Source organism: Symsagittifera roscoffensis, chromosome 7 (genome assembly GCF_963678635.1).
Source record: "Symsagittifera roscoffensis chromosome 7, txSymRosc1.1, whole genome shotgun sequence".
Lineage (NCBI taxonomy): Eukaryota > Metazoa > Xenacoelomorpha > Acoela > Convolutidae > Symsagittifera > Symsagittifera roscoffensis.
In genome coordinates this window covers 53795565-53867653 of record NC_087068.1, presented here as the reverse complement: position 1 = coordinate 53867653, position 72089 = coordinate 53795565, and the positions used below count along the sequence as shown (strand labels likewise).

Genomic DNA, 72089 nt, shown 5'->3' with positions numbered 1-72089 from the left:
TTGTTGTTCAGAGTAACTTCAGGGGGCCTTGAAATTTTTTAAATTTTGTTTTTATAAAACACTATTTTTTCGGTTGTACTGGCGAGATAGTTAACATATCACGGAGTTAACATATCACGGCGCAACTGGTGTCTGCTCAAAGACTGTCGGCTTTGTTTCCGCTTCGTTACTTTTCTTCCTTTGCTCATTTAATCTTAAACTACTTGGCATGGTTAACTAGAATGGACTTTTATCGAGACATACGAAATTTAAGTTTTGGTAGACCTAGTTTTTCCGACATTCCATTTCGACTTATGTTAGTATTGTATCGCAAGTGATGCGAAACTCCGCTTCGCCTCTGTATTTAACATTCAGTTGTTTTACTTCTCGGCATGTTATTTATGTTTTTTTCCGTTAAGCTCAAGTATAGTTAAATTTATCAAAACAGTGATTGTGTCAAAAATTGAAGGTGTTTTACGTTGATACAGTGTACGTTATTCAATAATAATACCGGAATTAACACTCAAAACCGAACTGGGTGTTAATTTTTGCAAATGCGTCCGAATAGAACTGCGCTTCTAGTCGATTTGAAAGCAAAATTTTTTAAAATTTTGAAGCATAAAAAAATTATTTTTTCCTATAAGTGGGATTGGTTTCAGATTTTCAAATGAATTCCCTTGAAAAAGTGAATATATATTCTATGCCGCCTCATTTAGTACAGCAAGTATGTCAGCTGCTTATGGACAAACGATTTCGTTACTCTTGGATAACAACGGGCTTCGAAGATGTAATGAATTTGAGAGCAACATGTCGACATATAAATAACGTAGTGAAGGAATCAAGGTTAAAGTTTCGCATTCGCGTGATTCTGCATCTGCAACGGGCACGATATAATCTAGAAGAAGTAGACAAATTACTAAAATTGTTGGATAAAGAGTTTAACTGGAGTTGCACTTCTTTAACGTTGGATTACGACAATCGGAGGTTGGAGGATATAATGGGGGCTATTCTCATGGTCGAAGGACCGATTGGGCGAAAAAAATCATGGGTAAGGACCGACAACAAATACCGTCGAAAGTCAATTATTATTAAAATGAATAAATTGCCGTTAAATTATAATGAATTAAGTGAAGCAACATTTTGCTTCTTTTATAACGAAACCCTTGAAATATAAAAATTGTTCCAACCCGGGATGACCAAAAATACTAGTCATACAATTTCCATATATGGAAAAATGCTAGTCATACACTTTCCATGCAATTCCATACGTACAGAAAATTGCATGAAAGGTCTATGATTAGTATTTTTTTCATATATGGAAATTGCATGACTAGCATTTTTTCATATATGGAAATTGTATGATTAGCATTTTTTCATATGATTTTTTTTCGATACCAAAACAACTATAAAATTACTTTGAAATTCGATTAAACTCATTTTGCAAAAATGTATGAAATTTGTATGACTAGCATTTTTCCATAGACTAAGTGTATGAAATTGTATGATTAGCATTTTCGGTCTATGGAGGTCAACCCGGGAATTCGCCGGCGGTCAGTGACAATTTGAAAACTTTGCATACTTCTGCCGTTTTTATATTCGGCAATCATTATATTAAATTCCTGGAAATATTTACTTTTTTTTGAGATTTTCCCTCTTTCCAAATTTTGGAATGCTGAAATCTTATTGGCTGATTTTTATTTTCGCACATTCGGTCCTTCGCCTAGGAGCGATTTCATCGATCAATTGTGTTCGAAGTTCATAAGTGACATAGTTCTTCGTTACGATAGACTATTTGGTAATTATTTGCGCGCTTTGTCTATTAACGCCAACAGCGAGGACTCCGGAACTCGTGATAATACTTGGGACTACATGCATCGTCTAAGCGCCTTATTTTGTCAAGATACAAAAATTAATCTTTCGGTTACGCCTTTCAAATTTTCTCCACCCCCAACAATACAACCAGCTATCGCAAACCTTGTGAACCGTATGACTTTAATTGTTAGAGATGAATCTTTGGAACCAGAAAAATCGAAGGAAACCTTTGAACTGTTTCCAAAATTGAGTGAAATTGTCATATCAAATTCACAGCAGTATTCAGCTGCTGACGTTTTCCCGGTGAAAAATCTGAAAAAGCTCACAGTTGACGAAATTCAACCAAGCGATTTTGATATCTATAAGGGGAGAAAAGCGCCCTATTTTCCGTTTGTGGAAGCACTGAATTTACTTAATCAAGAAGTGGAAGAAATTCATGAAATTCGAACGCTTTCAGCTTTTATTTGTACCCATTATACAAATCTTTCAAGATTCTCCATCTTCATGAGATATATTTCAGGCTTTCAGATTGACGCGACTGATCTGAATTTTGATCTTCCAGCTTCCTGTAAAACAGTGAACATAGACTTTGAAATGCTCAAATGCTTCTTGAAACTTGAGCATTTGAAACATCTTCAAATTGTGAGTTCGCGGGACGATGACAATGACACCCTTGCATATTATGTTTTGACCGAAGCCGATTTAGCCAAATTAGCCGATTCACTTTGTCAATCTCAGTTCCGCTTGGATACGTTTGTATTACTTTGTAATATGAGACTGAAACTGACTGCATTTTTGGACGTTGCAGTCTTGAAGGTGTTGCAGTTTCAACCAGAATTGAAGTTTCTGAGTCTCGTGTTTACATTTCCGAGATTCGGCGTTGACTGGCCAGTTGTTGCAGATTGGGTGGAAAAGAACAAGAATGCTCTATGCAGTCACCCGAATATAAAGTTTGTGAGGCTTTGTGGAAAATATTTAGTTTTGAAGGATTCAATTACCAGCGAGGAGGTGAAATGGATGGATGAGTTAGATGATGACCCAGACGCAGGATGGGATTTAGTTTATGACCCACACGAACACTGGAACATACGCTCCAGTTTGCCTTTAGAACCTTCAGCCTTTACTTTGCCTTTAGAGCCTTGCATGAATAGAAGAAAGATTCTTACGAAAACCGGTTTGCATATTTGCAGAGCTATTTTTTTTTCTTTTCCATAATTTTAAAAAGTTTTCATTCTATAGTATTTTAACAAAAAACAACAGTGGTATTACACCAACATCCTAATTAACACCTTGTTCTTTTTTGCTCTCGGAGACGTCTGAAAACAGGCAGAATTTTTCTAATGACAATCTCCCAGACTGGGTTCTTTGGAGAGGTCATTTATATAATTTATTTTGATCAATGTGAACCTATACTGAAAACAATATATTTTAATATCTTATAGGAGAGAGATAGTTCCGACACCGGTTTCAGCTATTTGCAGGTTGGCCTACTAACCATATGTTTGTTTGAGAGGTTTCTCTGAATTTTCTGACATTTTTATATTATCTCTCAAAAGTATCCGAATTGTCAATTAGGAAGTTTAATTTGATATAATTAGTTTTGTAACTTTGGAAACTGAATGATTCATTGCCGTATATAACTTAAAAAGAGTTTGAATCAGTTGTTTTTTTCCGACTTTCGAAAAGTTAAGGAACATGGGTCTAGAGCAAGCATCTGATTTGTCAGACATCCGAATCTAAATACATACGTTAAAAATAACAGAAATTCAAAAACAAGATATAGTTCATTTCGCGGTTTCCAATAGCCGATTCTTGGTATAGAGTTGCCGGTGAGTGTGAGTAGTATGGTATCGTGTCTCGGATCCTAAGGGGGGCTTCCTAAGGGGCGGTCCTCACGTAAAGCAAAATCATCGGAAAGGGGCCCTAACTTTTTGAAGGTTCCCTCCCTATCCTAGGATTTTGAAAAGAAAAACGTTCCTCCCAAATAGCAAAAGACCTCCTACAAAAAATCTTGCTGAGATTAGCTGAACAACAAGGGACAAGATACATAATTCCTTCCAATAACCTTTAAAGCGGTCCTTTTTCCCGAGAAAAAAAAACAGTTAATTGTCCTAATTTCGTCCTAGTTTAATGTGGATATCATTTACTCGCTTTCTTCCTTCCTTTGGTTCGAACTTTTGTCATGCTATTTAAAGGTTGTTAATAAAACTGAACCAAAAGATTTCACAAAATGGTTTTAACTAATACTTGGTTTGTGCTAACTAGTTTATTTGCCCGAAGCTATTTATGTTAAAACATTAACTGAGCCCAAAACGAAAACTTTATAACTGATAAACTGGTAAAAACGAACACAAGTTGAAGCCGAAGTAAGAAAAAAGAGCCGGAAAAATCATATCAAAAAACTTTTTTCAAGATTTAGTGTAGGTTGTTTTGGTTCTTTTTGGCGCTGTTTTATAGATGGTCTTCCTTCCGAAGCTTCTGATAAAAAATAGGTTATTTATAGAGGAAAATTCACGGATTCGGCTACTAAACGCTTCTTTCTCGCAACTCTGTTTCTGAATAAGGCCGCTGTAAAAAACCCCAATCTGGAAGTTGAAACTCGGGCAAACTGTTATCAGCTTTATTGTTTGAGTAGGCCCACTGTGTGTCCATGTAAATGTCTTCTTCTTCTAGAAATGCATTTTCCTCGGCGGCCTTATGGACAAAGAGAACTGTCGAAGTCCCGTCGAAAATGAGAAAACGTTGAAAATTGAAAGTTGATATTGCAAGTTTGCTATGTTTCACTGCCATGTTAGTGCCACCTTTCGAAGCTACATTTTAATTGTACACACTCATTGATTTCTCAGTAAAATTTTTGTCCCTGGAGGTTTGGTGCACCAATTTTTACTGCGCAGTCCATTTTATCCTTTTCGCACTCAATTTTTGAGTGCCTTCTGAGCTGAAGCAAAACTTTTGTTCTTTTCTACAAGGCAGGGGAGATTTTCTTTAATTATAGCAATTCAAACTTTTTCGAACAAAATTTTATTTATTTTACCACAAAGCAGAAGACTCTAAGGTATGATTTGAGAGAAAAAAGAAGAAATATGTTCTCAGATAATTCAGCGTTTAGGAAACATATTATAATATTGCATAAGTCAGCTAATTGTCCGTAGTTTGTTGCAACAAATTAAGGGGGAGGGAAAGAGGTTGGTAGTGGTAGTGGTGATAAATTTGTTCTACAAAAATTGGAATGTGAGTGGAAGAGTGGTTTTAGTTGGAATTATTACTCACCGTCAAGAACGACCAAAACCAGTTTCCGCTTTAGAGCTAATCAGCTTCCCACTAGTCTCGTCTTTAAACTTAAACAGAACTTTCGTGTTTGTATCGTCGATGAGGAAATGGTCCTCAACATAATTTGAGAATTCAAAGTCAGCTTTTACTTTCTCTAAGGCTCGATAAACCTTGTCAGTTTTATGGTATAAAAACAATCAGTGTCGAAGTACAGTAGTTGCAAAATTAGACTCGGCTTCAATTTTTAATAATGAAAATGAAAGATGAAACGCTTGGCGAGTTCTAATATTGTGAAAGCAACTATTATAGGTTTGTCCAAAGCATTTTTGTAACTGAAAAACTGATTGTGGCTAAATGATCTACAGTGATCTAAAAACTTCTCATCGTGCCCATCGCAGATTTTTGAAGAAGCTCTCTCTCATTCCTTCCAATTTCCATCTTCTTTCTTTCTACACGAGACTCCATTGTCTCACCGAATGCTGAATTATCAATCAGCTTGTAAAAAATCTCTAGGAATTTTTGCTACTGATTCTTCGTACGCGGGTGTAGAGATCGACAAATGATGCCATCCAATGCCTTTGTCAGAGCTGAAGAAGTTTTCCGAGGTAGGTTATTTTCATTCCCAGCTCGTGGTATAAATTAAGGGTAAGGTATTGCAAAACCTAACTTTTTTCTAGGATGCAAGGTCTGCAGAAGCTTTGGCATCTTTGTCAGTGTGGTTTTTCACAATTTTTCCAACATGTCGTTTTGCTCGCTGCTCATTGCACCGATGCCCAACAATTCACTACAGGACAAGAAGGTAAACAGCGAAGAAGTCATGAAGCTCATTGGGTATAGTGAAATTGACTTCAACTATATAACTTTACTCGGAGGTTTTGCTGGTGAGCAGTATGTCTTCCACTCTTTTTTCAACTATTGAAAAATTGCTTATTGACAGGGCAGTATTTCATTACTCTCTCGTAAAAAATTTTGCGTCCTAATTGAGGATGTAGCTGGATGTTCTGATGGCAAAAAATTGTCGTGGTAGTTATTGTTTGCTTTGTCAAATCTGGACGCGTAAAACGACGACATGCCTCCTCGTGTCATTCGCTGCACAAGGTACACAAATTCACAATCCCTTATGACTTGTAGGTCGGGCAAACAAACATTTGAAAAAGCGGCCCCGGAAAGGTTATTTGCGCCGTGAAGTAACAGGCGCAATCCAACATGCAAGTTAGAAAGCAAACTTTAAAAAACTTTTTGAAAACGGAAGCAGTACTAATAGAACTACCGTGGTCAGGAACATATCGTGGTAATCATGAAGTCAACCAGACTTCAGTTTGGTAAAACGTTTTAGGACATGATTGTAATCGCTACTTGTAACACTCACATCTCCGCCAGTTTGACTATTTTTGCACATTGTTTGCGGGGAAGTCGATTTCATTGGTTTTTTTGAAGGAGTTAATATATGACAAGGGAAAATAGCCTTTCTGTTCCAGCGTTCTGACTTTTTCGGTGGAGTAGCTGAAATTTTCCACAATTGTTCTCCAGCAGAAAAATTTTTCATGGGCATATTATTGACAGGTATTGCCAGCGGCGCTAGCATGAATCTATACGAATCGTTGAAACTCAGATTTTTTTTGAGTTTTTGATTTTTCCGCTTTTATCCGTGTACTTTGTTTATCTATACTGAGATTGTCATGGTTTTCTTCAGATGCGGGTATCAGAGAAAAAGTTTTTTCCGAATTGCATTTTGCCGGCGTTTTGATTATATAGTGTAAGTAAGAAGTTGCAAAATTATAAGATACTTTAGGAATTTTCTTCGTTGTTTTTCTTTTAAAGTTAATCTCAATAGAAGCCCAACCCAAGAAAATTGTAGGTGTAATGGTAATGATCAAGTACCACTTGTTCATTATCAGAAAAATTGTTCTCGCTAATCCAAAAAACCATCACATCTTCCCGTTCCTTGCCTGTTATATCGGTGAAAGTATAATACTCAACGTATCGCTAACATTTCAATGAAGCTAATTAGTTCTTCGATCATATTCGCTCCTGATTCAAGATAAAAAAATAAGCAAGTATTTTTTCCCAAATTCAACTACCGCTAAAGGATTTCAATTGTTTGCGTGCTAAATTTTCGCAGATCAGGTTGCGGCCCGTATTGTGTCAAGAGCAGTGACTGCAAATCGAAATAGATTTTTCCGGTTACGTACCAACGGCTGTTAAGTTTTTGAACTTGTGGTCTTATTTTCCCGGCTTGGGACTTGTCAGCTTTGTCTAGGTCAGTTCTTGATGCTTTCTTGGAGTTTCGAAGGAAGCGCGTGTGTGGAAAGATTTGCAGCAAATCTCAGATTGGAAAAGTTGCGTTTTAGGACGCGCATAATCCACCAGCTTCTAGAAATCACTTATCAATACATAGTGAAAATTTGACAGTTCTGTCAGCAGCAACAATTCCACAATCAAATTAGTAGTGAATCTATCCGAACTTCTTAAGCGCAATAATTTTCCATCTTTGAACCTGGACAGAAAGTTATGTTTTATATCTATAATTGATGTGAAACATAAATGGGTTTGAATAGTTGAAGGATAGTATTGAGGAGGTTTTAAGATTTTTAAAAGTCACGCAGAATTTGTATACCAAAAGATGTTGAATTTACACTTATTCAGCCTTTCAAATCTGTCCACATCTATCAGACCTATTGGTATTTCGTATTACTGATTGAATTTCACAGCTCCTTTTTGGTCAAGATCGTAGGTTGACACTTTGTTTTTCTCCAGCCACCGTCTAGATAATGGGTAGAATGCCGGCTCATACACGTGATATGCTGCAATAAAGCAATGGTCATCATCTTTAGTGTGGATAATCGTGAGCAGAGTAGAAGCAGCACTAAGTGCATCAAGTAGCTTGAGGTAGATTCCTGCTCTTAATGGCGAGATGACCGCGAAACTGATTCGCAGTTTTTCAATTTGATCTGTAATCCATCTATTGCCAGGAGAAGGAATTGAATTGGTCGACCATTTGTTCAATCAGTATCAAGTAGTGGTCCCCAACTATTCCTTTGAAGTACACTGTCAATGTGTGTTTCGTAGTTTCCATTGTCCCCGTCTTGCATAGTGGAAATTTCGATCATCCCCACTATCACATTGAATTGCGTTTTGTTCGGGCTCTCTTTGACCCCCTGCAGTATGACAGAGTACATTTCTTCCTTGTTTTGCATCTTGACTTGAAGCAAACCCAGTTCATTTTCACCAATCATGAGATCTTATCGAGGCAATTTCCCTCTGAACGCGTTTTCCATAGGCGCAGTAGAAAAGGTCGTCTCAATGCCATCTCAAACTGGCAAATCGTGCTTTTTCAGCAGATGTTGTCGATAGTTTTCCGCTGTGAGAAAAAATGTATGGCACTATATACAATGACTATTGTAAGTCATGTCAATGGTCAACTCAACGTGCTTTCGGGCTTCCGACAAACTTTCAAGTATGAAAGAGTACATTTCTTCCTTGTTTTGCATCTTGACTTGAAGCAAACCCATTTCATTTTCACCAATCATGAGATCTTATTGAGGCAATTTCCCTCTGAACGCGTTTTCTACAGGCGCAGTAGAAAAGGTCGTCTCATTGCCATCTCAAACTGGCAAATCGTGCTTTTTCAGCAGATGTTGTCGATAGTTTTCCGCTGTGAGAAAAAATGTATGGCACTATATACAATGACTATTGTAAGTCATGTCAATGGTCAACTCAACGTGCTCTCGGGCTTCCGACAAACTTTCAATTGATTCGAGACACTCGTTGCAAACAGTTTGAGAAGAAGGGTGAGGAAGCAACTTGTGAACTTTTTGCTTATGTCTTCTCAAGTTCCTTTTAGAGCTCAGTGTTTTTCTGCACTACTGGCAAGGCAAAAGTGTTGCAATAGAAGTATAGTTCGGCATTGTTTCTTGAAGTTAAGTAAGTAATTACTTAAGTAACGTAAGTGTTAGGAAAAAGTATGGTCCTTTCGTATTTTCCAGTGTCCCTGTCATGCAAAGCGGAAGTTTCTAACATCCCCACTTTCACACCTTGAATGGCACTTTGTTCGGGCCCTCTCTGAGCCTCTTCAATATGAAGGAGTATATTTCTTCCTTGTTTTGCATCTTGACTTGAAGCAAAACCACTTCATTTTCACCGACTATGAGATCGTATCCAGGCAATTTACCTCTGCAGGCGCTTTCCGTTGGCGCAGTAGCAGAGGTCGTCTCGATGCCGCCATCTCACACTTGCAATGCGTGCTTCTTCAGCATATATTGTCGATAGCTTTCCGCTGTGAGAAATTTTGTATGGCACTATATACAATGACTATTGAAAGTCATGCCAATAGCCAACTCAACGTGCTCTCGGGCTTCCAAAAAAACTATCGAATGATACGAGAAACTTATCGCAAACAGTTTGAGGAGGAGGCGGAGGAAGCCTTTTTTGAACTTCTCAATTTGTATCAACCTTACCTTTTCTCAAGTTATTTTTGGAGCTTAGTCTTTTTCTGCACTACTGGCAAGGCACAGGTGTTGCGATAGAAGTAGAGTTCGGCATTGTTTTTCGATTTTCTCTAATTCACTCAGAAAATCTTCTAGATTGGAGTAAAACTGGTTTTGAAGAAGCAAAAACGAAGACTCTACGACTAAAAATTAAAAGTTTTACAAGTAAAGACAAGTGAAGTATATAACGAGAGATTCACTCCACCGTGAGTTTGACAATAAGTAGTTGTCGAAAACAGGTTTTGTTACAGTTTTAAGCTCTATATGTCTCATCACCTCACTCAAGTGCAAGGGTTTTGTATATAATGAGTTTACATCTCTAAACCTATGCTGTTTTTTAAAGGATAGCGATAAGTTTTTTGAGAGTTGGCAAATTTTAGGGGACTGGTTGAAACTTTCAAATAAAATTTCAGCTTATGATGACTCGAACTATAATGAAGCCTAGAATTTTTTCCGACTCATCTGAATCAAAGTTTCTTTCATGTGAATCAGTGTTCCGTGAAGCATTTCATATCATTTTCTTCAAAATATTAAGGCATGGCCGTCCGTTTTAGGGTACAATAGCTAACCTGGCGACGCTGGTCACTAACTCCTCGGGAACGCCTGCCGTTTGATAAAGAAAATGGTCTAAAACCAATTAAAAACAAACTCAAAATTTTACTTGATCTCTATGATAGTTCTGAGAGTCACAATCAAAATTTTAAAAAAGTCATTTTTACCATAAAGTATTCTTTCTCATGACCATATGCTATATCATCTTTTGAGCAAGTTTACGGCCATTTTCAATTTCGGAATAAAAAACATACGTTTTCGTTTTTGCATGTTTGTCAGTTTTACATGTTAGACATGTAAACAAACAAAATATTAAGCAGAGTTATGGCATAATACACTAAAATATTCTCTGATACTTTGTTTGAGACGTTGCTAACCACTTGGCACAAAGTATGATGAAAGAGAGCAGAGAGTTTTCGAAAAAAGCCATGAATATGGTTGGATTATCGTCATGAAAACGGTGGACCAACCGAGTTTTACCTTTCTTTTGAAAAGAAAGCAATATCTTCAAATTGAAATTTTAAACGGTACTCACTAACAAGCAAACGCATTTATCAATCCCTCTCTCTCTCTCTCTCTCTCTCTCTCTCTCCCTCTCTCTAATTCTTTCTCAAACAAAAGTTTTAACAAAAAAAAATCATTATTATTTTTTTTGTTTAGTTCTTCAAGTTTTTTTATTTAAGGCCTTGTCGAAAATATTACAGAGATAAGTTTAATTGATCTACAGCGTAAGATAAATCTGAGATGAAAAGATACACACGGTCATACTGTAATGAAGTTTTAATCAATTTGAACAAGAATGGAAAACAAAAATACCTGAGGAATAATTATTGAAAGAAAAGAATTAGTTTTTAGCTTATGTTACTAAAACTCCCTAACTGTAGTTTTCGTTTTACATTGAGGAGCAAAGCAAGCTGCGTTTAGAACGCGTTTTCCATAGGCGCAGTAGAAAAGGTCGTCTCATTGCCATCTCAAACTGGCAAATCGTGCTTTTTCAGCAGATGTCGTCGATAGTTTTCCGCTGTGAGAAAAAATGTATGGCACTATATACAATGACTATTGTAACTCATGTCAATGGTCAACTCAACGTGTTCTCGGGCTTCCGACAAACTTTCAATTGATTCGAGACATTAGTTGCAAACAGTTTGAGAAGGAGGGTGAGGAAGCAACTTGTGAACTTTTTGCTTATGTCTTCTCAAGTTCCTTTTAGAGCTCAGTGTTTTTCTGCACTACTGGCAAGGCAAAAGTGTTGCAATAGAAGTATAGTTCGGCATTGTTTCTTGAAGTTAAGTAAGTAATTACTTAAGTAACGTAAGTGTTAGGAAAAAGTATGGTCCTTTCGCATTTTCCAGTGTCCCTGTCATGCAAAGCGGAAGTTTTTAACATCCCCACTTTCACACCTTGAATGGCACTTTGTTCGGGCCCTCTCTGAGCCTCTTCAATATGAAGGAGTATATTTCTTCCTTGTTTTGCATCTTGACTTGAAGCCAAACCATTTCATTTTCACCGACTATGAGATCGTATCCAGGCAATTTACCTCTGTACGCGCTTTCCGTTGGCGTACGCGCTTATTCAGTTTGACAATAAGTAGTTGTCGAAAACAGGTTTTATTACAGTTTTCAGCTCTATATGTCTCATCACCTCACTCAAGTGCGAGGGTTTTGTATATAATGCGTTTACATCTCTAAACCTATGCTGTTTTTTAAGGGATAGCGATAAGTTTTTTTGAGAGTTGGCAAATTTTAGGGGACTGGTTGAAACTTTCAAATAAAATTTCAGCTTATGATGACTCGAACTATAATGAAGCCTAGAATTTTTTCTGACTCATCTGAATTTGTTTAAAAGATAGCAAAATCAAAGTTTCTTTCATGTGAATCAGTGTTCCGTGAAGCATTTCATATCATTTCCTTCAAAATATTAAGGCATGGCCGTCCGCTTTAGGGTGCAATAGCTAACTCGGCGACGCTCGTCACTGGCTCCTCGGGAACGCCTGCCGTTTGATAAGGAAAATGGTCTAAAACCAATTAAAAACAAACTCAAAATTTTACTTGATCTCTATAATAGTTCTGAGAGTCACAATCAAAATTAAAATAAAAGGCATTTTTACCATAAAGTATTCTTTCTCATGACCAAATGATATATCATCTTTTGAGCGAGTTTACGGCCATGTTCAATTTCGGAATAAAAAACATACGTTTTCGTTTTTGCATGTTTGTCAGTTTTACATCTTAGACATGTAAACAAACGAAATATTAAGCAGAGTTATGGCATAATACACTAAAATATTCTCTGATACTTTGTTTAAGACGTAGCTAACCACTTGGCACAAAGTATGATGAGAAAGAGCAGCGAGTGTTCAAAAAAAGCCAAGCATATGGTTGGATTATTGTCATGAAAACGGTGGACCATTCGAAGTTTACCTTTCTTTTGAAAAGAAAGCAATATCTTCAAAATGAATTTTTAAACGGGACTCACTAACAAGCAAATGGATTTACCAATCCCTCTCTCTCTCTCTCTCTCTCCCTCTCTCTAATTCTTTCTCAAACAAAAATTTTAACGAAAAAATCATAATTATAATTTTTTTGTTTAGTTCTGCAAGTTTTTTTAATCTAAGGCCTTGTCGAAAATATTACAGGGATAAGTTTAATTGATCTACAGCGTAAGATAAATCTGAGATGAAAAGATACACAAGCTCATACTGTAATAAAATTTTAATCAATTTGAACAAGAATGAAAAATAAAAAAAGCTGAGGAATAATTATTGAAAGAAAAAAATTAGTTTTTAGCTTATGTTATTAAAACTCCCTAACTGTAGTTTTCGTTTTACATTGAGGAGCATAGCAAGCTGCGTTTAGATGCGTTCCTTTATTGATATCGGGCGCTATATCAAATTTCTCCGCACTCTGTGCCGATGAAATTGCCCATTCGAATAGAACGTTGATTGTTCAGGAGATGGAGTTGAAACATCTTCCCTAACAAATGACTTGGGAGACATTGCTGCTTGAATATCCCAGTACGATTTGCACTCTGCATAATCAGGAGACTCGCATGAGACAAAGAAGCTCTCTCTCTCTCTCTGCTGTTTCTCGTGTGTGCATTTAGTAGATAACTGTTCTTTCTCGTTCGGGCACCGAAATTATCTCCAGAGAACTAGTTGTAAATTGAAGACGTTTGAAGACTTTGTTAAAACAAAACGATTAAAGTACCAAAGAGAAATTGAGAGAGTGAAAAAATTTGTTAACATGATCGAAACCAATAAAGGGTGGCATGGCTTATTTTGATCAGTTAGGTGACGCTAACAAGTTTTGTTTGTTTATCTACGCATGATGCCTGAGGTCATCTTAAAAAGGCTTGTGAAAACTCGACTTTTTCGAATTTATGTGATAGCTATGTTATAGGGGCTAAGGGCGAAAACTCTCAGTTTCACTTTAACCTGCTAGTTTGCCACACATTCTTTTTCATGCTGTTAAAGATTTATTACCATGATCAATAGGAGTCACCAAATTAACCGTCGAGATGAAAAACCTGAAAAAAATTTTAAAATTTACCCGAGGGTAAGCATTAAGTACTTTTACTAAATGTGGTTTATCGTTTAAAACCTATTAATTCTGACTCAAGGCGCTCATAAAGTTGTGACATAAGTTTTGGCCTTGGGAACGCATGATCTGTCTTGTATGCTGTGATCAGTCATTCTTCAACCTGACTAAAAACCAGTCGATTGTTTTTCAATTATTCTGTACTTTTCCTATGAATTGGATATTGGATATTTCGATCATTTTCAGGATATACCTTTAACTGATGAAAAAGTACAGATTCGCTTCAAATACGTTAAGAAAGACCGGTACGTTTGCACAGACCGGTAGAATAACTATCAGATTGTACAACAAGACCAGGAAGGAATTTTTAATTATCGTCAAGAGGTAATCTTGTCAACTGGCAAATTCGAGTCCTTGGCGAAAAATTACCCAAAAAATCTAAGATGGATGATCGGAAAATTTTTGAAAAACGATACAAATCTGAAAAAATGTTCATGCTTGGAACAGGAAGGCGAACGTGAAAACGATGACATTTGCCGGGGTTTGTACCATTTAAATTTTTTAAAATTCTATAAAAAATTTAAGCAATGGTTGAAGCAACGAATGAGCAATCTCCTGATTTTTTCAAACATATCCGTTAAAATTACAATTTTTTCATCCCTAATCATGAATCCAACTTCTCTGTCTTCGCTTCAAACGCAAATTTTGCGGTATCGTCCCATCCTAACTAATTAAAGAGACTACCAATTTACTTAAAAATAGGTGACCTCAAAAGCATTTGTCGTGCCTTGTCTTCTTCCGACCCTTTAATGTTTAAGTTTTCGGTTGTTCCAAATTTCAGTTGTCCGGCCCTCTGTTAGAAAGATCGAAAATGGCTGTGAAATATAACTCTATGAACAATATAGATGTTAGTGGTGTTCAAAATCGCAGACGATTGCCTCAAGTTCGCTTTGGCTCACAGAATAGATCCGTTTAAACTCAAACTGACAAGATTACCAACTTAACAACTGAACCCCTTACTAATTTTTTGAATGTTGGAATGATGCTGAGTTTTCTAGAATAATTGACATAAAGTTTTAACTGGGTAAGGTAGAAAGGAAATTGATTTGAGCATTTTGTTTGCAAAATCTATCATGGAAAAGAAATTCAAGTCTTAAGTAAAATTTTTATTTTGCCTTATTGATAAAAAACGTAACTACACCAGCGGAAGGCGTTTCTGAGGAGTGCACAGTCGAGCAACGCCGGAGTAGCTATTTTTCGCTTAATCGAACGGCCAAGCCTAATTATTTCGAAGGACTTGATCTGAAACCTTTCGAGTTTCTATTATTCTTGTTGAAAAAGACATTTTGTGGTTGATAAGATTGAATTTCGAAAAAATAAGAATTAAAAAATTTTCAAAAACATTAATAGAAAAAAATATTAACTCACGATCAATAAGTTTGAAACCTATTGGAAATCTAAGTAAGTTTGAAACCTATCTAAGTTAGCAACATAAATACAATAAGTCCGCGTAACAGTGAATCGGCTGATTGTTTTGGTTCATTATCAGTACTTGAGTTCCCTCGTGCATTGTAGGTCACCTGTTTATGCATGAGAGGCTAATCATATCATCTGCAAAGAATATCGCCCTCCAGCTTGAGCGAAAAGCAACTAGTGAGTTGCAAGTTGGTCTGAGGATGAAACGTTATTATTCACGAACGTATTGTAGATTTCCATTACTGAGAAGCATGCAAAATCTGCCAGAAAAAAACCTCTTAACAGATATTTCAAATGTTTACAACGGTGAATATATTCAATCATTTGAAGTTTATCCAAGTTCGGTCAGAAGAGTTTTTTTGGTAAATTTTTTAATCTGATTGCTCATAAACTGTCGATGCACGCTCTCCCATAAACCATAAATCGACATTATTAGCAATACCTGCAGCAAATTTGACTTCTACCAAAAAATTCAATCCAAACATTTGGCAATGGAAAGGATGTGTCCTGTTAGTACCCAAATATACTTCGTTCATGCTCATTGCTAATATCATTCATCGAACATGCTCTTTTTTGAAAACATGCTCTTGTTTTCAGCTTGGCACTCCTGCAGTTGTGAGAAACGTTTTTGGCACTACTTAAAGACAAAGACAAATGTAAAGGGCCAAGTTCTTCAACAATAATTTTTCTATCGACGAAAAAACATAGTCAGTCCCACTGATCAAGTAATGGCAAGGATCAAGTTTCACTTGATTATTCGCAGAAAAATTGTTCTCGCTAATCCAAAAAAAAACATCACAACCTCCCTTTTCTTCGCCTGTTATATCGGTGAAAGTATAATACCACCTTTTCTCCACGTAGAATTGTCTCGCTAACGATTCAAAGGAGCTAATTAATTCTTCCATCACATTCGGTCCTGATTCAAGATCAAAATTTAGCAAGTATTTTTTCCCAATTTCAACTACTGGTAAAGGATTTCAATTGTTTGCGTGCTAAATTTCGGAGATCAGGTTGCGGTCCGTACTGTGTTAAGAGCAGTGACTGCAAATTGAAATGGGTTTTTCCGGTTACGTAAAAAGGGCTGTTAAGTTTTTGAACTTGTGGTCTACTTTTCCCGGCTTGGGCATTGTGAGCTTTGTCTAGGTCAGTTCTTGATGTCTTCTAGGAGTTTCGAAGGAAACGCAAGTGTGGAAAGATTTGCAGCAAATCTCAGATTGGAAAAGTTGCAGTTTAGGACGCGAATAATCCACCAGCTTCTGGAAATCACTTATCAATACATAGTGAAAATTTGACCGTTCTGTCAGCAGCAACAATTCCACAATCAAATTAGTAGTGAATCTATCCGAACTTCTTAAGCGCAATAATTTTCCATCGTTGAACCTGGACAGAAAGTTATGTTTTATATCTATAAATGATGTGAAACATAAATAGGTTTGAATAGTTGAAGGATAGTAATGAGGAGGTTTTAAGATTTTTAAAAATCACGCAGACTTTTCATACCGAAAGATGTTGACTTTACATTTATTCAGCCTTTCAAATCTGTCCACATCTATCAGACCTATTGGCATTTTGTATTACTGATTGATTTTCAAAGCTTTTTTTTGTCAAGATCGTAGATTGACACTTTGTTTTTCTCCAGCCACCGTCTAGATAATGGGTAGAATGCCGGCTCATACACGTGATATGCTGCAATAAAGCAACGGTCATCATCTTTAGTGTGGATAATCGTGAGCAGAATAGAAGCAGCACTAAGTGCATCAGGTAGCTTGAGGTAGATTCCTGCTCTTATTGGTGAGATGACCACAAAACTGATTCGCAGTTTTCCAATTTGATCTGTAATCCATCTACTGCCATGAGAAAGAATTGAATTGGTTGACCATTTGTTCTATCAATTCCAAGTATTGATCCCCAAATATTCTAATATTCTTTGAAGTACACTGTCAATGTGTGTTTCGTAGTTTCCATTGTCCCCGTCTTGCATAGTGGAAATTTCGATCATCCCCACTTTCACATTGAAGTGCGTTTTGTTCGGGCCCTCTTTGACCCCCTACAGTATGACAGAGTACAATTCTTCCTTGTTTTGCATCTTGACTTGAAGCAAACCCGTTTCATTTTCACCAATCATGAGATCGTATCGAGGCAATTTCCTTCTGAACGCGTTTTCCGTAGGCGCAGTAGAAAAGGGCGTCTCAATGCCATCTCAAACTGGCAAATCGTGCTTTTTCAGCAGATGTTGTCGATAGTTTTCCGCTGCGAGAAAAATTGTACCGCACTATATGCAATGACTTTTATAAGTCATGTTAATGGTCTGCCCAACGTGCTCTCGGGCTTCCGACAAACTTTAAAATGATTCGAGACACTCGTCACAAACAGTTTGAGAAGGTGGAGGAGGAAGCAACTTTTGAACTTTTTGCTTATGTCTTCTCAAGTTCCTTTTAGAGCGCAGTGTTTTTCTGCACTACTGCAAGGCAAAAGTGTTGCGATAGAAGTATAGTTCGGCATTGTTTCTTGAAGTTAGGTAGGTAATTACTTAAGTAAAAGTGTTAAGAAAAATTTGGTCCTTTCGTTTTTTCCAGTGTCCTTGTCAAGCAAAGCGGAAATTTTTAATATCCCCACTTTCACAGGTTGAATGGCACTTTGTTCGGGCCCTCTTTGAGCCTCTCCAATATGAGAGAGTAAATTTCTTACTTGTTTTGCATCTTGACTTGAAGCAAAACCTTTTCATTTTCACCGACTATGAGATCGTATCGAGACAATTTCCCTCTGTACGCGTTTTCCGTTGGCGCAGTAGAAGAGGTCGTCTCGATGCCAGCTCAAACTTGTGATGCGTACTTCTTCAGCATATGTTGTCGATAGCTTTCCGCTGTGAGAATATTGTATGGCATTAAATACAATGACTATTGAAAGTCAAGCCAATAGCCAGCTCAACGTGCTCTCGGGATTCTATCGCAAACAGTTTGAGGAGGAGGCGGAGGAAGCATTTTTTGAACTTCTCAATTTGTGTCAATCTTGTGTCTTCTCAAGTTCTTTTTGGAGCTCAGTCTTTTTCTGCACTACTGGCAAGGTACAGGTGAATCGATAGAAGTAAAGTTCGGCATTGTTTTTTGAAGTTCTCTAATTATTTTCTCTAATATTTCCTCTAATTATTTCCTCTAATTATTTCTCTAATTTTCTAGATTCGAGTAAAACTGGTTTTTGAGGAAGCAAAAAGCAAAAACGAAGCTTCTAGAACTAAAAATTAGAAGTTTCACAAGTAAAGACAAGTGAAGTATATAACGAGAGATTCACTCCACCGTGAGTTTGACAATAAATAGTTGTCGAAAACAGGTTTTGTTACAGTTTTAAGCTCTATATGTCTCATCACCTCACTCAAGTGCAAGGGTTTTGTATATTACAAAACTAACTCATATACATCTGTAAACCTATGCTGTTTTTTTAAGGGCTAGCGATAAGTTTTTTTAAGAGTTGGCAAATTTTAGGGGACTGGTTTACACTTTCAAATAAAATTTCAGCTTATGATGACTCGAGCTATAATGAAGCCTAGAATTTTTTCCGACTCATCTGAATTTGTTTAAAAGATAGCAAAATCAAAGTTTCTTTCATGTGAGTCAGTGTTACGTGAAACATTTCATATCATTTCCTTCAGAATATTAAGGCATGGCCGTCCGCTTTAGGGTGCAATAGCTAACCCGGCGACGCTCGTCACTAACTCTTCGGGAATGCCTGCCGTTTGATAAAGAAAATGGTCTAAAACCGTTTAAAAACAAACTCATAATTTTACGTGATCTCTATAATAGTTCTGAGAGTCACAATCAAAATTTAAAAAAAGGCATTTTTACCATAAAGTATTCTTTCTCATGACCAAATGCTATATCATCTTTTGAGCAGGTTTACGGCCATGTTCAATTTTGGAATAAAAAACATACGTTTTCGTTTGTGCATGTTTGTCAGTTTTACATGTTAGACATGTAGACAAACAAAATATTAAGCAGAGTTATGGCATAATACACTAAAACATTCTCTGATACTATGTTTAAGACGTAGCTTACCACTGGGCACAAAGTATGATGAAAGAGAGCAGAGAGTTTTCGAAAAAAGCCATGAATATGGTTGGATTATCCTCATGGAAACGGTGGACCAACCGAATTTTACCTTTCTTTTGAAAAGAAAGCAATATCTTCAAGGTGAATTTTTAAAAGGGACTCACTAACAAGCAAATGCATTTATCAATTCCTCTCTCTCTCCCTCTCTCTCTCTCTCTCTAAATCTTTCTCAAACAAAAATTTTAACGAAAAAATCATAATTATAATTTTTTTGTTTAGTTCTGCAAGTTTTTTTTAATCTAAGACCTTGTAGAAAATATTACAGAGATAAGTTCAATTGATCTTCAACGTAAGATAAATCTGAGATCAAAAGATACACATGGTCATACTGAAAGGAAGTTTTAATCAATTCGAACAAGAATGAAAAAGAAAAAAACCTGAGGAACATTTATTGATAGAAAATAATTAGTTTTTATCTTATGTTTTTAAAACTCTCTAATTGTAGTTTTCGTTTTTCCTTGAGGAGCGTAGCAAGCTGTGTTTAGAGGCGTTCCTTGAATGATATCTGGATATGCCGCTATATCAAATGTCTCCGCACTCTGTGCCGATGAAATCGCCCATTCGAATAGAACGTTGGTTGTTCTGGAGATGGAGTTGAAACATCTCCCCTAACAAATGACTTGGGAGACATTGCTGCTTGAATATCCCAGTACAATTTGCACTCTGCATAATCACGAGACTCGCATGAGACGAAGAAGCTCTCTCTCTCTCTCTCTCTCTCTCTCTCTCTGCTGGTTCTCATGTGTGCATTTGGTAGATAACTTTTCTCTTTCGTTCGGGCACCGAAATTATCTCCAGAGAACTAGATGTAAATTGAAGACGTTTGAAGATTTTGTTAAAACAAAATGATTAAATTACCGAAGAGAAATTGAGAGAATGAAAAAAATTTGTTAACATGATTGAGACCAAGAAAGGGTGGCATGGCTTATTTTGGTCAGTTAGGTGACGCTATCAATTTTTGTTTGTTTTTCTACGCATGATGCCTGAGGTCATCTTAAAAAAGCTTATGAAAACTCAATTTTTCGATTTTATCTGATAGCTATGTTATAGGGGCTAAGGGCGAAAACTCTCAGTTTCACGTTTACCCGCTAGTTTGCCAGACATTTTTTTTCATGCTGTTAAATGTTTATCATCATGATCAATAGGAGTCACCAAATTAACCGTCGAGATGAAAAACCTGAGAAAAATTTTACAATTAACGCGAGGGTAAGCATTAAGTACATATACTAACTGTGGTTTATCGTTAAAAACTTTATAATTATGGCTCAAGGCGCTCATAAAGTTGTGACCTAAGTTTTGGCCTTGCGAACGCATGATCTGTCTTGTATACTGTGATCAGTCATTCTTCAACCTGACTAAAAACCAGTCGATTGTTTTTCAATTATTCTGTACTTTTCCTATGAATTGGATATTGGATATTTCGATCATTTTCAGGATATACCTTTACCTGATGAAAAAATAAAGAGTCGTTGCAAATACGTTAAGAGAGACCTGTACATTTGCACAGACAGGTAGAATAACTATCAAATTGTACAAAAAAACCAAGAAGGAACTTTTAATTATCGTCAATAGGTAATCTTGTCAACTGGCAAATTCGAGTCCTTGGCGGAAAATTCCCCAAAAAATCTAAAATTGATGATTGGAACAGGAAGGCGAATGTGAAAACGATGACATTTGTCGGGGTTTGTTACATTAAAAAATCTTTAAATTCTTCAAAAAATTTAAGCAATGGTTGAAGCAACGAATGAGCGATCCCCTAAAGTTTTCAATTATATCCGTTAAAATTACAATTTTTTCATCCCTAATCATGAATCCATTTTCTCTGGCTTCGCTGCAAATGCAAGTTTAGCGGTATCGTCCCATTCCAACTAATCAAATTTTGCATTACAATGAATTAAAGAGACTACCAATTTACTTTAAAAAGGTGACCGCAAAAGCATTTTTCGTGCCTTGTCTTCTTTTGACCCTTTAATGTTCAAGTTTTCGGTTGTTCCAAATTTCAGTTGTCCGGCCCACTGTGAGAATAATCGAAAATAGCTGTGAAATATAACTCAATCCGAAGATTTCAAAAAGTCAATCCAAACATTTGGCAATGAAAAGGATGTGTCCTGTTGGTACCCAAATTTATTTCGTTCATGCTCATTGCTAATATCATTCTTCGAACAGACTCTTTTTTTGAAAACATGCTCTTGTTGTCAGCTTGGCACTCCTGCACTTGTGAGAAACGTTTTTGGCACTACTTAAAGGTAAATGTAAAGGGCCAAGTCCTTCAACAATAATTTTTCTATCGACGAAAAAACATAAGTAGTCCCAGTCATGTTTCCGACATAAAGGTTAGTTCCAATTATTTGGACCTTTAAGTAATTAGCTGCAGCCCCAGATTTGATAACGAAATTGTTAGGAGAACTTCTAAGAGGCAATCTAAATGTCATACCGCTAAGTAGGTGATGTCGAACGGTAGAAAGCGTCATGCAGTTTTATCAAATAGCTTTAGTTCGTTCGAGGCCGCCACGAGAGTCTTACTCTCCGCATTACCCTCAGCTCTCCTTCACTTAGCGTCAACAGCTGATGAATTTTCTTCATGATAATAACCTTGAAAAACTAACCAATGTTTCTTAGCAGCAATACTGTTTGAAAAATTGGTCTCAATGCAGCTTTTATGGGCATAATTTGCGTTCGTAGTTGATAATTTCTCATCACTCAAAGACAATTTCCACTCAGAAAGAAAATGAAGATAAAGGGTTGTGAATAAATAACGGCAATCTCTTGTTTGCTGTGTCTGTAGCATGCGTTCGAAGCAAAGGGCGATTGCTTCGAACCATTCCCGCAACTATTTCCAAGCGACTACGAAGAAGATCGATGAAACTATTTCTGTCGCCGAGTACTTCCAACTCGAGCATAGGACCATCAGGAGAGTAGAAAAGTCCATTTTTTGGGAGAGTTTTTTTTTCAGAACTGACTAGTAAGGAAGGTTTTTCAAAAAAAGTCAAACGAGCTAAGAGTTGCTGGACCCTTGTAAAGAAATCGGAATTTCGTTTTCTTGGAATGACGCGTCTCGTTGTTCAACTTGAATGACTTTTTCGAAACCTACTCCCCCTCCTTCTTGCTTTCAGATTGTTTTTTAACGAAGATTTTGAGTGCCTGCTGAGGGCTTTTTCTTTTGGTTACAACTTTTATCAATTCTGGAGCTGCCTGTATGAGTAGTTCTCCTCCTATCCTTTTGTTTGCAACTATCACAAATTTTCGAGCCAATGGAAGTGACACTCTATTCCTGAGGCTAACGCATCGAAACCACTGCGTCATTGTCTATATTACATTGAAAATCGTAGTAGGTCTGCTTGGTTGTGGAATTTCCTTCTCAGCAGAAGGAACAAACCCTGTCAATTTTTGTTCTCAAGTTTACAGAAATATCAGAAATTTTGTTGACCCAATGATTTTTGAAGTCCAAATTACTAAACACTTTACGATGATTCGGTTCAATTGTACAGTCCTAAGATTTTTTCAGCGGACGATTTGTTTCAATGACTCGTTACAAGGGTGATTTTGTGTCTCCGACTATTTAATAATGAACAATGTCCATGTAAAAGAACATAAGTTGAGTTCCAGCACATACATCAACGGGATAGTCTGCAAGAAGATTTGGGAGAGTAAATTTGTTATGCTTCGAGCTTCCTTGTTTTCCTTATTCTATATGACAACCATTTTCATCTCTAACACCTATGCATCCAAGTAGACTTGTAGTTTGCGGCCTTGACATGGTTTTACCTTCCCAATAATGCATCCACAATGAAAGATGTTTGGATATGGGCTCTAGAAGGTAATAAACTTTTTCTAATTCTTCCGTCAGACGAAGCTCACCCAAAAGTTGTTAATTGTTTGGATTTTCTCCTTTTGTTACTTTTGCTGTTTCTCCCAGCTAAAGCTTATGGTTACTATGGCGAGTCTAACATAATCACAATGATGAAGCTTTGTCGTCGAACTAATTTCAATGACTCTTAAACCATCCCCCCTGAAACAAACAAAAGCATTAAAAACTCTTCACCCTTGAAAATGCGCAACCTTGGTTGTCAAAGCCGACAAAAGATGCACCGAAACCATTTAATCGAATATTTTTTACAAAAACAAAGTCACAGCTTTTTAAAAAGAACCGCCGGAAACTGTACTTGATGAAACAAACTGCAGATGAAAAAAAGACAATCAGTCGAGAAAAGTTAGGTCACAAACCACAAACCCACTATAATTTTTAATCTGAACTAAAATATAGGCGTTTTTGAATTTTCAAAAACTGAGCTTGTAAGAATTGAGCATGTCGACAGAAAGTGTTAGAATAAAAAAAAAATGTTCGCGGGAAAAAAATTAGTTAAAAATTACGGGTGATTTGCTTTCGCATGTTAAATCTTGCAAGAACGAACCATAAATTGCACAATAATAATTTTCGCAGCATAATTTTCGCAAATTGCAAAACAAATTTTCCAATTAGTCGAGAAAAACACAATTTTGGAACAATCTATTACGTCCCAGTTTATTGGATGGGACGTAATTTAGATCTTTTTTCAAACGGAACTTTCATTCAGAAAAATATTTTTATTAGAAAAATGGGTTTTTCTGTTTGGTATTGAAAGACATAACCTAAAACTGTCAAAAACAATTGGAAACTGAGCTCTAAGTCAAATTTTGCCCTCAGTCTAGTTTTACTCAAAACTTTTGTACCCAGATAGTTTTAGCAAAATTTATATATAAAGGAAAAGGAATTGGTTTATCAAAATTGCTTCATAACTTTTTGCGAAAAGTGTTTAATAGTTTGTACTCAACGAATGAAGACAGAAGAAAAGTTCAAAGCTTTTCGAACTGTGGGAAGCGTTGAACTTTTCTTCTGTTTTAGCTTCTCATTTTCATTTTAGGTAAAATAATACATCACAAAATTTCTTTTCGTTAAAACCTAGAAACTACAAAAACACATTTTTTCTCAACAACAAATTTCTCGCAGCGTATTTTTCGGGCCAGAAAAACTTCAAAGTCGCGGTAACATTTATTTGAGATGGCTGATGCGCTCAACACAAAAATATCCTCCATCAAATTTGCCATTGGTAGGAGCAGTAATAATATGGTCCAGAGTGGCCGTTGTAAAATAAATTAACAGATTCAGATAAAAAATTCATTTCATTAACCTAGATCACAAACATCACCAAATCTTTTATATAAATTTAACTTCTACTTTAAACTAGCAAACGACTTGGTAGCAGCGAATGGAAACAGTTTATTAATAATATGACTTTTTTAATACTTTTTATTAACCCCGACTACTTTTTCATAAACAAACTGCACTCCTCTGAATTTCACGTATTGAGCGATAGATCCATTCTGACTAGTTTTCCGATTTTGAGAGCTTCTTGGTTCTAAGGTGACCCATAACTGGACATCGGATTTTCTTTCAGACCTTCCGAATATTTTTGTGACATCAATTTTGATTGAGGCGGCAAAGGCGCTACTAGATTTGCCATCGTTCAAGTGAATATTTGAACCTATTGGAATTTTGCGTCCATAACTTGAATCTTTTTTCTCTTTTTCGACTGTTTGGTATTCGGATTTGAGACTAGATGTTGAGATTTTTTTCATAACCGTTGCATTGCTACTAATTGATGCTATGCTTTTGAAAGCAGCGCCGTTATCTTCTTTTACAACTTGACCTGGATTTGGTTGTTGACCTTTGTTCCCTGTTTCACCTTTGTCTCCTTCTTGAACTTTTCCGTTTTGATTGACAGTTGCTTCCAGATCAGCTTCACATTTGAGGTCTAGTCTCAAATCAGATTCCTTATTAGGAAATGTCATTTGGTGAACTTTTCCGATCAAGTTGTGATCAAATTCGGCTAATTGGTACACACAAATTGATAAATCTTCAGAAGTTATGGACATACTTTTGATTCCCAGAAGTTCCAGCTGAACCCTGAAAATTCGAAAAGATTAGCGATTGTAGCGTTAACCGTGGGAATTGTTATAGGTAAAAGAAAAAACGCAACCGCGCAATCGTAACCGTTGAGTTTTTGGTATGGGGGTAAACTTTTGCTAAAAGGGAATGAAGGCGCGAGGTAGTTAAAGTTATCCCATTATTGAGAAACAAAGTGAGTTAGGACCGAGTTGGTTAACTCATAGAGTAATTTCGGATAGGGTACACCGTCTGCTCGTCACGCTATCTTATTTTCGGCCGGATAGATTCGTGCAACTTCTTAGTCTAATACCGATCCTAATCTTACTCTTATACTATCTAGTCTCAGGTTGTTTAACTAGTCTCTGCTAGGCTCAATAGATCTAGGGTATACTGGTTTATTGCGGCTGCTGAAGTGCTCGGGAGAGTCCAACTAATTTCTAAGTTAAATTCAAATCTCTCTGGTGCTGAAATTACAAGTAACTTCAGCACTTACAAATAAGTGGGTTGTTAGTTAGATGGATCATGATTGGTTAATATTAAATACTTTACATTGGTAAAATATCTAAATTATCCAATCATAAAATGTAGTTTAGATCAGGTTCCACCCATCCGGGTTTTACAGAGTTTTTTAGAATGGTTCTTCTGCAATTCGAAGGATGGATGATGGACGTTGGTGTTTGGCGAACATCATATTTCTTCTGTTTCCTCTTTGTTAAAGAAGTTCCAGGAAGCTGGAGTTAGAGACATAAGACGTTGTGTCTTCTAGTGACAACGACTAAGTCTTTGCAACAAACTCAAATCTGATTTCAGAATGGTTTGCTATGTCAGGTTTTTTTGTTCTGCGTGGAGAACTTCTTTTGTGTCTGATCTTAGTTTGGGAATGGCGTGGAGATTGTGCGTGGAGGGGATGCCTGGTTACTCGGATCTGTACGTATACTTGAACATCGAGGTGGTCATTGGTCTAGTTCAATGAAGTCCTTTTCTGCGAAGTCAAGTCGTACTCTAAATCCTTTGAGTTGTGATTGTGAGTGGCATATCGATTGTGGTTGGCCATTCTCTCTCGAGCGTAGTGGGGTCGTTTTGTCTTTAGATGTTCGTCCTTGGTGTTGTATTCTGATCTATGTATTGCATAATGTAATTTACATTTTATAAAACATTTATTAGTTTAATATTTTTTAATTATGATTTTAGTTAGTTGTTTTCACAAAAACTTTTTGTTTTAGTTCGGTTATTTTGAAGAGTTACTCACACTTGAGTAGCTCTTATTAAAAATAGAGGTGTGGTCACAAAGCGTGGATGTAGCACGGTGGGTTAGGCCGGCTATAGAGCATGCTCAGGACGTCCTTCCTGGTGGGTTAGGCCAGGAGTGGGAGTATGATTTCATGCGGTTTTTGTGAGGGGTCCTGTTATGTGACAACGTTTTATGTTGGGTTTGTTGTGGTTTTTCTTATGTCTTGTTGGTTATGTTCTTTTTCCAAAAAGCAAATTGTTCGTGGTATGGGTTTGTCTTTCGACTTTTTTGTGTTTTATTATTTCTTTCTTAGACTTTATAATAGTCTTCAAAAGAATAAATTATCCAGTTTTAAACTGGGTTAATCCGGTTTGGGTACCGTTGGTTTCCTTTTCTTAGTCATGCTGTTATTCTATGATTTGTGGTATTTAGTAAGCTGCGTTGGTTAGTTTTGTTTAGTATATGATTCCTTTCCAACCGGGTTAAAGGAAGGTTTGAAACATGTTATTATATGTTAGAGTTGTTGAGTGTGAAAACTTGAAACTGAAATTCATTATTTTAAACAATTCTTCGTGGGCGAGCTGTGCGAGTGTGGATAGAATTTCTGTGCGAATGAATGAAAATATCAAAAGGTTAGTACTGCAATTGCATTTTATTAATTTACTGCATAGAATTTGGAAATTTACTGCTAATTATGGGGGAATTTTAAGTTACAAATTTTCATTATAATTAGATTTACTGCTTGTGGGGAAAATTTTAGAAATGAATTTACTGCATTGGTATTAAATTTATAAATTTATAAGTGTAAGAGATTAATAGAATTTTTGAAATCTGTTTGATGAAATTTGCGATTTTTATTTGTCTTTTGTGGTTTTTGTAGGTTATTGTCGGATGAAGGCTAAAAATCTAAAAAAAACATGGATAAAGTATGGTGAGTTTTTTAATATTTCAATTAGTTAGTTATATTCATTTAATTCATACTTACCTGTTAGTCGTCGGGGAAAAAACCGTGGGGGAAGATGTCGTGGATGAGATCGGAAGTTGTTAGTAGTTTAGCTAAGATGCGGATGATATTTTTAGTCTGAAGCAGTGGCCAAAGCAATTGAAGTGCCTTAATAGTGGTTAGTTCTTCAGTGCCAACTGCAAACTCATAAGGTGTGTTTTGGATTAGATTATATAATTTGTGATTGAATTTAGTGTTGTGGATGAATTCTAAAATTGGGATTTCTATAGGTTGTACAAACTCGTGCGGGATAAGGAAGGGTCGGGATTCTTCGGCGTTGAAGGTCTTGGTGATGGGACAGAAGATGTACATTTGGGTTATGGGATCATAATTGCGAAGAATACCATGAAGGTTAGTATCTTTAATGCAATATGTGAAATTTAGGAAAAATGGTGAAGTGTATTTGGAATTAATGAATTGAAAACGATGGTGTGGTTGTCTAGAGGGTGTGTGTAGGTCAAAGTGATTTTGGATGAAGCGATAATAACTATATGTGTGGGTTTGTTTAGTGCGCAACATAATATCGTGTGAGCAGTGTAAATCTCTTTCGTGTGGTGCAAGGAAATGAAAGGTTAGTGAAAATATTTGGAAGCGTTCTTTAAAACTTTCGTATGCTTGTGTGTCTGTTAGTGCTTCTGAAATAATGTGATCAAACTTTCGGTCGAAGATGTTTAGTGTAAATATATATGGTGTCTTGATGAAAAATTTCTCGGTAATTTGTGGATTAGCGAAGCGATCGTCGTCTAAGAATTGATCTTGGTTAGCTCTGATGATGTTGTGATCATAGTATTCGAGTGTATATTCGTTAGCTCTAGGTGCAGTGTGTGTTTTTAGTGATTTTTTATATCCAACGTAAGTAAATTGTCTAGCGGTTAGTGGTGTAGTGAGTCGATATAGCATGTCCGTATTTCGCTCTATATCGATGTGAGTGTTAGATAAAGGTAAGCAAAGAGGATTAGTAAAATGATAATATGAGGTCCAAGAGAGAGTGGGCATTAAAACGTATTCATCTACAAAGTTGCGTGTTTCGTTAGTGTCGTGGGGGGTGTTTAAGGTGTATTGTGGGAATGAGGGTAAGGTGATGGCTAAAAATTCTTTTGTGTTAGTATGCTTGGGGTGGTTGATGTATTCACGGGCTGTTCCTGGTTTTGCTGGGAAAGGATGGTTGGGGAACTTTCTTTTAAAAGTGCGGTAAGCTCTATTAGTGTTGAGTGAAGATTCAGTTGATGTGGATGACGGTGCTAATGATTCAGTATAATTTGAAGAGGGTGTAGGGGTAGGGGGGTTGGATGAATTTATTGTGGAGGAGATTTGGTTTATGGTTGGGGTATTAAGGTGGTAGGGTTGTTGTTGAAGGGTAATAAAATTATCTAGCTCTGGGGAGATTCGGGGGGTGTCTGGAGAATGAGATGATTGGTCAGAATGGTATGAGGAGTAGGTTGGGGTAACTTGGGAAGCATAAGAGGGTGTGGGAGTGATTGGGTCAGGGTTATTGGATAATATGGGTTGAAAAGGGGGTTGAGAAAAATTAGAAGAGTTATGAAAATTATTGGATGGGGATGGTTCTGAGTCGGCAAATTCATCGGGGGTTTCAATATTCGGGTTATTGAGTTGTGAGATGGAATATAAAACTGAGATGTGTGAATTAGTGTCGGAATTCATGCCTGATGTTACATTACTAGATGGAAAATCGGGTGGCGGAAAAGCAAAAAGTGGTATTATTGGGATTGGAGAGGTAAGATTGGTTGGGTGGGAATTTGATCGGTGTAGTGATCCAAGTTGGCGGCTCATCGTGGGTTAAAAAAATGATTATTTTGAGACTGAAAAGCGGTGGTATGGGGTTGTTCAATTATTTGTTCATAAGTATTATCATCTTGCGACTGGTGTGTCATTATATGTTGAATGGGACTTTGTGATGTGGTGAGTCGAAAATTTGGATTATGTGTGATGGCTAAATTTCGAAAATTTCGTGGGACTAGGGATAGTGGATGGTTATTTGGTAGGGGTGGTAATTGTGGTGCCGTTGGCGTTATGTCTACATTGTTATGTTCTTCGTCGTATGTATTTTGTCGTGTTGCTATTTTTGTGTTATATTCCTTTATTTGTGCGTCTAAAAGAATTTTGTTTATAGATGTAGAAAAGATTCCAAAAAATCCTGCAAAGAGTATGCGTGCTACACTTGCTTGTCGATTGACTTGTGTGTGTATAGCACATGTGTTGTAGATTCCTTTTAAAAGTGAGAAAAGAAATCCAATAAAGTTAAACATTGCGTATAAAATAGTCAATTTTTCTAAGATGTAGTAGGGCCATCCTAGAAAATCGAGGATCTCATTTTTGAGTGTAACAAAGCTAAAAATGTTAATTGGTGATATATCTTGGGGACGGTATTTTTCACCGTTTAGATATATATAATCTTTAATGTCTTTAAAATATCCGCTATAGTCTTGCGTGTAGATATCGGCAAATCCTGCGGTTTCTGCAAGTTTGCGTAAATTTTGGTCTATTGATTGTCTTTGTATAGTGTCCATTTGTGTTAATAATTCTTGGAATTGTTGTGTTCTAATGTGATGTTGAATATCTGATTTTGAATAGATTCCTATTGATTGTAAGTCTATATTTGGGTTTCGAGCAATAGCGCGAATGCTTTCTGGTGAAAATTTTTTGAGTGATTGCATTAATGTGGGATATGGAGTGAGAAGATAATATTTATTTTCATCAGGGTTTAGTTGTACTACATTGTGGCTGTTTTCTGATCCACATGGGACTGCGGTATCCCAGAAATAGGTTCTTCGTGAAAGTGTATCCACGAAATGTACTTTATTCTTATAAAAGATAGGGATTCTTCTATAACATCTTTTATCTTCAAAAACGTATAGTGGTGATATTTTTTTAGTACAAGTATAAAACCATAAAATGTTTCCTTCATAGTCTAAAAAATTTGATCTATTTCCTTTCGCATAGTTGGTGTAGTGTTTCTAATTCGGAGAGTGACATTTCTTGAAAAATTCGGCTAATTGTATAATCTAGTTTCATATCTAAATGAATATCATAGTGGATATTACCGAAATATGTAGTATTCATTAGTGATAATTCTTGTAAGCGTGTGCTTCTGGTGTCAAGGGGTTTTAGATGTCCACCAGGTTGTCCGTTGCTTTTTTCAAAATTAACTGGTATATAGGATGTTCCTTCGTTTAGAGGATGACCTGTGGCATATGGGTCGATTTTTACTTTTCCAGTGGTCATGTCGAATCCTTTTTCGTATTCAACTAATATTTCAGAGTATTGTGTTCTGTGAAGTGGATTCCTGTATTTACATGCAAGTTCTGTTTCTTGATATATTTGAAAACGTGTCAATTTATTTTCTATATTGTCTATGTTTCTAAAATTAGAACTTAGTTTTCGTGATGGATGGACTTGTTCATATGGAATTGATTGTATAAAATATTTTTCGTGAAATTTTATCATGCGAGCGTGTATTTTTGCTACTTGAAATGTTGTACATGTATCTTCGGGGAACCAAACAATTGTTGCTTGCGTTCTCGTTGTAGGGTCGCAATAACCTTGATCATTTTTACAAGGTAATCGGATTCCTTGATAGATCATTGTATTATCTGATAAATCTCGTGTTAGTTGTATTTTTTCGAGTTGTATTTTCCAATCGAAAAACATTATTTCTTGGTATCCTTTATTTTTTGTGTCTGCTTTGCAGTTTGATGGGTCATTTATACCAATGTGTGGTATCCAATGTTTATCGTGTAGGTCATAGGTTAATCGTCCGTGTGCGCCGTTATACGGGTATTTTTCGTCTAGTTTTATATGTCCTTGGTGTCTTTCAAGTTGTGATTGATGTACAGAGTCTGGAAAAACTTGAAAATTAACTAACTTTCTTTGGGAGTTTTTATTTCGTGTGATGTTTAGTCTAAGTAATTCATTTTTACAATCGTCGGGATTGAGATGTAAAAGACGTTCTATATTACTTTGATAGAATGATTCATGGTCAAGTCGGTTTTTGTTTCCGTTCGAGACTTGTGAACAATGTACTTTCTTTTCGGAAAATGTTGCTGTGAATTTATAACCTGTAACTGTTGTTGCTCGGGCTTTTGAATAGAGTGTTGCTATTACATCTGTGGTTTCTATAGCTTGTGGTTCTGTTTCACATTGTGATACTTGATTTATTGCATATTTATGTAGTGTTTTTTGTTCATTTTCTTCACAATCGTAATGTGTTACTAATAAATCTTGTGGTCCTGTACGAGGGGAAGGGTTTATGTTTTGATTTGAGATTACTAGAAAAAGGAGTTGGAGAAAAATTAATAATTTTAGAATATACATGTGTATGATAATCCTGAGTATGGATTATAAAATGTAATGTAGCCAATTGTGTTTTTGGTATATCTGTCGTATTTGTATATTACTTCAGTAGTTATAAACGGTGGTGGTAGTGATTGTGCTGTTATGTTAGGTGGATTTAATGGGTAGGGATGTTGGGTAATATTATTTAACTTAACTGTGATTTCAAACTTTAATTGTAAACTGTTTTGTTGGAGTATTTGAATATTGTGATCACGGATATCGTTGTGAATATCTTGGCGATATTGTAATCTATTAAGTGCCCAGTTATGAAGGCGGTTACTTTCTTGATGTTGTCCAAATAGTGGTGGAGGTGCTGTAAATGTATTCCAATCTAGTCTTAAAGGAATATTTATTGATGATTGTTCTCGATATCTGGCGTCGAGATTATTTGGAAAATTTAAGTTAAAAGGTGGTGGTGAAATCTGGCTTATTGATGGTGTTGATGGTAGTGATAATGTTTCTGGTAGTGATGAGGATGTTGTTGTATCCGTAGAAATATCTATTGGATTATTGACTAAATTTAATTCACCTTGTGTAAATGAATGTGTTGTCCAATATGGTAGTCGTGATGCCTGGTTTGGGGGGTTAAAGGGATTTTCACGTATTTGTTCAGATGTTGGTGTTGAACCTAAGTAATCTGATGGTAGGCTTGAGGTGCTACGTTGTGAAAGAAGTGTAGGGGTTTCTGGTAATATACCAATGGGGTTTTCTGGAGTGTTTTGTGATGGGGATTGAGGTATATCAAAATGAACTCGGGGAGTTTGAAAATTTCTGTTTCGTCGAGGATGTATAATTTGTCTATTTATTTCGACTGTATTTTGGTTTTGACTAGAATTTCTTATTCTATTTAGTTCTTGTGGTAGTGTTGGGTATAGGTTATATGTTGGTTCGCTTAAAGGTGCTTGTCGTTGAACTGGTTCTAGTGGTTCTGATAAACGAGCATGTCGTTCTTCAAAAGTGTATGGATTGTCTTGAAAAGAAATTCGTGTAGATGTTTGAGGATTTTGAGTAATTGAAGGTGGTGTTTGGTTATCTTGGGATGATGTCGGTGAAGACTGACTTTGTGACTGTTGGGTAGCAATTTTTGATAGTTTTTTGAATTATTACTTTAGTGAGAAATTTTGTGTTTATTATAATATTCTTCCAAAAAAAGAATTAGAAGGATTGTTGCTAGGGCAAATGTGAGGATTGCTTTCTTTATACATTTACATATTGTCAAAATGAGGGATGATAAGAATGCTATGAAAATTACAAACAATAAAAAAATATCGGTTCTACTGAAAATTGTTCGTATCATTTAGACAAGTTATATGACTCGTACCTGTGGATGTAATCAAGGGTTTTGGAAAGTTGGAGGAATAGTTCGAGTATAGTGTAGAAAATTAAAAAAATGTTACAAAAAATGACTAGGATTATTAGAAAAGATTCAAGTATATCAAAAAGAAATATTATAAAGGTTTCAAGTATTGTAAAAAAATGTTTAAGATTTATGAGTATTTGAGTAACTGATTGAGAGAAGAGCATTTAAGAAATGATCTCTTGGTCGAATATTTTTTTTGCTGTTTGAGGCGATTTTCAAGTGTGGTCGGATTATTTATTAGTTTTTTGACAAGTGGGTTGAGTTTTGTAAAAAATTGTTGGGGGCAATTTTCATGGTGACTGGGAGGTCGTCTTTTTCTTTATTTTTGTTTGTCAAATGATCCGGGGTATGGTGAGATTTTTATACTTTAGGCTAATTAAAATGTTCATTTTGTTACTTTAGGCTAAGTTAACAAATTTGCTTTGGGGGTATTCGTGGTCTGAGTTGGTGAAATATTGTTGATCTTTGGGTTATTAGATAAGGGAGGGGTACGGTATTATGGTGATATTTATTTTAGTTGTCAAGTTGGAGTGGTTTGCTTATTTTTGACCTGGAGGTCGTAAAGTTATAGTTATAGATGTGCCTGGAGTTCTATATGATTCGTCTAATTGGTCTTAGTTTGAGTTAGAGAAAGTGACGGATTGGATGAATCCTATTGGTTTATTTTGAACTAGAATCATTACGTACTTGTCAGCATGTTATTTTGAAAAATGTAAATGAAAAATGTTTTGAAGGTTTCAAGATAGTGAAGTATAATGTTAAAATTACTTTTGAAATTCCACTTTCTTTAAAATTTTAGATTGGGGGATGAATATTTTATAGTTTTTACGTGGTTGATTTCGGAGTCTTGTTGTTTTTCTATTTTCTGATTTGTCGATTTGTTCTTGGGGTATTATTTGTTCGGTCATTTTTCGATTTTTTCTTTGTTTTGGAGATTCTTTATGGTTTTGTGTATTGTTTTTGGTGGCGGTTGGTTTTGTGTTTTGATTTTCGGTGGGGTTATCATTTTGTTCTGTGTTTTTCAGATGTGGTTCATTTTGAATGATTTTTAATCCTGTGAAAGAATATAATTGAGTTAATTCGCGGAGTGCGTATTCTTTTGGGTAATAAGGTAATAGGTTGTTTCGATGTTGAACGATTTCTTTTTTGTTTGAGTCGGTAATTTTATATGTGACCTCAGTGGGTCTTGCAATTATTTGGTATGGTCCTTTTCGAAGGGGTTGTAATTTTTTAGAAATTCCCTTTTGAGTATTAAAATTAGGTATTAAAACAAATGTTCCAATTTTTAATTCGGAGGCTGGTGTAAAACGTGAATTGATTTGTTCATTAATGTTTTGTCTTTGTAATAACTTTTTTGTTATTTTTTGATAAATTTCATTGTGTTTTTTATCTCTATTTAGAATCCATTCGGTGTGTGTACCGGAGGCTAGTTTAAGAATTTGTGGGTGATGAAAATGATCTTCATCGTGTGTATGTAAAGGTAGGTTATAACAAATTGAGTCTTTATTTGGTTGACAATAACCTTGTGCGTTTTTATGAGAATTTGCTGTAAACATTATTGGTTTGCGTGGCTTTTGGTTAAAAACCATTTCGTATGGTGACATTCCTAAAGTTGTCGTAATTTGTGAATTATATGCTAAGGGAAATAATTTTACATCTGCTGACCATTCGGTATATTTTGTATCATTTCCGTTGATGATACATCTAAGATATTCTTGTAATGAACGGTTCATACCTTCGACTAAGCCGTTTGTCCAAGGTGCATGAGATGTACGTGGTTTGTGTTTAATGTTATATAAATGACATAGTGTGATAATTTCATTATTTATGAATTCTGTACCGTTGTCTGTAACTAAAATTTCTGGTAGTCCGAATTTTGCTATCCAGTGTTCATAGAGTGTTGTGTAAGCGTAATAAGCGTTACAATGTGGTACTGGGTTAAGTGCTACATAATGTGTAAATGCGTCAACAATTACCATAATGTAGGAGTTTCCTTCTGATGAGGGTGAAATTGGTCCTTTAGTATCAAATGAGATACGATGATTGAAGTACAAGCTTTGTCCTTTAAAATCTTGTTTTTGTGCTATTTGTTTTTGATTTGGGTAAGGTTTATTTAGTTGACATACTATACAGTCATTGCATAGTACTTTTATCCAAATTGGTGCATTTGGAAAGTAAAAATTTTGTATAAAATTTGAATAAGTTTTTTCTGATCCAGAGTGTCCTTTAATATTTTGTGTATGTGAAATATTAAAAGCTATAAGAATCATACTTAAAGGGAGACATGGAACTGTAGATTCATTCAGGTTATACTCTAAAAGGTCTGTATTTTCGTTAATTGTTGTGTTGTTAAATTTGCGAAAGTATCGGAGGAGTGTTTTGTTTCCTAGAATGGTTGAATCTGCTTTGATAGGTTTAGTTTTATATTTGTGCCATGATTTCAGTTGTCGAATTACTGGGTCAAGGTTTTGATATTGTTTCAGTGTTGAAATTGTAATTATTTCTGTTGGGGGAGAAAAATGTTTTCGATTTCTAATTTAGATAAGGGTATTGTATCAAGTGGATCGTGGAGGTCAAAAACTTGATTTATTGTGTATTTTGAATCATTTGTTTGTGGTCCTGATAAATTTATTTTATCAGTTAAATCTTCTTTTTCAATTAGTGGAAAATGGTCTTTCTTAGGCGGGTGTTGTTTTGTTCGTTTTTGTTGGGTGTTATTTTTTATCCATTGAGAATATGGGATTGGTTTGAAAGTTGATGTTCCAAGTAGATCAACTTCATAATGATTATTTTGACAATCTAAATAAAGTGGGAAATGTTGTAAATTATTTATTTGTGATTGTTCAATATCAGTTTTTACTGCATATTTGCATTCCAATCGGGGTGATGTTTCGTTTTCTGCAAGGTAGAATTTTATGTTTTTGGGTATTTCAACTGTTGTTTTTCGTGTAAGTAATTCAGGTGGTGTATTTCGACTTAAGGTGTCTGGTAATGCAAGATTTTTTCCTGCAGTCCAAACTATATGTAAGTTTGGAAATTTCATTAGAATTAGTTGAAATCTGTAAACTCGGTGGTTTGGGTTAGATTTTTGTGTAAAGAGAAAGATGATTGGTTTATGGTCTGTGAATAGAACTGTTGGATGTTTTGATCCAAGTATCAGAAATTCATATTCTGTCAGTGTATATATTATGGCTGTACATTCTCTCATTAGAGTTGAGAGTCGTAGCTCTGCTTGAGTGAATAATCGAGAATTTGCTGATATGAGGTTCATTTTATTTGTACCATTATGTGATTGTAATAGTGCTGCACCGATGCCAAAGTTCGAAGCATCGCACATTGCATAAAATGGTTGATTTGAATCTGGAATTGTGTTTGAAATTTGTTCAGTTAAAAGTTTCTTTACTTCTTCAAATCGTGTTTGATGTTCTGTGTTCCATTCAAAATTATTTTGTTGTCTAAGGATGTTATAAAATGGTCGTAGATATAATTGCATTTTATAAACATATTTACTTAAAAAGTTTAACATTCCAAGAAATTCTTGGATTTTCTTTTTATTTGTTGGTGGTTGAAGTTTTTGAATAGCGTCAATGCGTGATTTCAATGGAGTGATTGTTTTTCTTTCTATATTATGTCCTAAGAATTTAACTCTTGTCAAAAAGAAGTGTGATTTATCGGGGGCGGCCTTCAGATTTTCGTTCTGAAGTATTTGGTGATATTTTTCTAAAACATTGAACATCTCGTCTTTTGTTTGTGATTGCATAAAAACATCGTCTAAATAGGTGATTGCGTTTTTCTTGAGTATCAGTGGTCTAAAAATTTTGCTCATAAAAGCTGAAAATGCTGCTGGTCCTATGGATATTCCATAGAATAAGCGGTTGAATTCATATTGTTGGTTTCCGATAACAAATTGTGTTAAACGTCGTGATTGTTCATCTAGTGGCATTTGATTGTATGCACTATTCATATCGGCGGTTGTAAAGTATTTGCCGTTTATTTTTGTTAAAATAACTTGTATTGGTTCAATGGGCCAATTACATTTTGATTCATCTATGAGTGAATTGAGGTATCTAGCATCGAGAACGATTTTTAATGATTCTCCTTTAGCTAGAATGATAACGGGGTTGATAAATGTGTTGCCTTTTGGTTGTTCTTCTTTATTAACTGGTGATATAATGTTGTATTGTTCTAAAATATCGAGTAATCTGTTCACTTTATCATGTAAGTGAATTGGCACTTTACTTGCTCTCTGTTTTTTGAAAACTGCGTCTGGTTTTAACGGGAGATGTAGTGATGAACTGATTTTTCCAACATCGAATTTTGATGTTGCATAGACTGATGAATATTTAATTAGCTGTTTGGCTAATTTTTCGAATTCGTCTTGTGTTATTTGTGAATGTTGGAAATTAAACATTGTTAAAAATTTCTGTTGGTCCTCTGTGTAGTTACTTATGTTGAATGTAGGTTTGAAATATGGAGTTTTTGTGAAATAATCCGTATTTCTGTTTTCGTTACTTATTATATTATTTATAGATAATTCTTCATTAAGAATTGTAGATTGGCAAATATCTAGTAATTGGAGTATATTATTTACGCGATAGGCTTTTTCGTGTATTGGTGATATTGTAGCGTTGGTTTCACAATATCCTAAAAGTCCTAAAGGTAATGTTACTTGGTAAGGTGTGTTGTTATAGACATGTAAGGAAATGATATCGGAATTCGAATTTTTCAAATATTTTATGGATGAGATTGTGATTTTGAAAAATTTGTGAATAGGTTTGAATTCAAATTCTGACATATAAAATTTTTGTTTGTTTTGTTCTTTATCATATTGGTGAACTTGTTTGATTGAAAAATTATACATATTTCCTGATAGTGGTTTCAGGTGTTTTCTTTGTTGGTTAAATATCGGGTAGAATTTTGAAAAGAATGGTGGTTGTTTATTTAATCTTTGAAAAAATGTTAAGGATGTTTCTTTTGTTTTTGTATATTTATCTTTGATTAATATTTTACTATTTAGTATGTTAATTGTTGGTATATACTTCGAAATAAATGGTATTCCAATGATATTATATTTAATGTCAGTGATATGGAATATTTGTTTAAATGGCTTATTTAAAATTTTGCTTTGTTCCATTGTTCTGGTGGGGAGGAGAAATAATTGGATTTTTCCGTAGTTTATCAATGTTGATCCTTGTGCTGTTGCTAGTTTGCTGGAGGTTTCAAGAGGTGTTAGCTTTGGGTGTAAGGTTTTTATTTCATTCCATGTGGGGATGTTTATTATGTTTGATTCTGCTCCTGAATCAATTAAAAAATCTATTTCAAGGTCTGGTGGTTGAAATTCTTTATTTCTTGGGCTTTCTAAGAGAAATGGTATTGTCCAAATTTTTTCTTTGGGTTGTTCTTTTTGTATATTTTGATAAATGTGGTTTGTATTCAAGCATTTTGTTTTGGTATTTTTATTGGTTTGATTTGTAGTGTTAATCTCATTTGTTTCTTGTGTCGTTGGTGTGGAATTTATGGGTGTAGTGTAATAATTTTGAAGAAATTCTGATTGATTTTCATATATGTGTGATGGAAAGGGTTGTTCATATATGACAGATTCATAGTCATTTTCGACTTTTATCATATTGATAGAAAGAGTGTTTTCAGTATCACTTTCTGAATCTGATGATGTACAGTTTATTTGATTGAGTTGTAACGTATCAGTTACTGTGTCATCAATACCTGGAGGGTCTGATGTTGTTTCTGGATTTGACTGTACTTGATTGATTTGTCTTTGATGTTTAGGTGTACTACTTCTGTGGCGATTATTAGAATTATTATAGTTATTATTATTCCGGTGTGGTGATTGGGAATAATTTCTATAACGATTATTATAACTTGAGTGTCGATTTTGTGAATTATTTCGTGATCTGTTTTGGTAATTATTGTTTGGTCTGTTATAGTTCGATCTATTATATGAGTTATTCCTTGATTGATTGTTCGGGTAATTCTGGTTTCGGTTGTTTGAATAACTTCTATTTCGATTATAGGAGTAGTTTCTATTCCTATTGTATGATGAATTTCGTGATTGGTTGTTTGGATAGTAGTTATTTCTTGATTGGGAATTAGATCTAGAAACAAATCGTTGTGTATTTGAATTTGATCTGGAGTAGTTACTTCTACTATTTGGTCTATTATAGTGATTTTGTGATGAATTATGCGTGTTTCTTCGTTCTGGTGATCTTCCTCTATAACTTGAGTTATATGGTGATTGATTTCTTGTATAATTTGTATTGTTCGGGAGTGGTTTTCCTGAACTGTTGTTGCTGTAGACTGTTTTGTTCGGTAGGTTTTGATCTTTTTTCATGTATTGATAGAATGATTTATTTGGTTCTTTATATTTTTGAGGTTTATTTTGATTGTCTTGCTGTTTTTGTCTACATTCGGAAATACTATGTCCGTATCGTCGGCAATAATTACACCATTTTTTGAAAGATGGTTTGCCTTTAAAGTTCGGGTTCTTTTCGTAAATATTGAGTATTTCAGTGATTTTTTCAACGAGGTCTGTCTCTGATTCCTGTATATTATTTATATTAGTGGGAGTCGTTTCAATTCTATTAACGTATTGTAATTTCAGATTTTCCGTTTCTTCTAGTTTCATCGTGATTTCTGCTTGTTCTAATTTGTCTACTAGTTTTCGAAAATCTAAATCGGGTTCTCGAATTGAAGAAGGATGGGATGCTCTCTTTTTTATTGCTATTTTCCTTAATTGTGGTGTTAAGGTCATCATTAAGATTTCTGTCATCTTTGTGTTTTTATAGTCATGTGTATTTAATGAATATGCTTTTCGAACTAGTGTTTCGATTCGTACTGCTATTTGCTTGATGGTTTCGTTTGGTAATCTGCGAATTTCATTACATAAAACTCTTTGTTGTTGTTTGTTTCTTTCGGAGTCAAACATTTTTGAAAATTCCTGTGTAAACCTTTTCCAGTTTGATTTTATTTCTAGAGGTAGTACTGAAAACCATTTTTGGGCTGCGCCATCTAAGGTTGTTTGTATTAACGCTGTGCGTCGATGTATCCAATTTTGATGTAGTGGCGTATTAATTGGTTCAGGTCCAATATTTAAAATCAGGTTTGCTGTTACTGCATTTAAATAATCTTCTACAGAGTATTCAGGGTCTGTTCCTGTGAAAACCATTAAAGGTTTGTTTGATGTTATTGATGATCCACCCATAAGGTATGGATTCATTGTCATTTGTAATGATTCTGCTGCATTTGGCATTTGAGAAAAATTTGAAAGTTGGTTTCTTGTTATTTCATGTTGTTGGAGATAATATGGGAGTGGTATTTCATTTTGCATTTGTGATGCTTGATACGAGTGTGCAGTCATTGGATTTTGTTGTTGAATTGGTTGAAAAGATTGTGTATTAATTAAATTTTGTTGCTGAATTGGTTTTTGATGTTGTGCATCTATTGGTTGTGGAGAAAAATTTCTATGATTTGTACGTGTTTTCTGTATTCCTTGTCTACGATATTCTTGAGTATTTGGTGCAAATATATCTGGTTGTAAGAAATCATCATCTGAGGATAAATAATCCATTTGATAAGATGTCTGTTTTTTATTTTTATTTTGTTGAAAAAATGGGTAATTTTCACTGTGATCCTGTGGAGGATTTGTTTGGAAATTTATTGAATTAGGTTGGGTCATTGGGTTATCCCAATTTCGAGATCTTGTATATTGGTTAAAATTTCTTTGTGGTTGGTTATATGTTTTTGATGGATGTGTATAATTATAATTATGGTCTGCAAAGTTGTTTCTAGTGAATGTTTTGTGTGTTTTTGATGGTATTGTCATGGGTCTGTATGTTTGGTAATCCATATGTGAATATTTAGGGGCAACCGAAGGTTTAACGGTTGATTGTAAGGTTACCTGTGTTTGTGAAGGATTTTTATTTCTTGGTGTTGTTAAATTTGGGCGTATTGGTGAAATACTTTGTTGTGTAGTTGTTGTGTGTACAATTTCTTCATTTATGAAGTGTGATGGTGTCTGGATATCTTGTTGAGTAAGATTCCTAGTTCCATTGAGGTTTTCATTGTGTATAACTGAAGAGTTTAAACTATTATTTTGTGTATCGGGCAAAAATGTATTATAGTTTAATGGTGTTGCATCAATGGTTAATGGTATTACTTTTACATAATCTCTTATGTAAGATATCGTACTTATTGCTTGACTTGAGATTGATTGTGGGAAGCTTATAAATGCGGGATGAGACCATTCGGGGTCCCAAACATAATCTGATTGTTCTGTGATAGCGGTATCATCGTTCGAGTTTTGGGGTCTAAAATTTTTTCTTGCTTGTGCAATTAAATCAATATTGTGTGTGAAATAATCTATTATGAACCATGCCAAAATTTTTTGTAGATCGTGTTTTGTATGTTGTGAAACGTCGTCTTTCGTGAAATTTTCTTTAATGATGTTTAAATAACTAGAGAGTAGTGTGATTTCAGGTCGTACTCTTAAATGTTTAGATGTTTCTGTCGGTGAGACATTTGTTATTGGGATTTCGTTTTCTAATATCGAAATATAACTATATATTATTGCGAAAACTTCATTGGTGAATATGGAGTTTGCTCTTTGTGAGTTATGATATTGGATGCTTTTTATATATTCTGAAAAAACTTTTGAAAATTCTAAATCAAGATCGTCTGTTTGAATTGTATATTTTCTATTATTATGGTTTGGTGAGGTGAATTCTATGGAGTAGATTCCATACTGTTGTGTTATGTTGCATATATCTTTTAAGTAGTGGTCTATGATTTGTCTTTTGATTTTTACATCTGGGAACTCTGTTTTACATGGACTGATTCCGGGTTCAAATAAATTTAATAGTAAATTTTTGCAAAATATGTGCTGTCCTCTATCAGTGGTTGCATCTACTATAAAAGGAAAGATTTCATCATCATCTGGACTTTCTTCACCTGGGGTGTGCGTTGAGCTCATTTTTTCGTTCGATGACTGTTAATATGTAATTATTAATGTGTCGAATTGGTTGATTCCAATTGTATAAATGTACTGGTTTGTGTTTATACTGCTTTTTTATTCTTCTTTTTCCTCTTTTTGATGAATTTGAAGTTGTTTCTGAGTCAGAAAAATATAATTGATCGTGAAGTGGGTAATTTTTATCTATTGATTCTTTTAGTTTGTAAAGTTCGTCTAAACTGTTGGTTTCTGATTCTGAAAATGCGTTTCGATTTTTTGAAAATCTTTTTCGTGTTATTTGTCTTTGTTTCGCTATTATTTTTCTTTTTAGTGTTTGTCGTTTTGTTCGAATGTATCCAACTGTTTGTGTATGAGGTGTGATTACAAGGTCGTATTTCTTGTTATCTATTTCACAATTGTGTAAAACGATTGTTTGTTTATTTCCTAGGTTTTTAAATGACATAAGGTTTAGGATGACGGATGCAAAAGGTTGTTAAATGATTTCTATTTTCCTAAACTGTTAGTTCTTACGATTTTTTGGTTAGCTTAACCTGGGTCTATTTGTTCAGGGTTGGAGAGAAAAGTATATCGATTCCGAAGAATGATTTTTTACTTTCTCGTGGCTAGTATAAGTTAAGGTGTTAACTTACTTAATCTTACTTAGGGGTAGTGATTGTGTTCAAGGGTTGGAGAATAGTAAATCGATCCACAAGGTTCAGGTATAATTAGAACGCGAGTAGTTCGTTAGATACTATTTTAAACTTACTAAGTCTAAGATTTATCCTGGGTCTGGTAAGAGGGGGGGTCAAGTGAAGGATGAATAACCGAAGTTCTTCACTGTTTATACTAATTTGAATGATTAGTTTTGTTTAAAAATTTCTATTAGTTTTGGGTCTTTAGAAAGGGTTGGGTAGTGAATCGACGTTTGAGGTCGTTAGACACTAATTAAGTGGGTGGGGGAGAACAAAGTTGTTCTGTTTGATCCAAGGATAAGCCTTGATGATCAAATTTGAAATTTAGTTAAGTAGAAAATGATTTAAGATCCAAGGATAAGCCTTGATGATCTGGTTTTAAAATTAAGTGAATTTAAGTTTTAATAAAATTTTAATGTGTGTAAAGGAAAGATTTAGTGTTTTGATGATATTAGTGGGTTTATGATTGCTGTTATGTTTTAGGTGATGGAGCTGGAACAACAGGATGATTTATGATTACTAACCATTTATTGTCATGCTACTAATTTTTATTTTTTATTTTTCAATAAATATTTTTCAAACATGTTTTGTATATTACTGCAGAGTTTTAGGAAAACGATCTTAGATCTTTTTATCAATCGTTATTGTATATTAATAATTTTGTTTAGCGCCTGAAATGATTTTGAAGATTAACTTCAAGGTTTTATGTTTGCAAATGAAAATCTAAATTCATTGCCAGTAGTATTCTAAATATAAAAGTTTGTTCTGGTTTTTGCCTAACTATCATATAGCTATATGGCAAGTTTCTACTTTGTCGTATGTCGTCTCTGGTTCGAGGTCTTCTTCCAATTCCGGGTAGTTCTGTTATGGTTCGGAATATTGGCTCTGATCTATTGAATCGTAGAGACATTTCGATTAAATTATTGTCGTATAACATTTTGTAAATGTTTTTGTCTAATTTCTAATCTATTTTGGTTAATTCTAAGCTATTAAGGTCTTGTTCGAGACTTATGGTCGCACCAGATGAGTTAGGACCGAGTTGGTTAACTCATAGAGTAATTTCGGATAGGGTACACCGTCTGCTCGTCACGCTATCTTATTTTCGGCCGGATAGATTCGTGCAACTTCTTAGTCTAATACCGATCCTAATCTTACTCTTATACTATCTAGTCTCAGGTTGTTTAACTAGTCTCTGCTAGGCTCAATAGATCTAGGGTATACTGGTTTATTGCGGCTGCTGAAGTGCTCGGGAGAGTCCAACTAATTTCTAAGTTAAATTCAAATCTCTCTGGTGCTGAAATTACAAGTAACTTCAGCACTTACAAATAAGTGGGTTGTTAGTTAGATGGATCATGATTGGTTAATATTAAATACTTTACATTGGTAAAATATCTAAATTATCCAATCATAAAATGTAGTTTAGATCAGGTTCCAAAAGTTATTCTGGAATTTTTCAAGATTCTGGATCACATTTTGAACCAACGAGAAATGGAGATGAACTTTTTTTATTAGTTAGGAGAGAAATTTCAGCCAATCAAATTGAAACCATATAATCCCAAGATCACTCCATAAATCAAGTTTTAAATTTTATGGTTATAATTAGTTAACAAAAACAAATGTAAAAAAAACTTGACTACTTTGATTTTTTAACAAATTCTCCAAATCAAATATTTTCTTGAATTTTCTCCCTTTATTACTTTCACCGTTTTTTTGATAAAAAACTTAAAACGTTCGCTTTGAGGCTGAGAGTTTTTGTTTTTTTTTTGAGAAAACATGTTCAGAATGAAGTCAATTTTGTCTTACTCGGCGTGCTATTTTTGCGACTTATTCGAGGTTTTTTGAGCCCATTTAAAGCGATGCAGCATTATATTTTGTTCAGATCACTACACTAATTTCCTTAAGAGTTTTCTTTTCATAAATTTATTTCAAGATGTATGAATTGTCTTAGATGAACTGACAAGATGTTTTTGTAAAATTATAAATCTAAATTTTGAAGACCCGGACTGAACCTGAGTTTGCGTTGCGTGATGGTTTCTGGCCCGTCGAAGTCAGAGATCCAGATGTATATTCCGGAATTGATGCAGAAGCCGGGGTTGGTGATGGACCCAAACTGGCTGGCCCGAACTGACCCGAGCAGATAAGTCAGTTCACCCTCGATCAGCACCTGAATAGGAAAATCGTGAAAACCGGGGAAAAAAAACCTTAGAAAAGATTTCCAAGACATTCTTTTTGGTCTGTTTTATTTTTGTTGAATAGTTAGCCTGTGGCGCCGAAAAAAGAATGTTTTCAAGATATTTAAAAAATCTGGAAAATCAGCTTGGTCAATTTGAAAAACGTTGGAAGTCTTTAGAAGGCCTCTTCTCGAGAAAAACCTAGATCCGCTCGTGTTTCAAATCAACAAGGCTATTGTTATTGCTCAAGATGTTGGATGATGTTACTTCACTTCAAAACAGTTTGAACATACGAGTATTTCAAAACAGATACGAGTATTTTTTAACCCATTGTTTAACCTTCAATTATTAATTTTTTTGTTATTTTTCATTTTTGGCTTAATTAAATTTTTCTAAACTTAAATTTTCGTTAATTAAAACGTTTTGACTACAAGAACAAGGACCGACATAGGAGCTGTTCAGCTCATAACACCTACTGTTTAATGAACTACTTGCTACTTTTTTAAAATTATTTTCCCTTTTTTTCAGTTATTAACCTATTTTGTTCACACCTGTTTTGTGAGTAGGTTCTCCAGTGAGTCTATGGTGGGGAGGAATGCCTTCTGGAACAGATTGGGCGCTTGCCATTTGTACACTGGGTGTATGGTCCATGCACACTTGGATGGCCTTGAGGCATACTTCAAAGTCGTTTGTGGATCGCTCTCTGCCGCTGCCAGTGCTGCCATCGTTCTTTCTCTGTCCTGTTTCAGCAATCTTTCTAAATGTAAAACAGGAAAAAATCAATAAAAAGCTTGACAATAGTCAGTCCGAAGTCGAGATGCCTTTGCCGCTCAAAATAAACAGCCATAAAAAATGTCGAAAACCTCTTTAATCTGTATTTTTTCGCTCATGCTGAACTTTTAATTTCTGTTCTTTGCCCAGTCTGTCTAGACGCAAAAAAAAACGTAAATTTATTGCCTCAGCCGGCAAAAGAAACAGAAATTAGAAAATCAAACACACCATAATTCGTTTTTGTAGCTCAAGGTGGAACTTTTTCTTTTTTGCTTTTTCATTATTTTTCCATGTGTAGAAAACGAGAAATTTAGTAGTGCTTTATCCTAATTTAAATGGAATTAATATGCCTTCGCCGTGCAAAAAAAAAACCGATTAAAATTTTAAAAGCATCCATAGTCCGTGTTTTTGCTCAAGGTGGAATTTTTCTCTCTAATGTTTCATCATTTTATTAATGAAAAACGGAAGAAATGGTAGTGCTAGTGCCTAATCCTAAATATACGATGTTCAGATGGGCTCGCTACCCCAAAATTACAGCCTTTTTCTATAGTCGACACCTTTTGCTTAATGGGTGTGATATGCGTTGCGATATCAATTGAAAACAAGTTGTAATTCAATACTGTATTCTGAATATTGAATTTAGCTTTTTCTTTTCTTTTGTTTTGGTATTAGTTGCTGAGATCTAGAACAGTGTCGAAACTCTGAATCTCTCACTTAGTCTCGATGTCATCACACACTGTGACCTTGAGTATACCATAAAAGTAATAAGTAAGCACCGTAGGTTGGTCGTACATACATAAACAATTACTGCTACTGCAGTAGCGGTATGACACACCCCCCTCGGTAAAGGAAATAAATTATACAACATAAGTAGGCTAATTTATTTAAAAAGAGTTCAATGTACTCAGTTCCCAAGAAAGTTGCTGGGTTAATTGACGGTTTAGTTTATAGAGTTTTCAGTTTTCTTCCAGCTCTATTTCACAACTCGGGTTCCATTCCACTCCGTCATCTTGTGTAGCATACCCAAATTTTCGCATGAATAAGTGTCGTTCGAGCCGTCTTATTTTCGATTCCACCGGTCTATCGCTTCGTTCCTTGAAGTCTCTTAGTTGATTTCGACATTCCTGAACTGCTGCTTTCAGGAGTGCTCCCCCTGTCAGATTCTCTGATATCTCATTAATTGAGTGCTTTATCGGGTCACCAAAGCGTTTCGGTTCCTTGTTTTTCGTTTGCCTGGAACTTCGTCTGATACCCGACACTTCGGTATTCGACTCGTCCGAGAATCCTTGTGGTGGCTCGAATGTCGTATCATTCTCCGAAATTTGTTGTGGGTTTTCTCTAATTTCGTCTGCAACTCGCTGAACTCCTCATTTTAATAATTGATCTGCATATTTTTCCCACTCGGACGGTGCTAAATTTCGATTGTAGAATGTGTCGATTATGTCCTCTGGAGGTGTCTGGGAGTCAATACATTTGAATTTCGACCTCTGTTTTGATTTAGGTGTAGAGCTTGTCTGAGTTTTATGATCTAATTTTCCCGACTTTGAAGTAGCTTGCTCCTGCTCCGGATCGGCTGCCGTCGCAGTTTGGCTTGTCCCCTGTTGCTGCTTGTTTTGGTTTTTCTTTTCTTTCACTTTCTTCTCCGTCTTCTTTTTATCGCTTTCCTCTGTAGTTGAGCTTGGACCCGCCAGATTTGGTTTTGCCCTCTTAATTGCCAAGTTCAGGCCTCCCCCTGCTTCCGTGTCTTTTGAAGTCACTACTGTTTGGCTCTTTTGGAAACGATCTATGGGATTTGTCGCATCTGCGATCTCCATGTCTCGTTGCAGTTCTTCATCGGACCCTAACTCCTCCAGTAACTCGGGGGAACTGATCCTTAGAAACTTTTTCGTAGTTTCCGCCGATGGACTTTTACTCGCACTCCGCTGATTTTCCTGTGTCAGCACTGTTTTCGATTTTGCAATATCTGACTTCCGATAGATAGAGCCTGTAGACGTCTTGATCGTTGAGTCTGTTTTTGAAGCAATTTTCCCCTTTAATTGTTTTGTGAGTGCTTGTCCACTTTTTCTTAGCGGGTCCTTTCTAAGTATTGTCTTAGGCGGGGATTTACATTGATCTTCCACTTTGTCTTCAATAAATCCTTTCTCCAATGAGTATATCATCTCCTTTCGTAGGTCAAGATTTAGTAGTCCAGTCTCGTCCACTAGTCGTCTAAATCGTTTTTAGCCGCATCCCTTCTTTCGTTGTTCCAGCGGGCGTTTGCCTCCAACAGCTCCTTTAGGGCTTAAGTCTTCTCTTTATCCCTGTCCGATGTTAGTTGCTGCTTGTGCAGTGGGCTTGTATCCCTGCTGAGTTATCCTTTGCGTACTATTTTGAGGTTCTCTCTTGATTGGTCAATTCTGCGTGTCAATTGGGAAGCCGTCAGTGCTGAGCGTTCCAAGTGTTGTTTGTCTGAATAGTCAGAATTGTTTAAAAACCTTTCCCTCACAATTTTAGATTCCGTTTTCGGTAGTCTGCCAAAATGCGCTTGAAATGGGGATACTTGAATGGTTTTCTGCTTGTTCCACCGCAAATCTCTCCTTATAATACTAAGACCTAATTTGATCGATTTATTATTTTCTTCGAGCAACATCACCCCAGTCTTCTTTTTATAGTTTGGATTGTACGTTCTACCAAACCACAGCCTCGGTGGTCCCCCACCGGACTGAACTTTTGCTCGATATTGAGTTCCGAACAAAAAATTTTCAGCGTTTTCCCTTTAAAGCCTGAAAATTGATCCGAGCGAATTGATTCGGGAATCCCATGTGTGTCGATATACGATCTCAAGAATTTTACTGTACACTTCCCACTTGTAGATTTCGTAACCTTCACCGATGGAAATTTTGAAAATCGATCTATAGCTACTAAGAGGTAGATTTTTTTCCTTTTTGATTTTCTATGGGCCCCGCGTAATCTAATTGTACTTCCTGTCCCGGCTGCGTGAGCAGTGGCAGTGGTTTTGACGCGTTTTTCGAAATAAGATAATTTACATTCTTACCGTATCTGGTACAGCTACGGCACTCCTTGGCTAGATTAACAATGCTCCTAGCATAGCTTCTTGGCCTGGATGCCCTCGATGTATTCGTTTGAGAACAGCTTGTCTTAAATGGAGCGGGACCGCTAGCCAGTTATTCGCCAAAATGCAGTCGTCCTGCACTGCCATCTGTGACCACAGCGGATTCGTATAAGGTCCCATTAGTTCGAAGCCTTGTTTGTCCCCTCTTTCTATCACTCGTCTACGGCGGTCCATTCATGTGTCTTCGGTGGTTAATTCGGACAACAGACTTTTGTCAAACAATTTTGCCAAATTGTCCAGAGTCTCCTCTTGCTGTTGCTTCGGCAGTTTTAATTTTCCCAACGTCTTCGGCGGTTCAATTGCACACACTTCTTCTTCACTCTCAGCCTCTTCTGTGGTCGTCAGGTCCATTTCTATGACCTGCATCTCGCTTAATTTTCTTTCCGCCGATGCGGTTGGTTTGTGTATTGCTGAACTTTGTCCATATTCTGAGCTGCCCCTGACCTCCTCCGTGTGTGCCACCAATTCTCTATTGGGTCCTCGTATGTTTTCTTCTCCGCCAATTAGTTGCCAGAATGAAAGAAGTCTTTGATCTGCTTCTCGTTGTTGATCTGGTTCGAGCTGCCATTTCACTCGTGATGCCTGTCTAGTTTCACTGTCGGAGCTATCCCTATTTTTACGGCCTCCTCTTATGATTTTTCTTGTTCGCTGAACTGTCTCTGTGATTTCCTTCTCTTCTGAAAGTTCGTTTGCATTTGTCATTGAGCGGTTCCACTTTGGGTCAAGTAGGCTCTCTTCTCGTTCGTCGTTACGCCATTCCTGTGACGAATCCGACCACCAATCGTAGGATCTGTTTCTTGACATCTCGTTCCTTGAGTCTGTTTTTTTTCTTCTGAATTTCTACGCTGATTTTTCTACGATTTTCGATTTATTTGAGAATGACTGTTTATTGAGTTGAGTTGACAAAAAAGTGATCGGTGTATGTTGAACTGCTGTGTTGAGCTGTTTTTGCAGTCGTGGAAACTGTTTTCTCTCGTTCCAGTCGAGCTTTTTTCGTTTTTGACCCATTTGGTTGCTATAGCAACCATTACTTGATGACTGTTTCTTTGCATTCCTTCTAGAACATTCTAGAACGTTTTCGTTCCGGTCGAGCGACCCAGTTTCTTTGAGCCTACTGTTCATGCAGTCTAATGCTTCATGAAAGGAGTTTATTGTCGCCACTACAAACTTTTCGTCTAATTCTGATTCGGGCCAGGGATCATTGTAGGGATCACGCGATAAATATTCAACTTTACCCATGTCCCTCCCCGGAATGTGAACTATTTTAAACTGATATGGCAATAACCGGTCAACCCACCGGGTCAAACGGGATTGATAGGTCTTATTTGACTTGTTACCATCTAACGCTTATGTAAGCGCCTTATGATCTGTTGCGATGATAAATGGTTTTGCCAAAAGGTAGTGTTTGTATCTGTCTACTGCCCAAATAACTGCCAATAACTCCAGTTCATTTGTTGATTTTTTTTTTTTAGACATTCAGATATCGGGATGCGAATGAAATTGGAACCCACAGGCCTTCATCATCGTGCTGTTCCAATGTAGCCCCTAGCCCCTCATGGCTCGCATTACATTCAACTCGTGTTTCTCGGGTAGCATCGTAATAATATACTTTTGTTATATTTGTCACAGCTTCTTTTATAGTATTAAATACTACCGTGTGTTCATACCCCCACTCAAACGTTTTGACCGGGAGTTTCATGTTTCTTAGTTTTTTCTTTTGATTTTCTTCTTTAAGAAGTGGTCTCAATTTCTTATTCAGGCTTGCTGCGTTAGGTATAAATTTAGCTAATGATTTATACTTCCCAGAAATGACCTTAACTGCTTAAGCAATTTCGGCGGGTTCAGATTTACAATTGCTTCCGTTTTAGTGATTTTAGGTCTAACCCCTACTTCTGAGAGGTGATGACCTAACCAATTCACTTCTTGTTTGAAAAATTCACACTTTGATAATTTCAATGCCAAATTTTCCGCATCCAATTTCTTTAGTACTGCTTCCACCAGATTTCCATGTTCAATTTCATTTCCTTTTGACACAATAAGTATGTCATCCAGAAAACAGAATGTGTTTTTAGCGTGATTGATAATCCTATCCATATCCTTTTGAAATTCAGCTGGCATATCCGCTAAACCATAGAACCCTGTCAGAAATCTGTATGTTCCGGTTGCTTTCCCACCGACAATGTTAAATTTGCATTGTTTAGCTGTATCGGCAGCCAATTTTAATTGACTGTACGCATATTTCAAATCTAACACCGTGAAATATAGAGTACCATTTTTGTTTTTGGCAACAATTTGGCTCACATCATCGATGAATTCATCTACATTCGGCATTTGATATTTGTTTTTGAACAATTGTCTTTTAATTGGTTACGCGTCCATGGCCAATTTTATTGAGTCGTCTTTTTTTACTGTTATCACAATCGGAGCGATAAAGCAATCACTTGTACATTTGTCGAGTTTTGTTATATGACCTTCTGTCCACAATTTATCGATTTCTTTTTCAACTTTATCTTGTATGTGAATTGGGATTCTTCTCCCCTTTTCTTGAATTGGACATAGTGGATAGTTAAATTTTGAATTTACATTGTGATTTTTTGAAATTCCTTGTCTATCAAATAAGTTTTTAAATTTAGTGAAAAATTTTTCTTTCCAACCTTCTGACTGCTCGCACATGAGCACGTCAAACCTGGTGAGTTCCTTTGGCGCTGGTTTTTGTGTAGTAACTATTCCCACTTGTCTTTGCAGGTCTAGTCCCATGATGCATCTGGTTTTACGTTCTGATACCAGAAAGGTAGCGCCTTTTACCTCCCAGCCTGCCGACCGAAGATTAGTCTTAAGGGCTCCCAGTATACTGATCGGTTGTTTGTTGTAATCAACGAATTTTGTTTGTAAGTTCAGTTTTCCTGACGGAATGAATCTCACTTTGCTTGATTTATCCATAATTTCCATCGGCGTCGCCCAATTGAGAAATGAAACTGGACTTCCCGTGTCCACTGTTAGTTGTATTATTTGGTTGTCAATTCGTACCATGGCCTTTATTGACTTTACTCGTTTCAATGTTGGATCTCAATCAAATCTATTTTCTGAACTCGTATCGTTTCAGCATTTGAATTGTTCCTCATGTCATTAATTCGATCTTTCACATTTTTCGAAACTCTCTCGTTTTCCGGTTGATAGGTTTGTATCGACATAACTTCAAACTCACTACATGACTCAACACTTTCACTTATCTGATCGCATTCCTCTACAGATCCTTCCGAGTCTTCCGCAACTTCGCTTACTTGTTGAGATCTGCACATTTTTGCAAAGTGATTGGGTTTGCCACAGTTCTTACAAGTTTTTCCCATCGCTGCACAATTTTTTAGATGTCCTTGGTCGAATGTCCTTCCACATCTGTTAAATGGTTTTGTTTTCATGTTGTGATTTTTGTCATTATTTTGCTTTTTGTTCGATTCCTCTCTGTTTTGATTTTTTGTTGTCCCTAACAAATTTCGAACTGCCATTACAGGTTCTTGTTTTAATCTCACACCCGAGGTGTGATTGTTACTTGATCCTCCTGTAGCCGCCGCATTTGTCTTTTGGAACGCCATTGTGGTTAACTTGCTATTTTCGAACTTTATCGCCCTTTTCGGAACCTCTTCCGGGTCTAACGTCTCGAATGTCAGCGTGTCCTGCAACGTCATATTCTTCATTTTTGAAATAAATAGATCACGGACTATTTCATTTTCCAATGTTCCCAGTTCTGATCGGGCTGCTTGCGCAGTTAGCGCTGCGTGAAATGATTCCAGAGATTCTCCAGCTTCTTGCATTCTCGTAAATAGCTTGTATCTTTCATACGTTACACATTTCACCTTTTGAAACGAAACTTCTGCCAGTTCTGTAATTTCCCTGAACGTCATTTTCGATATTTCAGCATGTGGGTTCTTCTGTATGAATCGTTTTTTCCTTCTGTACCCAAAGACAAAAATAATCTGGACACCAACTTCTTTTGTACTTCGTTGTAGAAAACCTTGTGTCCGACTCGTGGGCCCCTTGTCCTTCTTTCTTCATTCTCCACAATACTCTATCCGTTGCTAGTTTGTCTCTAAGGGTCCTCGCATTCCTTGCATCTTCATTCTCTCCTTCTCAGGGTGTTTCTGGTCGAGGTGGTGGATCCTCTAGTATGTCTTTTGGTTCTTTCAAAATAATCTCTGGGTTCACATTTTCTTTAACCGTAACCGCCATAAGAAATTGTTCGAACCAGATTTTGAACTGCCATGGAGGATCTAGATTCGCTGACGCCCAAAATACCCGGATTCCCATATCCGTTCTGTTATCTTGAGCTGCGAATCCTGCCGACTGCGCCATGTGATATGCGTTGCGATATCAATTGAAAATAAGTTGTAATTCAATACTGTATTCTGAATATTGAATTTAGCTTTTTCTTTTCTTTTGTTTTGGTATTAGTTGCTGAGATCTAGAACAGTGTCGAAACTCTGAATCTATCACTTAGTCTCAATGTCATCACACACTGTGACCTTGAGTATACCATAAATTTAATAAGTAAGCACCGTAGGTTGGTCGTACATACATAAACAATTACTGCTACTGCAGTAGCGGTATGACAATGGGGAATCTTTTCTCTCTCTTGCTTCATCAATTTGTATTCATACAAAAACACGGACAATTGAGTGACTTTGCCGCGCACAAACGGAGGTTAGAAGATAAAACCTATAATTATTCGAAATTTTTACCAGAGGCGAATTCTTTTCATTCTTCTGTCTCATCACTTGTTCTAGATACAAAACACAGAAAATCAAAAGTACATTATGCTAAAAAAAACGATGTTGAAAACACGAAAATCAGATGCAAAAACAGGTAGCATTAAAAAAAACGCTTAACCAATGATGGAACAGCCGTTTCCCATTGAAACATCAACATCAGATAACTAATCTTGGTAATGCGATTCGGTGGCATTATGAACCAGCTGAAAACACGTACTTGTTATATAATATTTATGTAACAGTTACAAAGTTCGTGCAAATTGCATTCATAGGATGTAACTTTTCGACTGGCTTTTTTAATCGGCGCATTTTTAGGTTGGCTCATACTTCGGCTGGTGTATTTACTATCATGCGATTCATCCATAATTGCAACAAGTTCAAGTTGAAGTAACTAAATTAAGCCTTCAAAGCGACAAAAAAAACATGTTATTTGAACTGTACGCCAACAATAAGCTTTCTTTCTTTGTTACCTTGCTGTTTGACATCTACTCTTTTATCAGTCTCGAAAACAGGAGCGGAGGAGGTTGAAGTTTTCTTCGGGGGTCTGACTTTCTTCTTGCCAACATCCCCGTCCCCACCTTTGACCCCTCCCCGTACCCCTCCCCCGGAGATGGTCGATCGAGTCTCATTCTCATCTGTATTTAATGTCGAAAATGTAAATAATAGTTAAGATAGACCAATTGTTTCAATCAAACGCTCATTGGCGAAAAAAGATGCTATTTGTTTCACACTCAGACAAGGGCAGATCTAGGATTTTCTACAAAAATTTCGTAAATTTCTTCGACTTTTTTCTTTTAGGTTGACCAAATTGATTTTCTGAGTTGTTACTAACCACTAAATAAAAGACCTCGTTTAGACCAAAACAAATTTTCTGCGTAACAAGCAAAATTTTTAAAAAATTGTGCCAAAAAACGTTGTTAGGCAGAATCTCTGAGTATCAATTGGACAATAGCAAGATTTGCACTCTTAAAACACTACGAAATTTCAAATACTGGTTATCGCATTGATTGTCTACCAAAGTTGCAAGGCCACCTGCATTGTTTTACATTGTACTATAGAGAATTGCCAAAGTGCGGAAGTTGAAACATGCAAAATTAACTGAAAAAAAAAACGAATGACTAAATTCCATATAACAGCCAACTTTTTAAACAGAGCTTACGTGTTACGGTTGCCTTAAAATACGGCAAAGTTCTCATTTTTATTAATAAATATTAAATTATAATCCATTCATTTTGCAGCTGTATACGCCACGAAAAAAAAACCAAAAAGTCCATTTAACTAGTGTCGCAAAAGCAGTTTTTCATTATGAGCTGAACAGTTCTTATGTTGGTCCGTTCCCTTTTGGTTAAATGGCGGACCTCGTTAACTTTACCCCCCCCCCCCCCCCCCCCGTGCCTAGCTAGTGGGGGGGCGGGGGGATGGGTTAGTTAAAGAGTTCTTATATGGCCTCACCAAGTACACCACTGGTCGACACTTTGTCTAATTGGGGTATGAATGCAGAAGATGACGTGCTGGACTTCTTGCGGGAGGGGGATTCGCTGGTGGGTGTGGACTTGTAGGCACTGCTGCTCGATTTGGTCGATATCACAATCGAGTTGTGGTCCACACGTCTGTAAAAAAAAAAACCAACGAAATTTCATTTTTCTTGGATCAAATAATTATACCTTCATCAATGGTTTTATTGAAGGGTGACTCTCAGGTTTGAGATCCGCGTTTTATGTCCAAGCTTTCCAAACCAAGTTTGGCAGCTCCAGATTTCGCGACCAGAAACTGGAATTTCCAGAATTTCTCTCTTAAATTTTGATTTTTCAGTCTTATGCAAACAGGGCGGAGATGGCGCGACCAGACCTATATGTTGAGCTTTGCTTTTTATGTTAAGAATTTTGTCATTAAGAGAATCTGTCGCAAATTTAGCGACAAGTGTTGGCACTGCGCTACCAGTGCGGTTTTGCGACTAATATTATGTGTCAAAACTTTCCTGGCCTTGTGAAGTGTCCTTAATTTGTATTATTGTTCCGACTTTCGAAGAAAATGGAATATTTATGCTCGGTGTGGTTTTTTTATTCAATCAATTTTCACCGATCGAAATAATAGTTTTCAACAGAAATTTTTTTATACCCCATTGAAGATATTGACTCCCTGAGTTCAAATGTAAAAAGATATTTCACCTCCGATTACTTTTTGTTATATTCTGGGGGTTTGAAAATTGCCAAAATGGCCATGTTTTGGACTAAATTATGCTCTCTTTGAAGAATTTATTCATAATGCTGGGAGCGTAACGCGAATTTTTTATGCGTGGCGAATTATCCCTCACTACAAACTCGTTCCAAATTGAATTGGAGCTAGCTAATTGTTCGTATTATTTTCGTACGACTCGAAACTTTACACTGATGTTGGCCAAAATTTACAGCTTTTCAATACTTTTTTCCTAAAAACTATTTGATATGAATTAAGGGACAGTCGGAACATTCAGGGCTTAGCCTTAATTACGAGCTGTCTTGTTATCTTGCAGTACTGCTATGCTACCACACACAACAACCAACAAGTTGATGTAACTGCAGTGATGTCTTAAACAAATACCTGTCAAAAGCGATGTAGCTTTTGGACCACAATTGCTCATTTGTTAGTTATTGTTTTATAGTTCAGACCATTGATAAATCAATTTATCTTTCAACTCTGTTGTATCTCTGAGTGTAACTCTAAGTTTTAACAGAGAGGCGAAGCTGCGCTTTGCGAACACTTGCTAGAACACGATTAAAAACAGCTCAATCAAATCACATAAGAAAAAGTAGAAAAAGCCTCGAATTTGCAAAAACTCGAGGCTTAGCAAAAACTCAAATTAGCAAAAGTCTGCAAGTTTGAGTCTGACGCACTAACCATTCAGCCACGGATGCTTACAATCCCAGAAAACTAGCCACTAATAACGCAGCTAACAATGCTAAGAAACTGCCAATTCGATGCAGCAAAAGTAGCATCAAATTCAAAAAGATACAATTTTACATGTAGTAAATCGCAAATCATAAGCCACATTATGTATAAATTATGCAGTTGTAAAAACTGCGAGACATATTGAGCTAGAAAAATGCTGAAATCGAGATTTTAGTATTGTTTTGTTGTTTGAAACAAATAGCGATTTTATGTCAGACTCAAGATTTTATGTCTGACTTTTTCGGCTTAAAATCTGGTCGAGCTGATGAAAGTTGTGCTTGGAGTTCACAGAGAAGCTATTCAAAGTCTGAAAAAAATTCGGTTACCTCATTGCGGAGTCAACGGGCCACCGGTAGGAGCCGAGAGCTTTTTTTGGACTCTATAATTGAGATTAAAATATTGTAACAAAAGCACACTCAATGAGCTTTTCTTATATTTTTCATTTTCAATTATCTGTACGCATTTCATTAAAAAAAGGGTTGATTTATAAGAACTTTTCAAAATTTGCATCACCAAAAAAGTCTTCACAAACTTTTATGTCGCGATTCAATTAGTTAAAGAATTTCAAAACATGTTAAGAAGATCTAGAACACTTGATGAGTTTTGATAAAACTCGTTTCCCATGGCCGATTATTTCTACAAATGTTGTTTAAAATAATATTTTAATTTTTTTTCCAACAGTGGTAATTGCTCCTATATTCAACGACAGTAATGATATATTTTCGAAGACAGTAACGATATAAATGCTTGTTGGGGTATTTTTTCAGATCAATTCCAGCAATTGAAAGCAATTTTTAAAAATCGAGCTCTAATAAAAGAATGGAGATGTCAACATGTCAACGCCCTGAAAGTATGAGGGTTTTGGGCTAATTCGTAATAATAGTTCCCTATGGAAGACTAGGACTAGCTATGGGGCAATCGAAACATTCGGAGCCTACTTTCGATAACAAAGCATTCTTGTTTTTTTATCTGCTCTTTTATATTTCAAAAATCCAAAAGCAAAAAACTTTCATAGCATATACAATTTGAATGTAAAATTATTCGGCGACGAACTTGTATTGTTTGCAATTGTATGGATCGCCACGTAATCAAACAAAGTCCTCTAACAAATTGCACTAGTGTTAGAAATTGCTGAAAACATCCGAAAAAAAAACAACGAAAACTTTCGCTTCAGCCACAAATAATAAAGTTTTTTTTAATGAAAATAAAAGTAAAATTTCAACATTATAAAAATAGTTAAACTTCTAATTCAGACCAATTTTCATTCAATTTTCAAGAATAGTTTCCGGGAAAAAAATCATACGCTCTCAAACTAACTTTTTGAGCAGTTAGAGCTAAAAAGACTCAGAGCACATCATCAATAACTGAAGCTTGTTCGAAAAAACAACTTCCAATCATGACTGAAGAGAAAGTTTTTTTTTGTTTCACAGCCAGCATATAAGCAAACAAACTTTGTTTTATTTGAGCCGAAACAATTACGACAAATCACCGAAACAATTACGAGCAACTACAAAATATAGAAGAAACTGCATCACGAACAAACAAAAAATTTTGTCCAACTATTTCTCATATGTTTTTCACAGCAAACTCATTAAGAGTCAGTAACAGAGATACGTTCTCATAAAAACTTATAATTACATAGAGATTCAAAGTAGAATTTCCGATGCTGCATGCTGCTGGCCACGTTCCGTAGAGTTCTCAAAAACTTTGTCTGCTGTGAAACATTTGAATCAAGCGGTATTTGATCAATATACGAACTGCTCAAATAATTCTTGTAATTCACTCTTTTCAAAAATCATAAGTAGAGCAAACAATGCTGCTGATATCAAGGCGACTTTTAATTTATTTGGTGTAGTGTTCAAAAAATTGAAAAGTTTTCCACAAAAAAAAAGAAAAAATCAATATTTTTGCTGAAGAAAAAATTTACGCTATATAAAATTTATAGAAGACATTTTTATCGCACTTCAACGTAATAGACAAACCAATTAGCGAGCAGTATGTTGGAACCAGTTTTGATTCGGATTAATAGCAGGAGGTATATCGCGCGTTAGTTATCTTAAAATGGCATTTTGGAACCCACTTATTTTTGCCAAAGCTGATCTCAACTGAAATTTCCTTTTAACTTTGAGCTCGGTTCAGCAATAATTTCCAACTTATATTTCTTAATACGTCCAAAATGACAAACTACAAGTAGAAAATTTGTCTTGAGAAACACAAACACCGCGAGCATAAATACTCCGTCGTTTTCTTTGAAAATTGGAAGTAAAATACATGGGTTTAACTCTTACCCCGGGTTGACCAAAAATGCTAGTCATACAATTTTCATATATGGAAAAATGCTAATAAGTAAAAAAAATTGCATGAAAAGTCTATGACTAGTGTTTTTTCATATATGGAAAAAGTATGACTAGCATTTTTCCATAAACCAAAAATATTGATTTTTTACATTTTAATTTCTGAAAATTTTTTTGGTTGCGTTCGTAACCGAACACAACTGACATACAGTTTGGTTACCCAAACGAAGTAACCAAAGGTTTGGCCGTCTCGCATTGCAAATGAATTGAAAACAGCCTGAAATGTCAGAGTTTCAGAGAAAACAGCCTGAAATATCAGAGAAAACAGCCTGAAAGATAGTTTTGTCTAAAATTTGATTTTTTAAATTACCAGACATTGATCAAGGCATACAAAAACATGTCATACAAAAGAAAGAGAAGTTTTAAGCGTTTTTGAAAAAAGTTATGGAGAGAAAAGGAAAAAAAATCCAATTTTATTATATACAGGAATACGTTATACACATAAAAAGTTAAATTTTTCATGCAATTTTTTTTTCAAAAAACGTTTGTTTGAGTACGAAAATCAATTTGCGGTTAAAAAAAAACACAAAAAAAATTTGGAGGCAGTTTCAAAAATACTTTTGTCGAAAAATTTTTGTCGTCGCCATCAAAAAATGCTAGTCATACATTTTCCATATATGGAAATTGTATGATTCGCATTTTTTTGACAAAAAGTTTTTCTTTTTTTATTTAGTACGATACAGGAAACTTTATGCCAAAACAAGAGAAAAGTTTGTCGAAAATTCGACAAAACCATTCAAACAAAATGTATGAAATTGTATGAATAGCATTTTTGGTCTATAGAGGTCAACCCGGGACGCTGTTAAAAACGGTTCAGTGTTGTTGTTAACTACCGGATACAATCAGTGTACAATAACCTCATCAGAATATACCATCCAAAGGGCAAACTTTTATTGAGTTTCAAAATAGTCAACTGAATCTATGTAACAGCAACCTGTTACTATTTCCAGAAACGGGTTTTCAAAATGCCTAGCTCATAAAACAGCCGGATGAAGTTAACATCCTCACTCGGTAACTCCTTCGGTTTCAGAGTTTTCAGCCAATCAGAATAGAGTAATTTTCCTTGAGCGCTGAACAGTTTTAACATAAATATAAAAAAGTAGAAGATTTTACTTAGACGAATCAGGGAGAGGATTTTAACCTCCTGGTTCAATCAAGGGCCTTAAGAATACAAAAAAGCCCAAATTTTATTTTTCAAGGGCCTTATATTTAAGGTTCAATCAAGGGCCCTAAAATACAAAAAAAAACCCAAAACTTATAATTATTTGTTAAAAAGTCGAACAACTACCACAGTTTGTAGCTTCAAAAACCTGATCGAGATTAGATTTCACCATGTTTCGATGAAAATCCAAAAAAGGAAGGCCAAGAAAGAGCGTCAAACAGAGACAAAATTTTGAACCAACGATTTGAAGGGTCGTTTGGGCATAAGGGGGTTGTCCCTGAGGGGGGAGTCCTTGTGCACGAGATCTACATCTGGCATCCCTGTCTTCTGCAACACTCTTGCCCTCATTTGCTTCCTGGCCGCATCCATCTGAAAATATTTTTTTCCACCATTTTGGTTGTTTAATCATTTATTACTACAGAAAATCGGTCTTCAAAAATCAATCCTCTATAATTGTTCAAAGTCTTGTTTCTTGATCAATTTTTTTTAGTATTCGCTTCATCAGATAGCTATCAGTTTTCATGCGTGATGACACAACACAAGTTCTATGTCATTTCACTTACTTTTTCTCAAAAGATTAAAACGCATTGATTGAGTATTGAATATTAAACAATTCTTTTAGCTAGTTCAAGCGCGGTACAAAAAGCAATTTCATTGTTTCCGTGAATTGTTTTCACTTTGTCCAAAAAAAGTCAGTTCTTTTTAATTATTTTATGACTTATTTGAAATTCATCTCAATTTTTTGAAAGTTGAAAAATTTTTCATACCTGATCAGTGGCGGTCCATTCCGACTCGTGGTTTTGTGAGGAGGAGGGATTAAAATTGAGAGACCATCCTCCTCGACTGTTCTTCCCCCGGCCCCCCGCAGTCTCAATCAGCAACCCCCCGTCTCTAGTGGTGAACACTCTAGTCGATGATTTGCGCTGGGGTCGCTGAAACTCAATATAGTATTTCCTGTATCGAAGTGCTTTATGTTTCGACTTTCAAAGTCAGGCACAAAATCAATATTCAATACAAAATACAGGATTTTGGGTCGGACGCAAGCTCGAAGCATACCACAAACATCGTCAAAACTTATCTATCTTGGTTCTAGCAGATTTTTTTGGCCGAGAAAGTCGAAACATACCTGTTTTTAGTCGAGATGGTCAAGGAATACATAATTTCTATCGAGATGAGCGAACAATAAAATGAACACCCCCCACCGAGTCTTTTATTGACGAAAATAGTTTTTTCTTTATATCAAACATTTTTAGTAGAAAAATATTAAAATCTCGTTTGGCTTAAATCGATAATTGTTTCAATTTTGTTGCGATCTTGTGTTTTACTCTCTTAATTTGAACTCTAGTTACTAACTAGATACCTGTTAGTTGTGTCTTAACCGAAGTCCATTGGACTTTGGGCAACTTACTGATTCAAAAGTCGAGTTTAATTCAAACGCATTCAATTTTATTCTTTGATTTCTAGCTTAGTTAGCTTTAGTACACTAGTGGTGTTTGAACAGTTTTTATTATGGCGGAGTCAATTGATTCGAGTCTGTGGGCAATTCCCGTCTTTTGGCCCTGCTATACTGTAGAACCGCCCGCCCAATTTGGATTGATCAGTTCCGCTTGGCCATCATTACCAAGCGATTTTAGATATAGACAATTTTAAAGAGGCATTGGAGTCGGAGACAAAAAAAATCAGTTTTTAGGGCGCCCAAGATTCAGAAAAAGATTCAAAGAGGAAAACCAGGGAGGGCAGGAACAAACAAAAAACTAATGCAAGTTTATGAAAACGGGGGGACAGAAGAATTGCGGAGGAAAAACAAAAATCCTGTAGAATTCGTTGAACCAGCGAACATCACTTTTGAACGATAAAAAAAAATTTTGAGCCGAAAACAAAAGGACAGGAAGTCCAATGAACAATTTTGGGGAGCACTCTCGGAATTAGGTACAACTTGCGAAATAGGAATAAACACAGAACAAGAGTGGATAGATCTTCAACATGAGAGATGTATTCATCTTCAACAAGATGAACTGCAACCTCCAACGGAGACTCCTGTCAGAAACTTTAAATTCATTGAAAGCACTCAATCAGGACTTTTTTGACGAGAAGGGATATAATAATCGTCTTTAATTAAGCAGTTTGACGAGGGCTAACCAAAACAAAAACTGCAAGATGTTTAAAACTTTTAATTCTGTAGATAAATGAACGAAGCCTGAACAGAGAAAAACCAAACTCGTGTCTGAAATGTGGAAACTTTTTTACCGAAGAGCATTTAAACGTATGCCCGGCAAAGGAAATAACTTGTAATATACGTAAATACGAAGGACATTATGGAAGACTTTGTAAATGTAAGGCGAGAAAACCAGTTGTAAATATTGTAGACGAAATTGTGCAAAAAAAGATTTGTCAATATTCTCCAATAGAAACGCAATCAAGTCAAGAAGAAAAAATTTGTGGGGTCACAAATGCTTGGTCAGAAGAGGGAATTAGTGACCATGATGACTATTCTGTAGTGAACTTAAGAACAATCTACTACGACAACCGTTTAGAAACGAAGAAACTTGAAAAAATCGGTATACGCGACGACCCAATTGTAAATATGGATGATTCTGTGGATTTGGCCAAACCAGAATGTGCTCTACGAGCTAATACTCAGAGACCCACAGTTGAAAATTCTACCCTTAGACATGAAACTCAGGCATTATACTGCGGCATTATACTGCGGCTTTGCCAACAACACGGTAAATATAATCGGAAAGATCATAGTTAGAATGCAACCCAATGGCTGGATGTCAAACAATAACCCAATTTTTGATCACGCTCGGAATGAGAGAAACATCTTGGGTAAAAACAACTTGCCCGAGGCAACCTCTCCTTGCAGCTAACAACGTCTCCCAGCCGGATACCTGTAAGTCAAACGTTCACTTGAATACAAATTTTAACCTGCACAAGCAATTCAAAAGATTTCTTAGAAGAGTATGGAGAAAACCATTGGATGGAAAGATCACGCGTTTTCACACACCCTTTAAACCAACCCAAACCAAGGGTAGGAAAGTCCCATTGCATTTATAAGACAGCGTAAGTTTGAACTGAAAAGTATGGAGAACGAAGGGCACAACGTAAAATCAGACAAATGTGATGGAGATTGTTTTTATAAACTCGGTAGTGATTAAAAGAAAGAAAGATGATGACATAAAATTAACATTTGACTCTAAATTGTTAAGCGATCAGACGTTTAAAAATAAAAATCAGATTCCGAATATATAGGAACTCATCGTTGATGTCGCTTTACAACTCAACTCTCAAAAAAAGAATCAGGTGACGTGTTGTTTATTAGCTTGGACTTGACAAATGCCTGCAGCCAGTTAAAATTATGCAATAACAGGAACAAATATTGTAATTTTGGCGCAGTGCTTGTCAAAACTACTGGAATCTATCGTTTTTAACGGTAATGTATGGCTTGGGAGACATGCCAGTATCTTAATCGCTTCAAAAGGTTCATTGGAAAAGCATAAATTCATCCTGTGGAGAACTTTGAATATCTTAGAGAGCAAAAACTTGGCAGTAAAGTGGGAAAAATGTTCCTGTTTCCGAAAAAAATAGAACTTTCATCAAACTTTCTTAACTGACGAATCTTATTCCTCTTTTCTGATACCATCAATAGATTATTCCTTATAAAACGTAACCCGCGAAGAGAAGATAAATCCGAGTTATTCGTTTTTCAAGCATCAGTAAATTCTCTAAAATTACCAGTAATTTTAGACAAAAAAGATAGTAGTAAGGTTCGTAAACAATAATCTGTCACAAATTCACCGAAAAACTACTAATAAAATACAAGGGAGTGTTAAAGTTACCATGATCTACGATATTAATAAATTATAATTGCCCAAAAAAGTTATCATTTCTGATGACCATCGAGAAAAAAACAGTGGCAGAAGTCAAGAAAGCATTAGAAGGCGAAAAACAACTGCATGAATTCGGTGCATTCTTGAAGACTTTCCAACGGGACATCCACATGAAGGAAAAACTCCTCTTTAAAGACAACAAATTGATTGTCCCAGCTGCCCTCCAATCTCCGTCCATGACCTTCTTTCACGAAACACATCCAAAAGTTCGACATGAAGGAATTGGTAAAAATCATGTGGTGGCCAACACCTATACCGGCAAGTTTACCTTCACGGCACAAACTGCGCGCAATGTATGAAAACCGGTAAGAAGTTAAAAGTAATTTTGGGATCGAGTAATACGCAGAAACTAGCGGACTTGTAGAAGCCCAATGAAGAAATAAACCGGGATTTTGCCGATCCAGTGGATAAAAACTGGGGCAATTAAACATATTTATTATTTTGCATCGATAGATTCTCTAAATTTCTCTCGACGAGAAGAGTAAAATGTACGTCTACGTCCTCAACAATCATATTTTTGACTGACTGCTGCAAGGCAGATGGAATTTCGAAAACAATTAGAATAGACCATGGATCGTGTTTTCTTTCAAACGATCGTAAGTTTTCTACGAGAATAATAACTTTAACATAGTTGTATGTACAGTCGAGGATCATAGATTCACTGGAGTCGTAGAACGTCTAATTTACAGTGTAAAAGCGAATTCAACGCCCAAGTTGTTCAACGACCTCAAACCAACACTAATTTCTGCGATTGATAAAAACATCTGGAACCTTTGTTCAACAAAGCAACCCTCCATTGGACGTACAACCTTCTTAAAACACTTTGATAGATTTTCTGGAAAATTTTTTTTCAACCTCGATCAGTTTAGATAAAAAAGTCGATTATGTCAAAGAAAAGAGTCTAGGTTTGGGAATTGACGACACAGAAGATGGCTGTTCGGAAAATTTTGAACCTGACAACAAAGGTTACGAGAGCGACCCGACGGAAAAGTCGACGTAAATTGCACCTAAAGCCCCCTTGTCAAACCCCTCGCCCATGGAGGTAACTATTTTTAAAAAATCAATAGTAGAAAAGAAGGCCAAACCTATTTTAAACTTGGTGCGAAAGCTAATTCCGATACTAAACATACTGTAACTCGATAGTGGTCATATCTTCAGGAAATCAGACCTAGCCTTCAAGAAAAATTATCCAATAGCTGAAATTAATTTACCAGCAAAGCGAATACCATAGTTAATACTGATGGGTTAGCAGGAAATAGAAAGATAAATCTCCTTACAAGAGACTGGTTTCGAATACAGCTGGACATCCTCATCTGGACGAGCATTGGGTTCAACTCCTTCGAAAAGGCTAAAAATGGATGTAACCAACCCTAAAAGATTTTATTATGCTACTTCAGAGTCGGCGTCGTGTTTAGATTTAGAACACTGGGACATCTTAGACGATTTGTGAAAATTCAATTTCTGTAAAGAGTTTGCCCAGTAAATCCGATGAAATAGCTAGGGCTACCTCGTCTTGCAGCAATTTAAGACCATGAAGAAACCCAGGGACTCCCAAGTTTTATGGAGAAAGAAGATTTATCGGACAAGTGTCTCCATTGGCAGCGGTGAAAACTGCGGAGGAATCAGAAGAAGAGTCGCTAACTTCCTTCGTTATCTCGCACAGGTACTGAGCGGTAAATACAACCGAGTAGCCTTCAGCTTTTTTGGCACCAATGGTATAGTTCCAATCGAAACCAACTTTGGTCGCTGAAACTACGCAATGCTCTCACTCAACCGCATTATCATTGGACCAGAAACTAGTGGTCTTAGAATCCCCTACCTTTGAAGCTGAGATCGAAGACAAGGGCCAGAATATCAATTTTTCTTCCATAATTGACACGGAAACTAGAATCGAGGCGAACATTTTTCATAAGAACTTAAATACCATCGAATAAAACTTTTCAAACTTAAAATTAGTCTATTTTATCATTTATTTGTAGTATACCATTGGCCCTATCCTCAACCCCATGTGCTTCAATTTAGGAACTATATTTTGTTTCAGATCCCGTCGGGCATAGTAGCGGTGTTTATTTCCTTTTCTAAAAAAAACTAAACATTTTCATTTGCAACCTTTATCTCGTGGGTTTATAATCTATATGTCCCCAATTGTACATTTAAAATTCTGAAGTTTGTTATCTCTGTGTCGATCTGTAATGAATTGTATGTAATCTGTAAATTGTGATACCATACTCATCTCCATTTACACTTGTATATTCTCTTGTAATTGAATGGTCTTACTGTAATTTAGATACTTTTTGTTTGGAGTCCCGTGGGGTGAAAAAAGACTGGAGTATGTTTGTGATTTGGCTACTTTTTCATATTCTCAGATATAAACTTTTCCTGCATTAGGGAATGTTGTGATCTTGTGTTTTGTTCTCTTAGTTTGACCTCTAGTTACTAATTAGGTACCTGTTAGTTGCTTCTTAACCAAAGTCCAAAAGTTTCGCGCCGCTTGATGATCTATTTAGACAAGTCAGTTTTAAATAAAACACATTCAATTTTGTTCTTTTAGTTTCAATATAGCTAACTTTAGTATACTAGTGGTATTTAAACACTTCTTGTTGAGTTCATTTGTTAATTTCAGAAATGAAGAGTTCAAAAGAACAATTTGAGTAGCTTCAGATTTTTCAAAAATGATTTAGATCACCCAATTCCCTCCCCCCCCCCCCCAGAAGAAACTCCATTTGCATCCTCTACCCCGCTATTTAGCTTAGACTAAAACTACTCAGCGCTGTCTGGAAAATGATATTTGATTCTGATTTACTCTAAACTTTGAATCCAGCTCACATCTTCTCCGAAACCTTTTAAAGAAGGCCGTTATTTTGGACGACAGTTAGTATGAGTCGAAGATAACGAACCCGGTTCCTCCTCCGGTTGTTATTGCTTGACGAGTCTGGTTTCTTCTCTTCATTATCTGTTTTGTTCTCGTCTATTGGCTGAAGCTCAGTCACAGACCGACTGAAAACAGCCTCACGCAACTTCTTCCACATGACAAAACTCACCTAACCGAAAAATTTTTAAGGAAAACAAACACCAAAGAATTTAGTTAGCGATAAACAAATAAACGCAGAAGGGAGTGAAAATAATACTAGTTGAGACTTAAATGCCATATAAAATTGATTCAGTAATCTATCAGTCAAAATATCTGAATAATTTTTTTAAACTAAACTGTTTTTTGAGAATTTTGAGAATCGAGAATTTTGTTTGAGAAAAAATAAATGATGTAAGTTTTTTTGTTATTTAGTGAAATTTGGTATGAGGCGTACACAAAACACATCCACAGAGAATCGAGAATTTTGTTTGAGAAAAAATAATTGACGTAAGTTATGGTCAAGTAATTTATATAGTTAAATAGTTAAACAGTTGAACAATTTGATACCACGTTGTTTTTGTTATGTATCAGAAATATGGTATTATATGTACACAAAATGTACATGTTCTTCTATTTGAAAAAAAGTACTTTGGTTCTGACTTTTTAATAGTCTTTTGAGAGCTGTCACTTGAACTGTACTCGCTAATTTTTCTCGTGGTTTGAGCATCATTTTGCTAATTTATAATTTTAAATTCATTGACAAAAAGGGCAAGTGATCAAAGTTTGACTTGTGACATTTTTATCATAGGTGTCAATTAATTTGTGACGTAAAACTTGCTGCAATCAGAACTGAGCTCTTAATTAATTCGCTTTCTGAGTTATATAATCCATACTTCAAGGCTGTACCCATTTTGATTTTATTTGGCGACCTCCACTTTGGCTGGTTAACCCATGAATTTTTATAAAGCGCCTTTTAGCGCCAATATACACTTATTTGGATGGAACAGCCCGCGCCGAAAAAAAACAATTTTCTATCAAAATTATCCAAAATATGCAAAAAAGGTTTTTTTTGGCCTCATTTTACAACTCTTTGCCTGCGGCGCAAAATATTTGTCGAAACATTGTCTTTAAAGTGATTTTGGAGAGCTTGAAAGAGCAATTTGATTGACATAAAAAATTCTACTCTACGAGAAAGTCCTAGATCGGCTACTGCATCAAGATTTATTTAATTAAATATTTAAATTATCTATCATGATATATCTTAAAAAGTCATATATTACAACTCTAAAGCGCCAAGCAGGCATCATTGCATTTCGATTGGAAGCAATCAATACAAAAAAGACACGAAAACCAGTTGCTTATTATAAAACATATCGAGAATAAGTAAAAATTGAGAAAAATTGATATTAGACTAAGGAAGAAAAGTAGTGAGGCAGTATTTCGAATAGTATCCCGGGTTGACCTCCATGCAAGAAAAATGCCTATCATATAAATTTATATACGGAGTCTATAAAAAATGCTTATCAAACAATTACCAATGAAGGAAACTCTATAATAAGCGTTTTTTTTTCTCAGAAATTATCTTAATTTGGTTCGAAATTTGTGTCAGTTTTTTTGCTTGAGAGTAACTTTGGCATCAAGAAAATTCGTACAAAAAAGTGTTTATCATAATTTTTTATACATGATTTTGTATGATATGCATTATTTACGTAGAAAAAAATATTGAGGTAAAATGTTTTCTTTCTTTTTGTCTGCAAACTCGCTGCTGTGCTCAAAACAACACTTAACATAACATTTGATGATTTGAGTCTATAACAAAGTCCAGGCTGATATTTTCATACAACCAATTCAAAAATTTTAAGCAAGTATTTTTATATGCTAAAAAGAACCTCCATCTGTCAAAAAGTCGAAACTTTTTTTTCAACCACTGAATTTTTCGATCACTGAAGTAGAAGCTTTCTAGCTGTATGCAAAAGTTACGTTTATTGCATTTGATTGCGCGTAAAACGTAAATATTAATTCACGAGGCTAATGTCGCCAAAAGCAGCTTATCTGCGTGATCCATTTACACTCTGGTTTTTATAAAAATAGAAATCTCTTAGATGGTGTATATTTGGACAAAATACAAAATTTCAGAAGAAAAACCTGAAAAAGTTATACTAAGAAAAACTGTAAAAAAATAATGTAAAACATGCTTATCAAACAATTTCATTGCATGGAAAAAGATCATAGTATAAAAATTTGGATATGCTATTTTCATAATTGTATGACCAGTGTTTTTTTCTCAGAATAAAACTGTACGATAAGTATTTCATGTCAAACCGGGATAGTGATACATAGAAACGGTGCATCGAATGGTTAACTAACTTATGAGAAAGTAGGCCTTTAGACTTATTTCACTTTTGTAGCGAGAGTAGCCACCTTTGCTTTCGACAGAGTTCATCACAAAAATTGTAGTCGGCTGCTGTACAAGTAGCACAGAAAGGTCCAATCACATTTGAATTTATAAGGAAACCTGAATTGAAAACAAAAGTGAAAAAGTGCCACCTGGGTTTTACTGTCTAAATAGTAGAATGAGCCAACCTGCTGTAAAAGACCCTGAAAATTTTTCAGCTATATTTTGTAATGAGAAAAGTTCATGAGCTGGCGTTTTTAAAGTTGGCTCCGATATCAACAATCAAGGTAAAAAAGAAGAACTTTTAATCAAGAGTTTGGAGTTCTTGTTGCTCTTTGAAAAATTAAACATTTCAAACTTGACCCTAAAAACTTAAAATTTGTACAACTGTTTAAAAGACGTACTTGCTTTTTTCAAAAAATTCTCATGATTTTTTTCCTATTTTTATTTCAGATTTGAATATCAATTTGTAAAAAAATTTCAAAAATTGATCCCTTTCTAAAAGCACAAAAAGGGCTGTTTTGAATCATATATATAATCAACGTTAATAGCAAAAAGCACCAATTTTATCCATTCAAACTTCAAATTTCGTGAAATTCAGCTGAAAATAATCTTTATTACTTCATATGACACTCACTCTGGTTGGATCAACTAAATTTAACTCTTTGCATGTTTTTTCTCATTCTTTGCCTGCGGCGCAAAATATTTGTCGAAACATTGTCTTTAAAGTGATTTTGGAGAGCTTGAAAGAGCAATTTGATTGACATAAAAAATTCTACTCTACGAGAAAGTCCTAGATCGGCTACTGCATCAAGATTTATTTAATTAAATATTTAAATTATCTATCATGATATATCTTAAAAAGTCATATATTACAACTCTAAAGCGCCAAGCAGGCATCATTGCATTTCGATTGGAAGCAATCAATACAAAAAAGACACGAAAACCAGTTGCTTATTATAAAACATATCGAGAATAAGTAAAAATTGAGAAAAATTGATATTAGACTAAGGAAGAAAAGTAGTGAGGCAGTATTTCGAATAGTATCCCGGGTTGACCTCCATGCAAGAAAAATGCCTATCATATAAATTTATATACGGAGTCTATAAAAAATGCTTATCAAACAATTACCAATGAAGGAAACTCTATAATAAGCGTTTTTTTTTCTCAGAAATTATCTTAATTTGGTTCGAAATTTGTGTCAGTTTTTTTGCTTGAGAGTAACTTTGGCATCAAGAAAATTCGTACAAAAAAGTGTTTATCATAATTTTTTATACATGATTTTGTATGATATGCATTATTTACGTAGAAAAAAATATTGAGGTAAAATGTTTTCTTTCTTTTTGTCTGCAAACTCGCTGCTGTGCTCAAAACAACACTTAACATAACATTTGATGATTTGAGTCTATAACAAAGTCCAGGCTGATATTTTCATACAACCAATTCAAAAATTTTAAGCAAGTATTTTTATATGCTAAAAAGAACCTCCATCTGTCAAAAAGTCGAAACTTTTTTTTCAACCACTGAATTTTTCGATCACTGAAGTAGAAGCTTTCTAGCTGTATGCAAAAGTTACGTTTATTGCATTTGATTGCGCGTAAAACGTAAATATTAATTCACGAGGCTAATGTCGCCAAAAGCAGCTTATCTGCGTGATCCATTTACACTCTGGTTTTTATAAAAATAGAAATCTCTTAGATGGTGTATATTTGGACAAAATACAAAATTTCAGAAGAAAAACCTGAAAAAGTTATACTAAGAAAAACTGTAAAAAAATAATGTAAAACATGCTTATCAAACAATTTCATTGCATGGAAAAAGATCATAGTATAAAAATTTGGATATGCTATTTTCATAATTGTATGACCAGTGTTTTTTTCTCAGAATAAAACTGTACGATAAGTATTTCATGTCAAACCGGGATAGTGATACATAGAAACGGTGCATCGAATGGTTAACTAACTTATGAGAAAGTAGGCCTTTAGACTTATTTCACTTTTGTAGCGAGAGTAGCCACCTTTGCTTTCGACAGAGTTCATCACAAAAATTGTAGTCGGCTGCTGTACAAGTAGCACAGAAAGGTCCAATCACATTTGAATTTATAAGGAAACCTGAATTGAAAACAAAAGTGAAAAAGTGCCACCTGGGTTTTACTGTCTAAATAGTAGAATGAGCCAACCTGCTGTAAAAGACCCTGAAAATTTTTCAGCTATATTTTGTAATGAGAAAAGTTCATGAGCTGGCGTTTTTAAAGTTGGCTCCGATATCAACAATCAAGGTAAAAAAGAAGAACTTTTAATCAAGAGTTTGGAGTTCTTGTTGCTCTTTGAAAAATTAAACATTTCAAACTTGACCCTAAAAACTTAAAATTTGTACAACTGTTTAAAAGACGTACTTGCTTTTTTCAAAAAATTCTCATGATTTTTTTCCTATTTTTATTTCAGATTTGAATATCAATTTGTAAAAAAATTTCAAAAATTGATCCCTTTCTAAAAGCACAAAAAGGGCTGTTTTGAATCATATATATAATCAACGTTAATAGCAAAAAGCACCAATTTTATCCATTCAAACTTCAAATTTCGTGAAATTCAGCTGAAAATAATCTTTATTACTTCATATGACACTCACTCTGGTTGGATCAACTAAATTTAACTCTTTGCATGTTTTTTCTCATTCTTTCCTTAAATTAAACAAGCAGAGTAAAAACACCAAAGTGCAATCACAGTTGCTTCAACTGAAAATTCGAGTAGCTCATCAACTTAGACAAACTCGACAAATTGACCACGCAGAAGTTGTTGAATTGGCGTTTTTCAGTTCCCAGTATTTAACAAAAAACTGATCTCCGCTGAACTGTATTTGGATTTTTAGAGCAGAAAGTAAATATTTTTCAAATGGCACGTAAACAGAATAGCTTGTGTTTGTGCTGGACTTTAAACCTTTACCGTTA

At 35.6% G+C, this 72089-nt stretch overlaps 1 protein-coding gene across 1 annotated transcript; it reads right to left on the bottom strand.

Moving 5' to 3' along the window:
* Nucleotides 1-24338: 24338 nt before the first annotated feature.
* On the bottom strand, nt 24339-67346 carry LOC134851228 (uncharacterized). Its single transcript, XM_063867218.1, has 8 exons — nt 66794-67346; nt 60774-60938; nt 60248-60375; nt 55015-55172; nt 54033-54197; nt 45468-45673; nt 44755-44909; nt 24339-25159 (listed from the first exon to the last, which is right to left on the bottom strand). Exons 1-8 carry the CDS (start codon nt 66923-66925, stop codon nt 24493-24495), a joined length of 1776 nt encoding a protein of 591 aa, XP_063723288.1. The 5' UTR covers nt 66926-67346; the 3' UTR covers nt 24339-24492.
* Nucleotides 67347-72089: the final 4743 nt, after the last annotated feature.

Coding starts and splice junctions, on each gene's coding strand:
- LOC134851228 (XM_063867218.1), bottom strand. CDS start 66,925: ATGTGGAAGAAGTTGCGTGAGGCTGTTTTCAGTCGGTCTGTGACTGAG. Junction 45,674..54,032: donor AGTAGATGTCAAACAGCAAG/GTAACAAAGAAA, acceptor TTTTACATTTAG/AAAGATTGCTGAAACAGGAC. Junction 25,160..44,754: donor ATCACGCAACGCAAACTCAG/GTTCAGTCCGGG, acceptor TCGAATTTTCAG/GGTTCAGCTGGAACTTCTGG.